At 51.4% G+C, this 70,498-nt stretch overlaps 2 protein-coding genes across 5 annotated transcripts in view; one reads left to right on the top strand and one right to left on the bottom strand.

Annotated features, from left to right (window-relative positions):
• Window positions 1-6,665: 6,665 nt before the first annotated feature.
• On the top strand, window positions 6,666-42,067 carry INTS9 (integrator complex subunit 9; the record flags this gene model as incomplete). 2 transcript variants are annotated; one of them, XM_084232305.1, is made up of 16 exons in its annotated part: window positions 6,723-6,787; window positions 10,464-10,524; window positions 13,317-13,379; window positions 16,536-16,675; window positions 17,577-17,663; window positions 27,579-27,699; window positions 28,427-28,561; window positions 32,781-32,892; window positions 33,434-33,614; window positions 35,351-35,411; window positions 36,568-36,739; window positions 36,990-37,114; window positions 37,553-37,720; window positions 39,586-39,684; window positions 40,514-40,651; window positions 41,891-42,067. In XM_084232305.1, 16 exons carry the CDS (start codon window positions 6,723-6,725, stop codon window positions 42,065-42,067), a joined length of 1,905 nt encoding a protein of 634 aa, XP_084088431.1. The 2 variants fall into 2 exon arrangements, with proteins under 2 accessions (XP_084088432.1, XP_084088431.1); XM_084232306.1 differs by lacking the exon at window positions 13,317-13,379 and having other exon boundaries at window positions 6,666-6,787.
• Window positions 42,068-51,972: 9,905 nt separating this feature from the next.
• The window catches only part of EXTL3 (exostosin like glycosyltransferase 3), a gene marked incomplete at both ends in the record, with an annotated part of 18,830 nt that continues 304 nt past the window's right edge, over window positions 51,973-70,498 (bottom strand). The window contains 5 exons of one of the 3 annotated variants that reach the window (XM_084232145.1): window positions 51,973-52,182; window positions 55,376-55,504; window positions 58,773-58,917; window positions 60,224-60,351; window positions 68,730-70,498. The exon at window positions 68,730-70,498 is cut by the window's right edge and continues 304 nt beyond it. In XM_084232145.1, coding sequence (XP_084088271.1) covers window positions 51,973-52,182; window positions 55,376-55,504; window positions 58,773-58,917; window positions 60,224-60,351; window positions 68,730-70,498 — 2,381 coding nt within the window. Of the gene's footprint in view, window positions 52,183-55,375; window positions 55,505-58,772; window positions 58,918-60,223; window positions 60,352-68,654 lie in introns of all 3 variants that reach the window. The other 2 variants (XM_084232144.1, XM_084232143.1) reach the window with 2 other exon arrangements.

Below are 70,498 nucleotides of genomic sequence, written 5' to 3' on the forward strand. Positions count from 1 at the left end.
AGCATTGATGTTTATTTTTATGAATATGTATACTTTATAAATATAACTATCATATTAATATAACATTTCTGGTAATTAGATAATTATATCATTTGAAAATTTTCTCAAAGTTGTAAATGTTTGCTGAATCTTATTAGAGAAGTGTTTGGTCTAACTTCATAAGACTTGAAAGGCTCAAGGAGTTCATTAAAGGAACCAAGTTATTAATAATTTAGCCAAAAATCTGAGAGTTATCTTTGTTTCACTTTTGTTCCCACAAGGCAATACCTTGTTAAATCAGTCTTCTCCTGAAGGAATATTCTCACTTTATCCCACTTCCATTGCCACATCAGTCTTATGTAAGTCTTGTGCACTGTTCATTAGAACAGGTATAATGTTGAAATAAAAATTATGGGTCATTATCACTAGCCAGCATAATTCCTTAAAAATTAATAGACATACCTAGCAAATGCTATACTAATCATAAAATAATTATCTGATAATGATCTCTTAGATTTTATTTTTGTACCATGAGACTTTTTTTCATAGAGGAAAATAGCACTACAAAGTTTTACAATAGTAGGAAAGGTATAGTTACATAATTCCGATGTTTGCGGAAGTGTCTGATAACAATACAGAGAAGAGTGCTTGCTTTGGCAGCACATATACTAAAATTGGAACGATACAGAGAATTGTTGCATGACCTCTGTGCAAAGATGGCATGCAGATAGATCCATGAAGCTTTCCATATTTTTAGGTTCAGGCTCCCAGTTCAAGATAAGTAAGTCAAGAATTTATTATTATAAATTATTATAAATTGCCCATAGCATGGGCAATATAATTAGTACTAAGATTGTGCAAATATGAAAGTTGCTGAGAAAATATGGTAGACTTATTATGATCATTTTGAGATGTAGACAAATGCCAAATATGTTGTATACCTAAAGCTAAAATAATGTTCACTCTCAAATCCTTTAGTAATTTAAATTTGATAATGGAAGACACACTTGTACTCATTAGTGGGATTAATAGATGTTAATAGTTTGCCTTTTTTGTTAATCATTCTTCTTCACTCCACCCACTTTTTAAAGACATAGTTATATCTCATGCTAAGATCACCAACCTTTGCTTTTCCTCCTTCTCCAGAGGATACTACTTTCCTCAATTTCATACCTAGGTATGTTGTTATGATTAGTATTTGTTAAGGTCTGCATATATTCAGCACTATTAAGTATTATCAAATTATTCTCCAAAGTGCTTCTACCAGTTTATACTCTATTTTTAAAACATCTCCCCAATAATTAGTATTATCAGTCTGTTCAATTTTATCCAACCTAAGGCTTTCACCAGACAGAAAATAAATAAGGACACAATAACCTTAAACAAAGAATTGGAACACATGGGCTTAATAGACATTTACAAGGCACTGTATCCCAAAAGAGCTGAATACACATTCTTCTGAAGTGCACATGGGACATTCTCCAGGATTGACTATGAATTTGTCTCAAGGCAAGTATTAACAAATTAATGAAGATAGAAACGCTAAATCATACATGAAGGTATCAAATTAGAAATCAACTACAAAAAGAAAGCAGGAAAAAACTAATACATGGAGACTGAACAACACATTATTGAATGACTGATGAGTTAATGAGGAAGTCAAAGAAGAAATTAAAAAATCCCTTAAGACAAATGCAATGAGGACACAACCTTCCAAAACTTATGGGACACAGCAAAAGCAGTACTAAGAGGAAATTATGCAGTAACAGAGGCTCATGTCAAGGAATAAGATAGAGCTCACATAAATAATCTTACCTTAAGGAACTAAAAAAATAAAAACAAACCAAAAGCTAGTAGAAGGAAGGAAATAACAAAAATTAGAGCAGAAATAAAGGAAACAAATCAGAAAGCCCAACAAATTAATGAAGCCAAAAGCTGGTTCTTTGAAAAACAGCAGGGGCCTCCAGCAGTGCAAGGGGTTGGGACGCAAACTGTGGAGCTGTCTGCAGCCACTGCAGCATGAGTTTGATCCCCGGCCAGGGAACTGCCCACATGGTGCAGTGGACCTCTCCTGTTTCGCCCGCTGCTCCCCTCAGCAGTGTATTTCCGTCATTCTGCCTGTTCTGTTCCCCACTCTGTCTCTGGTGATTTCTCTCACCCCACCTCCCACCCCCACTCCAAGCCTCTGGCCTGTACCTCAGTTCTTGTATGCATAAATAAATAAATCTTTAAAAAAAGAAAAACAGTCAACAAAATAGACAATACAGAGAAAACTTGAAAAGACAAAAGAAGAATTCAAGTAGTTGCCTCTTGGATTGGGACTGTGAGGTTTTCTTTTTTTAAACTATAAAACTACCTGATTCAGGGCCTCCCATGGTGGCGCAGCGGTTGAGTGCTGGGCTGCAAAGCTGCCCGCAGCCTCTGCAGTGCTGGTGTGATCCCCAGCCGCCGGCGAGGCTCCCACGTGGCGCGACAGACCTCTCCTGCTGCGCCCACTGCTCCCCTCAGCAGTGTACTTCATCAGTCTGCCTGCTCTGCTCCCCGCCCTGGCTCTGGTGAATTCTCTCATCCTCCCACGCCTCTCACTGTACCCAGTGCTTGTATAAATAAATCTTTTTTAAAAATAAATAAATAAAAAATAAAAGTACCTGATTCATTTGTACTCAAGTGTCTATAAAATTTCATTAAAAGAAAAACCACTTGAGGCAATGATTCACCATGATTGGTATGCTATATTATTTAGAAACAAATCTAGAAATTGTAAGACAAAGAGTGTTGTGTAATAATAAAAGAAACCATTCACTACTAATCATCCTGATCCTTATGTAGGTAACAGTGCAACCTCAAAATATGTGAAGTATAACTTGACAGATATAAAGAGAAATTGACAATACTTCTTTCCTAGGACTCAAGTAGGTAAGAATATAAAATAATTTAAAAAGATATTGAACTTAATGTACTCTGCATGCAACAATTAGATTATATTTTCAGTTTTCATGCACAGTGGGCCATATGTAAAAATCAGCTATTTACAGGGTATTTTACTACAAAGCAGCTTCAATAAATACCCAAAAATTGTTGTACCAGTTCTAATTTTTGACCACAACATAATTAGAAGTTTATGGCTCAAAGAAGTTATCACAATGGAAATTATAGTATTTAGAAATGGATAGAATAAAAAACAAATTTGCAAAATGCATCCAGAATAGCATGTAAGAGGGCTGTCTGGAGCTTGAGTGCGTATTTTAATCAGCCACATTTCCAACTCCAGAAATGTTTAAAATATAAAGAAAATAGAACAAAACGAGGACTGAAATTAAATAAAAATTGAAAAGCAAAAATATTAGAAATACAGTTAACGTGGAGCCATCGCTGTGTGCTTGCTGAACTAGAAACAAACTGTAAAGGCTTTGTTGGCTGGAGCGCTCACGTGTAACTTGGAAGGGAGCGTATCTTCCTGGGCAAATTAGCAACTTTTGTAAAATTGGTCAGTTTTACCTAGTCCAGAGGGATACACAAATGTCGGAGGTGTTGAGGAATGCCACTATAGAACAAACTTGCTCTTCCAAATGCTCCAAGTTCTCCCCCCCCCCCCAATCTCATGGCCTCTGCCCCCCGGGGTGGTCCTGTGCCATCGTCCGTGGCCCTGCGCACGCTCCGCGTTCTGTCCTCACAGCTTTAGGAGGGGCGCAGCTTTTACTCCATCTTACAAATGAGGACACTGAGTCTTTGCAAAGTAAGTAACTGCCCCAAAATCACATGCTGGAAACAAGCATGACCAGGATTAGGTTCAGGTGGTCTAACCTCATCCCCGGCTGCCAGCCATTCACCAGCTGCCTCCAGATTTACAGTGGTTGATCTTAGGGTCACTTAATGGTTCGGGTCCCTTAACGGTTTCGCAATAGCTCCTGTTAATATTACGGCTACGTTTGTGTAGATTCTAGATGGTTTTGACCCTACCTCTGATGGGAATAAGCAGTGAAACAGATCTTCTGATATATTACTGACGACACTGTCAATAGGCTCAGCCTTTCTGGGAGAGCGCTTTGGCAGCGTGTTTCAAGAACCATAAAGTGCTCATATTTTTTGACCTAGTTAATGCCACTTCTGGGAATCCTCTAAAGAAACAGCCCTGTCTGGAAAAAGCCTTGATCCCCATGCCGTGTTTGTAGCAGAACGACTGGAAGCAGCCCTCTGTGTTCCACAATCAGATGACGATGAAGCACACTCAGGCGGACCCAGGAGGCAGCCAGAAGGCAGCCAGGAGGAGCCGGGTGCGGCGTGGACGGAGGAAACCGCGTCCTCCTGAGTCTTGGGAGCCGCGTGTGGAGCAGTGCACGCTGAGTTCAGCTTGTGCGAGTGTGAAAAAAGAAAGGAACATCAAAATGAGTGCAATCTTTCAAACTTTTTGTAATACAGATTTTTAAAGTTGAACCGCATGCCTCAGAGGTTCACATGTTCGCCTCATCACCCTCCCTGCATGAGAAGCGGCTGGGTGACCCCGGCAGCAGGGGGGCAAGCGCAGAGGCTGTACCTGGAGAAAGGCAAACCTCGGACACCTCCCCCGGCCTCCTTTGCTGTTGTGTGAACCTCAGCCAGTCACTCTCTCGGCCGACTCTGGACCCACAAGTGTGCAGTGCCGCTTGGAAAGCAGGACTGGGGTCTGGGGAGTACGGGGAGTAGGGGGACCTCACTGTGTGGCTCTTCTCAGCCAAGTAGCTGCAACTGCAGAAAGTTCCCTTTCCTCGCGCATAAAAGCACAGCTGGAGAGGCGCAGCTCAGGCACACCTCCCAGAGGCACCCAGGGTGCTCAGAAAGTGCTCCTCACCTTCTTCTCCCTGGGGGTGGGAGCAAGTGGGGCGCCTTGCAGCTGACTTCCTTGCCAGAGGTCTTCTGAGCAGCAGCCTTTACTTGCTGGTCCCTCTTCCCTGTAACTTGTTTTCCCTAATTCAGGCTTACAGATGAAGATAAAGATTTGGCCTTCAGTTGGCTGGCTACATTTTTAGTTTTGTTTTCATCACATTTTTTTCCTGATTATAAAAATGGAATAAATGCTCATTGTTGAACATCCGAAAAATACAGAAAGCTGGAAGAAGGAAATTGCACCATAATCACTCCACCCTGAAATAACCATTATATACATTTGATTTTTCCTCTTTTGTTTGGTTGTTTTTACTGAGTATCTGATTTTTTTTAAGTGAAACTAGAGGAACGAGCTTATTAGAGCATTAGTTAATGTTTGGGGCTAGTCTAACATTGTGCTTTGTGTTCATTTTGAGATGGTTGATCTTTAACAAGTAATTCTCAGCCAGGGGTGAAACCTAGCTAGCAATAGGGAACCAGGTGGAGGATGGGGAGAGGGAATATCTCTGCCTTCTTTGGGAGGAAAATTTTTCTGCCTATCAAAAATAATTTACGTAAAGCCTGATTGCCTAAACCATGCTTCCTGCGCTTTTTTTTTTTTTTTTAGGTCAATTGTAGTTGTAATAATTTATGTTTTTCTCATCACAAATAACCTTGTACCTTTTCAGACCTTGAGTTGTGAGTTTTGAGTAGGGGAATAGAGTCATCATATATATACTTGGAATAAGTATATTAAGAATAATAAGAATAATAATAAGAAGAAGCTTGGAAAAGACACATTATTTCTTGGCGTTAGACTTTAACATAAAATGCAGTTAAAAAAAAAAAAAACCCATCAGACCCTATAATAGCCTCTGGAGAAACACAGGAAATGTCCCCCGTGAAAGAAGCGCCAGCACAACAAATACATGGGAAGACAGTTTGAGCGACTGTGGCCCGTGGGGCCAGGCATTATTGTCACGTGGACTTGGACTTGAGTCAGAAATAAAAGCCCTCGGCCAGTGAGAACTGGATGCCTCCATCTTCTGGGCTTTGCTGTTCAAGAGAGGCGCCTGTGGAATAACCTTGCAAGTGGGGTGATGGGTCCTTCCCCTCTCTGCCGTCAGCGTCACAGTAGCGTTAGGAAGGGGGCAGGGCTCCGTGTGGCACATCTGTCTCCCACCCTGTGGAGGAGGACCTGGGGAATGTTGGCATCTCGCCTCATCTCTCTTCTGTGGGTCCACCGTGGTGGCTTATGAACTCCACTGCCACGGGCCAGAGACTCCTGGGTGGTGGGGAGCTGGGGTCCCTCAGGCCTGCTGAGCATCGCAGGTCAGGAGAGCCACCTTCCTTTGGCGACGTTTCTTCTGACAAGACTAAAATGTAACCTTTGCTGGCACTTGCTTGTCAACCTTTCCCACCCACTTTCAGGAAAGTCACTTGCAGGAGAGAGCCAAGCCTGTAGCCCAGTTTGAGGACCCAGCATAGGATTTAGTGGGGCAGCTTTGGGCAGTGTTAGGTGTGATGGGTAGTGGGAATTTGGAAATGTTGTGTGAGAACAGAGCGGTAACTGGAGCCCAAAGTGCCCCCCAAAATTGTGCTCACCTGGGGAATAACTTGGTAGCCTACAGAAAAATGGGGATGGTCTGAGATTCTGCGTTCTTTGAAGTGCTAGGGGAGGGGGTGCCCAGAGCTGTAAAGGGAGGCCGCCGCGTGGAGTGTCAGCTGAAACCACGCGATGTTCCTAGGCAAGACAGTGATCAGTCTTAACTTCCTTCTGCTCTCTCTTCTTTCCACTCTACTTGGTTATTAACGAAAGTCATTTCATTTTTTTTCAGTATTGCCTGTCAGGGCACCCGACCTTACCATGCAACGTGCTCAAATTCAAGTCCACCACCATTATGTTGGACTGTGGACTAGACATGACTTCCACCCTCAGTTTCCTTCCTCTGCCACTTGTTCAGAGGTACGTACTGATGCGCCAGAGACAGTGAGCTCTGGTTTGCTGGAAGACAGCGCCATCCGTGGAACAGTTACTAGTACCTGCATGTTGTCCTAAGTTTGTTCCCTTAAAATAATTTCCCATCAAAATGATTTCTCTTGGCTGGGTGGATGGAAAGTATTGTATTGATTTATTGACTGACTTCTTTATTATAACTTCTATAAAATATTCCTGCAACTGCTCAGTGCAAGCAAGGTCATATATATTTCATCTTTCTTGCAAATTCATATAAGCACAGATAAATGGTCAACTGACGAGCCCAAGAATTGAATTTTAGAAACATTCAACTGCCTTTGTGGGAGTTGTCATCAGAGTCTGACACCCCTTTTGATAGGTCTCTGTGCATTACTTTCATCCTGCTCAACTGGAGATACCCTCAGATCACGTATGTAGCCTGCCTCCCCCAAGCCTGTGACTAACACTGTGTACTTTTGCTAAGACCTAGTCTAGGAAATTGGTTTCCCAGTTTGCTGTTACTTAGAAGCAGAAAAGTATAGGAGAACTCGGTAACTGTTAGTCACAAATATACTTCTAGTAGCAAAAAGTGATACCAACATGCAAGAAGAAAGACAGAAAAGTTATCTAAAGTAGATTAATGAGCTCAAAATCACAGCAGATGGGGTAAACCATCTAATGTATCGTCACCCTCTAATTTCCTTCCTCTGCCACTTGTTCAAAGGTATGTACTGATGCGCCAGAGACAGCAAGCTCTAGTTTGCTGGAAGACAGCGCCGTCCATGGAATGATTACTAGTACCTGCGTGTTGTCCTGGGTTTGTTCTAAGTTGTCCTAAGTCAGTGTGCAATGCTGATTCATGATGATAACCCCATGAACTGTCTAGAAAAAGCATAATTAAAAATCAACCATTGAATTTTTTTCTAGGATAAAAGATTATAGTAAGGTAATAGGGACAAAGTCAGAGATAATTCCAGGTTACATTTCATGCAGAGCTGATAAGTCAGTTCAGTTATAATCACACCCAGAATTTAGAAATTATATTTATCATCCACAGTTGTTATCCAGAAGAGGAACATACACACACATACACACACACACACACTCATTCAAATGAGATTTCTATTTCCTTGTTTTAAAAATGTACACAGTAAAGTTTTGTAATCATTAAGAGCGAGGTAAGGAGTCCTCATTCCTTCAGTAGCTTGAAGTTTAGCTCTTTGGTTTGGCCATTAACTCACAGGAACTCTGACCGCGAATCTCCATCTCTCAGTTAGCATCCCCTGCCACTCAGTGACTCGTTTCTGTGGCTTAATCTTTCGTTGTTAAAACATGGACATGTTCTTCTTGTAGCATTCAGGCAAACTACCAGCAGTTTCTCAGCTCCAAAATAGCTAGGTGTTTCATTGCTGACTTTTATGTAGTATAAAGAGTGTTTATCAAGAATCCAAACCACATCACCTGAAAAGTTTACTTTTTAAAAAATTATTTTCTGATTAGCAGTGTAGCATTTCTGATCATTTGTTGAAGACGACTAACCAAGTCAGTCATCTGTGTTTGAAGGCTGGCTTGTGTGTCTGGTGGGGACAGCACGTCCTCTGCTCCAGTTCTCTTGGTGAAGGGAAGTGTGGATATTTCTGACCTTTCAGAGTGTTAGTGTGCATGAAATGAGAACAGCATCACATTGTCTTGTCATTAAACTTCTATTGGAACAGTTAGTTGTTTTTAATCTGATCTGATAGTAAATATATTTTTCAAGAAGTAAGACGTTTATAAGTGAAGACTTGTGACTATGACATGGGATGGAAATTAAACAGCTAATGATAGTATTTTTCTGAGAGACTAGAACGAAAGACTCCCAGGGTAAAAAAAAAAAAATTTATCAGGTATAATTTATACCAACCAGATTTGATTCTACTAGTCTTGATTTTCGTTCTCAAGTGTGAAATCCCAAATTCTGACTTTTTGACTAATAGAGGCAAAGTGTCAGCAATCTAGGCAAAGGGCACATGGGACATTCTGCAACTTTTCTGTCTGTTTGGAATTGTGTCAAAATTGAAAGTTAACCCTGGAAGACAAATATTCACGTATTTGTTTCTATTTGACTTTTGCAACTGTCACCTAATTACAAGGTCAAAATGGATAAAATCGTTTTTCCTTTCAATAATTTATGATTTCAAATGCTGTATTCATATTTTAGAAAAATCCAAGAATACATTTTTTTTTATTTTTTTTATGGTTTATCATTTTATTTTATAAAGCAGAAAATAAAAGCCATCCACACGTGAATAATCGTTTACTATTTGGGTACAGAGTGTTTGATGTTAGATCATATTATATATACTAACAAAACATTTTCATTGAAATTAGATATTATTGACATCTTTCCAAATAAGCTTTTCTAAATAAGCTTCAACAGCATTATTCCTAAGGTTCTATTTTCCTTTAATGGTGAAATTAAAGCAGGCTAGCCCACTCCTTGATTTACATAAACTTTATTCAAACCTTCCTTTCTGTTCTTTTGAGCCTAATAATGCTTGAATTTTTTAATGATCTGCAAATTTAAAAGGACTTTATCAAAGACTCAATAAGTCAATGCAAAAGAAAATTCTATAGTAATTTCAAAAGAAATATAATATTCTGCATCATATGACTCTATAACAAACACACAAACAAAAACTCCCAGTTGAATAGTTAAATTGATTGCATTTCTCCCATGTAATCACCCCAGAGGGATATCAAAAATAGATACTCCTAATTAGTTTTCTCCATATTTAAATTCCGTTCCTTAGATTAATAATTGGAATAAAGATTTGAAAATTGTCTGGCTGAGAATGAGGGACTATGTATCAATTTGTTATCTGATTATAGATTCTTTCACTCCCACATCCTTACTTTATCCTTAATTTTCACTTGCCAGACTCTCTTTGTGGTGAAATGCTAAAACCCTTTGCTCTCCAGCTTGTGCGCCTGGTATGCTTTTCTTCACACATCACCTTGATTTTTAAGTTTTTCTTCTTGACAGCTTTTTTTCCTCCAAATTATTTGCATTTTCAGTCTCCAGTATCATTCTTCTGATCAACTACTAGCACACGGTTAACTCGGAAACTATTAGAAGTAAATGATTTCTGAGTTCAGGCTTTTTAAATGTAACGTACACAAGAAAGCCGCAAGTGGCGTGTGCCTAACCCACCAAGGAGCAGCGGCTCTGGAACGTGAGCTGGATTCTGGGGCTTCTCCTGGCCGCGCATTCTGGCTGGTAGGCGGTTTCTCGTCAGTGCCCTCACCTCTCTGAGTCTCCTCAGCCACAACGTGAAGATCTTAGTGCATTCGATCTTCCCCTCAAGCTTACTGTCGTCACAGGCCCCGTGAAGACTAAGGCAGGGTGGGAGAGCTCTCACAGGCTCTGGTGTCTCTGCTTCCTTTTTTTCTCTTTATTATTCTGCATAGCATTCTTTTAATTTCCTAATTTAGTGCTAACTACTTGGATTTTTAATTATCCCTTTGCCACATAGTTCCGAAGCCTGATCCAGCATGCTTATTTTCATCTCTCCGATTACTATTTTGGGTGAGCGTTGCTGCCAGTAATTTCCAACTGATTTTAACTTTGTGGAGACAGTACAGTCACCATGAAATCACTGAGGATTATAATCTATTTAGGATGATTTAATCTTTTGTTTTGCAGTCCCAGGCTGTCGAACCTTCCTGGCTGGTCCCTGAAGGATGGAAACGCTTTTCTGGACAAGGTAACAATTGACTGCAGCACGTGGACACCTAGCAGAAGCCATCTTGTCACACCAGAGCCCCCACAGGGGCCGGTGACTAATGGGGTCACATATTCCCCCCTGCTCTCTGAACACTCCCTGGAAAGCCCTAGATTTATGTGGGATCTTCAGTACTTGCTGGTTATTGTTTCTCAGATTCTGTTAGAGACTCTCATTGTTCACATGCAGACTCATTTTGTTCATGTGTAAAAATCTGAGAACTTCTGCTACAAATACTTTTTATCACCACAGAAAGAAAACTATTATTTTTAGACTTGCAGTGAGACTTAGAAAGGCGATGCTTATTAGAGAATTCCATCCAGCTCGTTTCACTTTGAGGCTGACAGGAAGGAGTGAAACTTTTTTTTTTTTTTCCTTATAACTTCCTCAGGTATGTGAAATTTAAGCTGTTTCTGTCAAGTAGGGCTTTTGTAAAAAGAGGTGGGTGATTCTCTGGGTGACAGGAGCCCACGAGGCCCTCCTCTGATTTGGTCACTCCGACTGCCCTGTGGGGAACAGCCCCAGTGGGCGTTGAGTTTGGGGGGATGGTGTTACTGGGTGTGGAGAAGCTGAGTGGTTACTGAGGGAATCATTGGCTGTTTAGATTCAGGAAGGTGATGCATTTCACAGGTAAATTTGAGTGGAGGGCCTTCTAGACTCTGTGGTTCTGTTCCAGCCTTTCCTGGGAGCCTGGATGCACAATCTCATAGGTTGTGACTGGCGAGCCCTGGGCCTGGGGTCTTACAGGACTTGAATCATCAACCCAAAGCAAATGACTTCAATTCCTTTTTTTTTTTTCCCAAGGCCATTACATTTTTGACATTAGATTATCGTCACAGTAAATCCTTCCTCAGATCAGTATTAGGCAATTAACTTAAAAATGAGAGACCAAAGGTACAAAAATGTTAAAACTATAAACTAGTCAAATTTTGTACTGGGGAAAAAAAAAACAGAGGTAAAGGAAGGTTAAAAACAGTAAAGCTCTTTCAGGCCACCTTTCAATCTCTAATTCACGCTTCCCCTGCGGTTTTACGATTGAAACGGGCTTAAGTTTAAAGACCCTTAAAATGATTCATCTGAATAAAGCATTTCCTTGTAACAAATATTGTTATGGAAGTGGTGCTCTTTTCACGGAATTAATTCCTGTAACTGCATCCCAACCTCAAGTCAAGCCAAGTGCATAATAGGAAACCAGATTTCCCTCCTAGCTACCCATGAATTGTGTGACATTCACGAGCCTGTGCACCTGATTTCAGCTGAACTGTCCTGCTGCCTGTAAATCATTATCCCCTGAGAAGCTCCGCAGCCTCCCCTCCCCAGCGCGTTGTGAGTGAGATGTGTACGTGGGAGCACCTCATTAGCAGGGAGTGGTAGAGAAAGTACAGTGGCATTGCCAGTGCTCGGAATGGCAATAGGCTTCTCCGGGCCGGCAAGGACGGGCAGCTCTGTCAGGGGAGGAGACTAGCCCGAGGTGTAGCATTGTGGGAGCAGAGATGACACAGCCCATCCTGGACCAGGCAGAGCTCTGAGACTTCCATGATTTGTCTTTAATCATTTTAAAGCTCCTCCTCAGGGAGCTGGGAGCCTTCTCCCATTAAACATAATTGCTCATTTGTTCTTAGCTGGCAGGTCCGTGGTAATTAAGAACTGTTTCCAGTCTCTTCTTGGCTCAGCCTTTCACTGGTTAAATGGTGTTCATATCAGGACAGGAGCCTCGACGAGGTTCTGCTGTGAGACTTGTGAAATGCAAAAGGAAAATAACTGATAGTGCTTACCCTACTGTCAGATGAAGATTGAGAGCGAAACCATTCAGCTCTAACACAGCAATACAGAGGGGGGCAGAGGGTACAGAGATAGAGGCAGAGATTGATTAAAATTATGTAACTTTTTCTTTTCTGGAATGTCTGTCAACCCAGTTCTAATTTTTACTGGTTGTGTGAGGTCACAGATCGCTTTAGCCCTGATGGAGTGACAAGGCCTCCATGTTTCAGTTTCAAGCACCACGAGGGAAGCCAGCGACTCCAGAATTCCAGCTGCCAGTGCCTGTGTGGCTCTGCCTGAGAGCTTTGCCTGGAGCTGCACAGAAGGCATAAGCACCCCAGCTCCCGTGCTCCTGGGGAGGGACGCTAGGCTCTACCTTCATACCACGATCATTCCCATTGCCCTCCGTGCCACGTGGTCAGTACCACGGCCGTGACCAGCCACCTTCCTGCCCTTTATCACTTGCCCTCGTCCTGGTGCTTTTCCAGCTCCTCCCGTGCAAGTCCGGGCTCACCCTTTCCTCAGGTCCATTTGCGAGGGAACGCACACTGGAGATCTGTACTGGTTTTTTGTGCTAACGTACTTTAAATACAGGTTCTGGACCCCAGCCCCAGAGCTCCTGATCTGCTGGTCAGATGTCTTAGGGCTAAGATGGGGCCCAGGAAGCTTCCCCATCAGGTTCCCACAATGGTGACGTGGCTGTGTGGGCGGCCGGCGTTGAGGTGGAACCGTCGGATCACGCGCTCAGGAGCAGCACGCATCCGTGCGTGGCTTCCGTGGACGGCGTCACACCTGCCGCCCAGTCCTGAGTCGCACACCCACCGAGCCTTTGACCCGAAGAAGGCGTCGCCTTCTGAACCTAGACAGCCAGCGAGCCCTCAGCGCCGGCCCGGCTTCCTTGCACCTCTAGCGGGCTGCGCCTTCATGGAAAGTTGGGTTTGGGAATGAAATGTCCCTGGTGCTGTATCCATCGGCTAGCTCATCCTCGAGTTTTCCCTTCTTGTTTCTTTAAGGAACTAAAGGAGTGCTCGGGTCATGTGTTTGTGGATTCCGTGCCTGAATTCTGCTTACCAGAGGTAAGAGAAAAGAGAATCTTACTGTGGAAAGAGAACATATCGTGTCATCTCTCCAGATGAAGTCGAGAAATACTTAGGGGCTTCGCTTCCCGTTTTCAAATTGAAGTGAATCTGTTCAGGCGCCTTGGTAGACAGCTAAGGGGGAGCCTTTAGGAGCTTTTCATCGTCAGCGAAGTCACTCTCCTTCCTCTTCCTTGTTCCGCCTGTAATCCCCAGGGCCCTTGTAGGGGGCAGAGTTGGAGGCTGGGTGCTGCCGTCCTCACCCATGTCTCGAGTTAACTGGACTGATCCTGGTCTTGCTCACAGTGGCTCACTGCGGCTGCTGCTACTTGGCCAGTGCTGTGGAGATTCCGACTGACCTCAAGTATATTGAATGTAGCTGGAAACTCACAAATTCTGAACCTAGTCTTGGTTGTCTGCCACTTACATGTTATTTTCACCGTGAGACTTGTCAGAGTTTGGGACCAGAGTCATTGTTTTAAAGGAAGTGAAGGTCAGTTTCCATTAGTCCTGTGGGAGGTCCTCCTCGGCTGCCCCCACCCCCATCCCCAGGGCCTAGACGGAATTCTCAGCAAATGGTGAAGTGTAAGGGTGCCCACGGCAGGTCAGGGCTCCGGGGGAGTCGGCGGGAAGCCCCCCTGCTGCTTCCGGTGGCCTGTGTGTCACAGAGCTCGTAGGACATGCTTCTGCTGCTCAGTGCCAAAGAGAGAAAGACCCTGGGGATGCTGCTCCCCTGTTTGCCCTCTCTGCATTTCTATGCTTTCTTCAGTTCCCTTAGATACGCTTTTCTTCTCTCTCTGAACTATGTGCCTGTGCTCTTTGAGGGCAGCAGAGAAAGAGAGACGTGCTATCAGAAAGTGGTATCCGAACAGAAAGTTCAAGATAAAGTGGTGCGCATCAGAGTGAAGGTAGATCCCCAAGACTCCTGAGCTGTCCACACTGCTGCTGAAATGACTGTCGTCCTTTGTCGCTTAGGTGTTGGTGGGGCTGGTCCCCATCTGTTCGAGACCCCAGCCGCGGTCTGTATTTCATTTCACCGCCTGCAGCACTAACTGCTGCCTCCTCTGTGTGTGGCTGGCGTGCTGTTTACGCTGCTGTCCCACGACTTGCCAACTTGCCCTGAGGGACTCGGGCCATTTCACGCTTCACCTTCTGCGGAGCTAGAGGAATAGTGAGCAGTTTAGGGTCCTAGAGCCGTAGAAGCTTTTCTGGCTTGTAATGTGCCAAAAGTTGTGGCTTCAGACCAGTCATTCTCAGTGAGTGTGTAAGGTGGAGGCAGCGCAGTCTGAGGGCCACACAGCGTGGAGCTGGAAGAGGGCTTCCTGCACAGCGGCTGCTGGCTGAGCCAGGCCCACTGAGCCCCAGTCCTCGTGGCCTTCAGAATCTGGGGCAACTACCTGGAATCTCTTTGTACCCCCAAAGTCTAAACTGTAGACCGTGTGCAAGGCCTGCACGCACGGTGAGCAAGCACCCAGTAGATCAGTGGATTTTTGACCCAACTCAACAGGCTGTCAAACCCAAGTGTTTGCATCCAACAGTTTTAAGATGAAAAGACTCTTTGTTGGATTTCATCAAGGGAGCATGTAAGTGAACATATGCGTGTGGCTTGGTCATTTCTCAGAGGGAAGATGTTTATATAGGCACTCATTTGACAAAGCGTATACCGCTTTTTTTCCCTTCTAATTGTCCGCATCAGATTTCTCACCTTTCTAGACTCTGTGGGCCACTTTGTATACGTAAAAGCAAAATTTGAAATATTCTTCCCAGTTTCCATCGGCTCGAGGGGAGGTGGTGATGCTCTTGAGCTTTATTGTCGCTTCAGCTGGCCTTCCCTTGTCACCACCTGGGCCTGGGCCTCCGCTCTGTCTTGGTTTCCTTATTTGCTTTTGGGGTGGTTCCAGCGAGGCAGTGGGGAGTGGAGCGGCAGGACTGACAGGATCCTTCAGGACGAAGACACGTGTGTGGGGGTGAAGTGGACACTGCTGTCGCTGGCGTTTTATTCACAGGGCTGTCATCACGCGCACAGCGAGCGCTGCTGGCCTCTAATCTACATGCTGTTCTCGGGAGCTGGAGATGCCTTGGCGACTTTATTGAATTACCTTGCTTTATATGTAAAGTCATTCGACCAGAAAAGACCCAGGGCCCGAAGGGCGCAGTGTCTCTCCCTTGCAGCGGCGGCACTGACATCTTTGTTGCTTCTCTGAGAGGCACGTTAGCGCACGCACCCATTTTCCTGCCCAAAACACTTCCTCGGCCCCCTGCCCGCCAGGCCGTTTCCGGGTGAGCTCAGTGGTGGAAATGATGTGGCTAAACTGGCTTCAGCCGGTGCTGCTGGCCGGTGCTGCTGGCCAGTCTGCCCTCCGACCACAGTGCCTGGGGTCCAGGCCTGAGTCTCTCAGGGCTCCACGGCCAGTGAAGGCCATGACACTCGGGTGCTGCTGCGGGAGACGCTGCTTCAGTGCTGGGGAGGACGGGGCGTCTTTGGGCAAATCGGGGAGGCCTAGAGGACGATGAGAATCAAGCCTTTTTAAAAGGCAGGTGGGACTAACGGGAAAATATCCCCATCTTCTGAAGGGGTTTGCACAAAATTCACTAAACATGGGTGGCATTTTCCCTGCCTGCCAACCTGCCTGCTCCCTTTTCCCGTGACCTTAATAGCAGAGTCCAGGGGGAGAGTGAGAGCTGAGCTGAGGGCAGACGGAGCAGGTACCTGCCTCTTGGGACTCCCACTCCGTTCCCTTTGGCTCTGGGTCCCGCTCATGCACAGCTCGTGTCCAAGCTGCCTGGCACTTGCCCCTTCAGAGCTGGTCTTTGTGCCCTGCCCCGTGGCCCCAGGGGTCCCCAGCTGTGGGACATCCCAGCCCTGTCCCCCTCGTAAGTGGATACTGCCTCTGCTCCGTGTTTCCTGGTGGCATTTGTCCCCTGTAGCTGACTCGGAACTAGGTTCGAAGCTAGTAACATCCTAGTGCTGTGTGGCCCAGCTGCATTCCCTGGTCGGCCTCCCTGTCCTGCCACTTGCCTTGGCATTAGGAAATCTACAGAGAAACTGGGAGGTGCAGCCCCCTGGCCCTGTGCAGCGAAAGGCACCCCCCCATCCCCACACCTCATTGCCCGTGTGCCCAAGCACAGATGCATGCTGCTGCCCTTTCTCCTCAGACCGAGCTCATTGACCTGTCCACGGTGGACGTCATCCTCATCTCTAATTACCACTGCATGACGGCACTGCCCTACATCACGGAGCACACGGGCTTCAGCGGCACCGTCTATGCCACGGAGCCCACCGTGCAGATTGGCAGGTGAGCCAGCCGCGGTGCGTCCGCTGGAAGGTGCTGGAGAGCGCCTGCCTCAGGGGTGAGTGCCCACCAAAGTCCAGGCCGGACGTGGCTGGCCTTTCCTTTGAGCTGCTGACCCAAGGGTGGGCACAGGCGGTAGCTCTCACTGACCAGCCAGGTGGGGGGCTGTGGAGATGGCTGCATGCCATCTCCATTTGAAAACTGGAAGGCAGCGCTCATGGGCGCCGCCCTGGTGCGGTGAGCTAACTGGGGGGAGGGGGGGGGCGGGGGGGGGCGATGTTTAAAGCAAGGTGCCCCAGGCAGGCAGCCTCCAGGGAAAGCATCCCCGCTGTCAGGGGCACGAGGGAAGTGACCACATTGCCCTCGGAGTCGGGCCCTGTGGCGGCACAGTGGCAGCGGGGCAGGGGAGTGGGGCCCTGCCATGCCTTCCTGTGACCATGGTGGCTTCTAGGAACCGTAGCAACACTCAGTGACAAACAAATTAGGTGAAGAAAACCACCCAGAATAAAAAACCACGCGGACATAGACTAGCAAACACCGACGGGTGCTGTATTCCTAAAGTAAAGCCGTCGGCGCCAAAGCGCAGGGTGGGGGAGGTACTGTGGATGCAGCGGGGTCCTGTGCAGCCTCTGGCCAGAGGGCACCCCAGAAATGAAGCCTGGACTCTCTGTGCCAGGCCGGTTGCCCACAGCGCAGCAGTGCCCTCTCCAGGCGATGGTCAGTGCCCGGGGAAAGGGGAGACCACGAGGCACCAGACTGACGGGGCCAGGGAATGGATGCCCAGGCTTGTCGCGGAAGGAGCAGGAGCAGACAAGCTCTTTCCTTGCGGCTCGGGTCATGGCGTGATGGGAGGACTTCTCTGGTTCTTTTCTGACAGTTCCTCATGTTTTCTCTTTCAACTCAGGCTTCTCATGGAGGAGCTGGTGAGCTTCATTGAGAGAGTGCCAAAGGCCCAGTCAGCCTCCCTGTGGAAAAACAAGGACATTCAGCGGTGAGCGCTGGCCCAGCTCTCCCACCACTGTGCCGGGCCTTGCAAAGCTGTTTGCTTATTTCATGCTGTGATATTTATTCTGTTAGAGCAAAGATTCTCTCTCCTGGGCTACATGAAAGGGTGAGGCTTGATTCAGCCCACCCTTCTTGAGAGGCTCTTGCTGTGAGCAAGGCACTGCCCTGGGTCCTCGAGTTTCAGAACCTTGTCCAACCCTTGGCTCTCTCTGAGGTGCACAGGTCTTCATGGGAAATGAGACAGGTAGGCTCCAGGTGAGTGAGTCTTGCACGGCAGGTGTTAGAAAAGATGCTTCATCCAGGCCTGGCCCCCGGGAACTGAACTTACAGCTGAGGAGGACTTTCCTTGGGAGGTGACAGTTAGGGTGGGTCTCCGAGGAGAAAATGACTTTTCCAATAGAAAAGATCAAGAAGTGGGGTTCAGGCCCAGTAGCATAATGTAGTGTATTCAGGGAACAGTGTTCGTTCACCTGACCCCTAAGCTTACCAGCTCGCGGGGAGGAAACGGCATGGGCGGTTGAGTAACTTGCTGCAGGCCACCTGCCTGGTGGGCGGCGGGTCCGGGTTCAGCCCAGGACGTCAGGCCGCTCAGGTACCAGAGTCCGCCCCTCAGCCACTGTGCTGGCCCCCCTCTGTCCCTCTCACGTGAAGGGGAGGAAGTACATCTAACTGCACATGTGCTCCTGTGTTCTGTGGCTCTTTTATGTCTGTTCCCTAAGTTTGGGGATATGGTGTCGGGAGAGCTTCATGCCAGGAAACGTGTTCTGGGCGCACTTACATCTGAGTCTTCCTCTGTCCCCTGACCTGAGACACAGCACCCCCACCCCACCCCCACAGGTTGCGTTCCCATTCTCAGCCCCTCCTGCCTGTGCAGTGCCACTTCCCGTGCCCTGTTCTCCTCTCACATTGGACTCCTCTAGTCTCCCTCCTCAGAGACCTGGGACCTTGTTTTCTTCCCCTGTGGACCGTGGACGCCTTGGCTGCCAGTGCTTCCTCCTTTTAAATGTACACCCTTTTATATTCTGCTGCAAATAATTTTGGCACACCAGAAATGATGTCCTAAGGTCACTGTTTCCTGACTCCAAGCCCTAGGCCAAGTCTTAGGAAGTCCCAAGTCCTCATTTGGCCTTGTCTTCGGTGACCTTGGACAGAGTCCTTGGCAGTTTCCCTTTGCCGCTCATTTTTGTAAAATACAAGATAACTGCCTCACAAAAAACTGCCCTTGTAGATTGTGAGAAGGGTGAATGGAACTTGCAGGAGCTGAGAGCTGGGGGGTGGGGGTGGGGCAGAAAGCTACTTGGCAGGGTGCTGAGGAATCTCCCTTTTACAAGGGTCTTGCATTGAACAAAAACCTGGAATTTGCTAGCTTGCCCCCTGGTGGGCAAAAGAAACTTGCCAGCGCGCGTGGAAGGGGCAGGGAATAACTTGTGCCACTGGAGAGACCACTTTTCCTGAGGGTATTTCTGATTCTGGTCAAGTATTTTGTTTTCACTGTGAACGTGACGTGATATAAACCATGCTTGGTAGAAAATACCACCCTTGGTAGAAAAGAGTCTGATAACTCGGAAAGAATTTGCTGAGATGTTTCAGAGACAAACCAAGAAGCTGGGTCCTCTTTTTCTCTAGAATAAATTCAGTGTCAGTATTAGAAGCAGTAGAAGTTTTTAGGGACCATTCACCTAGAATTTAACCTGGGCCAGAATATTAAAAATGTTTCTTTTGAACAACATATGCTGAAGAATTGATGTCACTTTTGAATTTCCTTGTCCTAAGCCAGTCGATGTCTGGTTCCCAGCATGCTGGGGCTTGTTAGCAGACACTGTTTCTTGCATCCTAGATATGTTGACATCCCCCAAGTGATGGAGCTGTGTATTCTCTTCAGTTTTTCATTCTCTTTTTCATTCTTTAACTCATGCGTTCTGATCCAGTTCTTGTGAAGTAGGAGCCACCTACTCAGATGCCTGTGGAAATGGGGAGAGTTAGTACAGGAGCAAGGTGGAGAGCTGGGCAGGTGACCACCCCCCAGAGAGGCGGCCAACTTGGAGCTTCCACAGATTGTGGCCATATGGGAACAGGAGCTGCCAAAGCTTCCCTTTTTTTTTTTTTTTTTTTCCTTCCCTTAAAGAGAATCTCAAAATCTGGGTGTTTTAAATGTGATTTTTAAAAATCTTTTTTAAAATGTTGGCTCATGCATTAAAATAAAACCTTGAATGATCCAAGCAAAACACCTCTGAGTTTTTGCAGCTTAAGTCTCTAATTTTTGACTTTACCTTTATACAGCCACACTCTTAGTAAAGAGCCTAAAGCGAATGCAAGATACCTTAGTAGCTTGATTTACCAAGGAGAGCACCAGCCTCCAGGACACAGTGAATTAAAATCCTTCAAACTCGTTGGTCACAGGAATCTGACAAATTCCCTTAAATCACTTGAAGGTAGTTTGAGGTAGCGTTTGATTTAGTGTCAGCGCGTAGACCCTAAAAACAGTGGCTCCTGCTCTGGCAGCTGTCTGGCTCCCGGCCTCCGTTGACATGACTCCTTGAGATTTATTTAGGGGAGGTTAGCCGTCCTTCCTCCTCATTTTCACATTGCAGTTTACTTTTCTGAAAAAGATATTTTGAAGGGTAAGAAAAGGAGACTCTTGTAATATAATTTTTTGAGTCCGACTTTTCCATACTCACTTCAAAATTCAGATTGTTAATGGGAAAAAGCAAAATATCCCACTCCAGAAACTAACCCAGCCTCTAGTATTTTTTACAGACAGCTAGCATTTTCTGTCTACTGCTAGAAATCTACAATTATAATTAAGGCTAAATTATGCAGGATATTGTCATAATCCTCTCACAAGCATTAAGGAGTTATTCATTGGCTGAAATGTTATGGCAGTTTTTAGTGCTCAGCTTAAAAGGTGACTCCATACCATATAGAAGGCAAACTAGAAAAAAAAACATGTTGCAGTTGAAGTTCTCTGCCCTGGCACACCTTGGCTATTTGTAGAGGAATATATAGGTCTCATTATATAGGAAGGAGAAAATTAAAGCTGCAGGCTTGGAGGTCAAAGAGATTGGTGTTGGAATTTCAGATCCGCTTCTTAGTAGCTGCAGCAGCGTATTTCTTGTAGGCTGTTTCCTCGTTTACAAATTAGAAATGATATTAGCATCTTCCAAGGGATGTTATGAGAACTGAATGAGTAACATGAGTCAAGTCCTTAAAACATTACTGGGCACGTAGTAGGTGCTCAGGAGACACCAGCGTCCTTTGCTTTTTCTAACCATCCCATTTGGCCCACATAACCCCTTTCGGTAACCAGTGCCCACTACCTCCCTCGCTGCATTTGTCTTCATGCTGGCCTTTTCTGATGGAAGCAGGTGGAAAGAGCAGGAAGGAGGCAGCTCTCTAATCCCGCTGCTGCACGACCATTCAGACTCTGAGACTCAATCTCCTTCCCTGTAAATATGAGAATTGAATTACTTGCTCTCTGAGTTCACTTGTATCACAGCTTTTAAAGATGTCGGAGGGAGAGGCTCCTGAAGCAGCCCCAGAGTGGCCGTCCTCTGGTGGAAGCATCACCGCTTATTACTCCAGCTTGGCGATTCCAGAAACTTCATCATTTCATTTTGCTCAGGGTTGATTAGCCTCTGAGGGACTGATTCGTACTAACCAAGCTTCTGGGGAATTGACTGACAAACAAAAATCCCCTTTAATTACTTGATATTAGACATCAGCCTAGCTCCAGAACTAGAGTAGTTCATCTGTCTGAGACACTCTGTTCTGATCAGCAGGTCCACTTAAGAGATCAAATTCTAAGTGTTTTTCTGGTGAGCCTAGAATTAAAGCAAAGAGAGTTTAGCTGCCCATGAGAATTCCTTCTCTGATGCTTTGGTGGCTTAGTCCATTTTAGAGATAAATTGAGCTAAAACAAAAATCAAGGATTACAACTGGTTTCAGGTTCATAGTGAAAAGTGCTGATGTTGAGGCTCTATTTTCAACTCATACCCCCTCCCCCATGCACGCACGCACCCCCACACCCCCCACGTGTGTGTAAGCACACTGCTGAATGAGAGGAAAAACACACTTCTGCTACTTCTGTTCTTTGTCTTATGCCCTTACATTCATTATGTTCATTCATTCATTCATTCATCAAACAAAAGCCTAGCCAGTGTTTTATTTATAAACTTTCAAGTGGTCCCTACGGACTTAAAAGTTTTCTCTTAAACAGAAACACATAACCCTGCGCTGCCTGCTGGGGTGGAGGAGAGACAGCAGAGCCCTGGCAGAGGCCAGCCCTGGGAAAGTTTATTAAGCACTCAGATGTGATAAGACCAAAACAAAACAATGAAATCTTTTAGAAAGTACTTACGAAACATTTAGACTCTGAGACCCTGACTTTGATAAATTAGAAAGCCAGAAAAAAACAGAGCTAGTTCCCACTGGGTTTCCTTATCCAACTTATCCTAAATCGGCCAATAATCCTAATAGCTTTGCATGGTTCTCCAAATACCTTCGTCCAGTTAAGGCCTCAAGTAAGCCTGAGGAGAGTTTGAGGGAAAGCTACATTAGACAGGATTTTAGAAGACAGAAGGAAGTAATGACAAAGTGACTGAAGAGCTCAAAAGGGAGGAAATATTAGCAAACAAGTCTTTTATGGGTATATTTATGGAATTCAGAGAATTTCAGACTTGTTGACTTCCAAGTGCCTGGCATTATGATAAGTAGAAAAATGCCCCCAGAGAGTTTAAGATGTAGTCCCTGTACTCAAGGAGCTTGTCAAGCAACATTTAGGTGCTAAGTGGCCAGACCTAGGCTAGGAAAGGAAGCAGGGCCTGAAGGAGGCCAGTGGAGAGCCTTCTAGACGAGGGAGCGGTGTGGGCAGGTGCAGGACACAGTGGCATGATTGACATGTGCTGCTTGGCTACAGTCAGCCTGTGGCACCAGGAAGGAGAGAAAAGAAGCCAGGTTAGCGGTTGTACCACAGGATGTTGAAATTTTTTCATAGAGGCTGAGGGGAGATCGAGATAAAGAAGGGCCTTATCAAGAAGTCATGCTAAGAGCCTTGGATTTTATCCTGAACGTAATAGCGAGCCATTAGAGGGAGAGAGAGAGAGTGAGTGTGTGTGTGTCTGCATTTTTTATCTGTCACTTAGGTCCTTCTGGGAGGCAGTAGGCCTACAGGCCAAGGTGACTCATGGCTGTGATGTCTCTTTCATCACCTTGTACTCTTGTAAAATTTTTCCTAGGCTTAAGCTCCTTGTAGCAGAGGCCTTTGTCTTATGCCTGTTACACCCCTGCCAGGACTTAAATGCTGTGGCTGCAGTCAGGGCTGAGTAAATATTTATTGAATAAATATTGTAAAAACTAAAGGAGTTCAATATACATAGAACAGATGAGTGAAATAAAATCTTCATGTGTCTGTTTATGCGGAAGCTCAAGAGAAAGGTTATTGATATTTTGTTGCTGGAGAAATAAAAGGTAAAGAGAATTGGAACAACTTGATGTAAATGCTATTTTGGCTAAGTATTCTGTGTTTACATTATTATGACTGGATAAATGCAACTCACTGACTTTATAACGTTATTAGCATTATTTTTCCTTCTTTAGTCCAACTTTTTGTTTTCCCGAGTTAGTGAATACCTTGTTTGCATACGTTATGGATCACTAATTTATCTCCCCACCCGGCATTTGTAGAAAACTCTCATCAGTTTATTCAGACTCAAGAAAAGTTCTGACAGTTTCATCTTCTTGAGAAATCCTCTCTCAGTCCCTGCCCCCCCCCATACACCCCCTCCCGTCTGATTCCAGCTGCTCTTGGGCTGTATATCGCTTCCAGCTTAGGATTTTCTAGTCATTATCCTGGAGATTTCTTCACCTCTTTCTTTTGTTAGAAGCTCCATTTTCCTTTCACAACTTCATTTTGCACATCCTCCACTCACCCTGAGAAAGTGCACGGGAAGTAAATTTTCTGAGATCTTACACGTCTAAGATGGCTTTGTTATTCCCTCACACCCTGATAGAAACCCAGGTTAGATAGACTCTTGAAGACATTGCTGTGTTTCCACCGAGCTTCAGAAATGCTGCGGAAAGCCAGTGCTGTTCTGAGTCTAGAGCTTCATCTGTATCCTGTTTAGTCCCCTGTGGAATCTTTCAGAATCTTTGTGCCTTAAGTTCATGCTGACATGTCTTGCTGAAAGACAGTTTCCATTTGTGTTCTGAGTGCTTAGTGGGCCCTGTCAATCCAGAATGAGGGTGGCAACTGTGGCCAGGCCCCTCCCTTGTAGGTCAGCTCTGGCCTCCTGCTATTTTTATAAGTAAAGTTTTATTGGTACGCAGCCATATTCACTTATACCTTGTCAGTGGCATTACACTGCCACATAGAAGCGTTGTGACAGAGCCTGGACGTGGTCTGAGAAGCTGAAAGCATGTCTGGCCCCTCATAGAAAACGGTTGTTAACCCCCTATCTAGAGAAATCAAGAATTTCTATTCTCTTTCTGGAACGCATACATATATTTTGAACCTCCTGGATTGTTACTAAATTTTTTTCTTTTTATTTTTTCTTTTGTTTAAGAAATTCGCTTAACCTTATCTGACCATGTTTCCATGAGGTTTTCCTTTCTGTTATCATTTCTTATTTTGTGTAAGTTTTTTTATTTTTTTTAAAAGAAGTTTTTAATTGTAAAACAAGGATACCAAAAATAAGCAAGACTAACAGACAATAAATAAGTTATTATAAAGCAGTCACCCTTATAAATACCACCCAGGCCAAAAAATGGAAAGTTGTCACTAACTCCAGTCTTCTACCCAATCTGGTCACAGTCTGCACTGAAACATACATTACTGATTTCCATCCAGTGCGGTATCATCCTTTTTGCAGCTTGGAATCTTCTGTCTTTGGGCAGCAAAAGCCCCTCCAGGCCCTCCACTGTTCCTTCTGTCTGACCCAGGTGGACTCTGTTTCCAGATTAGCTAGTATAGCAGGGTGTTCAAGACTGCGCTTCCACATTCCCTGCCCTAAATCTGGGGTCACCCACTTCCCCAAGAAAGGAACTAAATTCTTTGAGTGGGAAGGGGAATTTTTAAGCTCCCTTTCTTATTGTTAGCAATACTCACTGTTGCTGCGTTGGTCATCACACCATTTTGAAGGACAAAGCATATATATTTTCCTCCAGTTTTTTCTTTGTATGTTTTTACGACATCAGTATTTTGAGAACATGTAGCCGTTATATACTATTTTCTCTCTTTTAACCTTCATTTGGTCTTATTTTTATAAGTAACTGTACATTTTATGCTCATAACCTACCAGCCAATATATTGATGTTTCCAAAGACATTTTGGTTGTCTGAAACTCATTCTTCAGAAGATAACTTAAGATGAGATCATGAGAACAATATTCCCTGAGTCCTTGCAGGTCAATAATTGTTATCTGTGCTCTGTGACCTTGAAAGTCAATTTTGCTAGTGTGCAATCCTTGACTTGCATTTTCTTTCTTTGAGCAACATAAATACATTACTCTATTTTCTCCTAGTAAAACATTGCTATTAAAAATTCTGAAATATAATCTGATTTTTTTTCCCTTATAAAGTAACTTGCTCTTGCCTAGGACTTTATTTGTCTCTTTTCTTTGTGGTTAAGTGTTTTCCCAGAATGTGTTAGTTTTTGGGTCAGTATTCTCAGTTCTGCATTGTGTTCTTTCAGTGTCTAGTTTCAAGTGTATTTTAGCAATTATGGTTTTTAGTATTTCTGTTTCTTCACTTGGACTTCCATTGGGGACTCCTGTTATCTGTGTGTTGCACCCTCCTTGCCTGTATTCAGTGTTTGCCACTTTCTTTCAAATTATTTTTATCTTGTGATTTCTTTTTAATGCTTGGAATTTCTCTTCCTATACTTTTCTCATGACATAATCTGTTGTGTTTATCTACTGTTGTGTTTCTATTAGCTTAGTCTTTATTTCTGAGATATTTTGTAAATTTCTTATTATTGATTCTGGCACCTCATTTTTAAGCTTTTCAACTTGCTGTGTGGTTTTTTTTATGTAACTTTTTTATGTTGTTTTTTTTTTAATGTAACCTTTTTAAATGATTTTAGCTTCTTTTGAAATTGGGTATATTCTGTAAATACGTTTTTGTTGTCTCTGTGCTGTTGTATCTATTTGTAAGAGCCCCTTTTTAGCAGGAGTCTCATCTCTTAGGTAACACGATCTTATTTCTCTCTCTAAGGTTAGTTAATGAGAGTTGTTTAAAGTTCCATCTGCCTGCCCAACTCGTCTCCTCTCACTTCCTCTCCTCTGGTCCCTCCAGTTGTTTCACCTTTCTCGTTTTAGAGACTTTCCTTAAATGTATGATAATTGTAGTCACTGGTGAAGTGCTGAATAACAAAAAACTGATTAGAAAGTCTGTGCCATGAGTAGGCTTTGAATTCTGGACTTTACCAGAATGTGATCTGGTTGAATCATTTTGTTACATGTCTTTCTCATTGATTTTTCTTCCTTGATGCTGATCAGATATTTAGAGGTTTTTCCATTCTCCGACCCTGGAGGGATGAGGCTCACTGCTAGTGTTCAGGGAGTGTGTGAGAAGAAAATCGTTACTCTCAGTACATAGAGTACTGGCTTCAGAAAGCTGCCTCCCACTGTCATGGTTTCCCTTGTCTAGACTCCTGTTTTTCCCTGCCACAGAGAATTTCTGGTGTCATGCCTGAGAGCGGAGTGGGCAATTGCTGAACTATAAGGAATAGGTGAGGAGAACTGGGCTTTTCTATTTTTCAATCAGTTTTTTTCCCACTAACCCTCTTTAAGACCTAGCTCAACCTCGGGCTTTCAGACATACCTATCGTTTCTAATGTTGAGCTTTTGTGGGTTCACAATGTAGGTTACTTGAAATGAACTTTAAAGTTGCACTAAGACTTTGTGCTTTCCATTTCTAAGATGCTCTTGTTTTTGTCGTGTGTGTGTGTGTGTGTGTGAGAGAGAGAGAGAGAGAGAGAGAGAGAGAGAGAGACCTTGTACCATTATTCATTGTGTTCCAAGAGAGAGAGCAGAGCTATTGCACATATTCAATTTACCAAAACTTCTTTGACTCCGATTGTAGAGTGACTCAGGGGATAGACTCTTCAGGCCTGCTCTGGACAGTGTTAGAGCAAATGTAAATGTTTTTCTAATGACACATTTTTGTTTCCTTGTTTGTTTTAAGGGATGCTTTTGATGTAAAAAGTCACAAATCATGTTCTATTTTCCTCTTTTAAGCCAAGCCTCACTGTGTTTAGTCTATCTCTGTAGCTTTGCAGACCTATGAGTAAATCTACTTCATTTATTTTTTATGAACAAGGGAGAGAATGTGAGTCAAATGTACAAGATATAGATAAGCCCTAAAACTACCCTAAGGAAGTAACTGCCGGGGGCGGGAGGAGTGGAAAAAAGTAGTAAAGTGAATAGAGCAACAAAAAAAAAGACTTCCAGAAAACAATATTAAATAGGCAGACATAATCCAGCTATACCATATCGGTAGTGCCATTAAATGCGAATAGCTTAAACAACCCGCTGAAATGGCAGAGGTTATCAGAGTGCACTTTTACAAAGTAAACAAAACCAAGCTTCAGCTACGTGCTAGTTAAAGAAAACAGAAACTAGAAAAGTATTAGAGAAAACTGAGTTAAGCCAGAAGTTGGTTCTTTGAAAAAAAAATTCCACAAACTGACAGACCCTTAGTTAAACCGACCAAGAAAAGACGAGAAGGCGCCAGTTACTAGGGTCAGGAATCAAAGCGGGTTGAGCACTGCGACCCTCACGGAAATAGAGGCGATTCTGAGGGAGCCCGAGACCAGCTCTGTGCCAGTAGCTCGGGCCGCGTGGAGGCCGGACACAGCTCTTGAAGGGACGCCCTCTAACAAGAGCTGACGTGTGTGCGCTTCCAGGCTGCTGCCCTCTCCCCTCAAGGACGCCGTGGAGGTGGCGACCTGGAGAAGATGCTACACTATGCAAGAGGTGAACTCCGCCCTCAGTAAAATCCAGCTGGTGGGATATTCGCAGAAAATTGTGAGTGTTGTTATGATTTTAAGTAACTTATGAGAGTTTTTGGTTCTTACTGCTGGCCTTTGAAAGGATCCTGTAGTTAACTTCCTTGCACCAGCCAGTCACTCAGAAGCTGCCCTGGTACTAGGTGAAAGACCGAGCATCTGTCCTCACCCACCCCATGTTGGCAGCGTTCCCTTACCCCGCGCCACAGGCCCATCACGAGCTAGCACTCGGCGGGCCAGCGTGGTGCCAGCGAGGAGAGGGCCTCTGACCCTCTTCCCTCTAGATCAGTGGGCACTCCAGGTTTGGACAGGTGAGAAAAATCCGAGAGCATAAAAGAGATAAAGATAAAGCATTTTGACGAGTACAGCTTTTGAGTTCTGACCTGGCAATGCGCAGGTTCCTCTCCCGGTGCCTGTGCCTGAATCTGACGCCTGAACTAGTAAAGAAGGGAAGCCTAAGGATCTGCCTTTCTGGTCTATTTGGTAGTATCCTGGCCCCGTATTTTAACGAGTAAGGCCTGCGGCCTGGTGCCACACGGCCGGGCTGACCCTCGGGGGTAACGTAAACACTGTGGGCTGCTTCCTGTGCCGGCCTCCTGGTCTCCAGCGTTTCCTTTGCACCATAAACTTTCGGCGTGTTTTACAGTAACTCCTGTTTCCAAGCAGAGGCTATTTCCGCTTTTTGCTGCAAACTCTCTGGTGCGCCTGCGTCGCCGAGACTCACTTGTTCTCACTGTGCTTCCCAGGAGCTTTTCGGTGCCGTCCAGGTGACTCCTCTGAGCTCCGGCTACGCCCTCGGGAGCTCCAACTGGACCATCCAGTCCCATTATGAGAAAGTGTCCTACGTCTCTGGTTCCTCCTTGCTCACCACGCACCCCCAGGTAATTCTGGACTCTCGGCCATTCGGCTTTTGGTCATTTAACCCAAAATCAGAACGTCCCCAGAGTGCCATCACCCGCTTTTAAATCTCCCTAGTTTGGGTTTGTAGAGACTTTTTTTTTTCACATTTACGTTATTGTGGTGCGATCACTTAACCCGAGACTGCCCTTAAGGTGGCTCCCGCCCTGCAGCGCCAGCCTGAGGCTGCGGCTACAGTGTTGCAACGCAGTCTCCACTGGGACTTCACGTTCTCCCTGCGTCGCCAGAGGAAGCTTGTCTCTGTCCCCACATCTAGGATTGCAAGTCCCTCTGGAAGGTCGGCTCCCCTGGTTCCCCCCACTCCCGAAAAGCACAGCCTGCTGCAGAGCAGAGGGGGCAGCTTGTCTATCAGTGACTGCTGACTGATACAGTGAGCACCTGCTGTGTGTCAAGCAGGAGTCACTGGTGACCCACAGGCCAAGCCCCTGCGCTGTGCACGGGGGAAGACAGAGGCCTGTGCTCGCCCATCCCGCCCACATCCCGTTGCTGTGTGACGAGATGTGAACAGAAAACAGCAACGGGCGAGGTGATTTTAGATCGTGACGCACGTACGGAAGACCACTAAGCAGCCTGATGGAGACTATGATAGACACTAGTTTAAATTGGACAAAATATATTAGGAGAAAAAATTAAATTGGGAAGCTTCTGGGGGAGACGCATTGGAACTGGGACTGAAGGAATGAGCCCTGGAAGCTGCGCGGGCAGAGCCTGCAGGGACACGTGGCCTGAAGCCACGGCGATCTGGCGCCCAAGCAAGCCGGGCCCCGGGGCAGGTAGGAGTTCAGAGACCACGATGAGAAATCCAAATTTTATATTAATATGTAGAGAGCAGCTACCACCGTTAAGTTTGTTAAAGGTGTGTTTATTCCAGTTTTTGCGTTTTCAAAGAATTTATCGTTTACTTCATAAATACCGGTTTTCCACGTTTGCCAGGGGGCAGAGGGCAGGGAGGAGCAGGCAGGTAGCCCGCGGGCGGCTGTGTATGGCGACCTAACTTGGGGAGTCGCCAGTCTGTGTTAATGTGGGGAAAGTGGCTGCCGGGAGTCCAGGCGGAGGCTGCCGGGAGCTGCCTGTCCGCCTTGGTGTTCGTGTCGTCTTTATAATCAGGTTTCACCTCCAGTCTAGAGGGGACAAGCTGCTATTTTTTCCTGTAGCTAGCAGAATTCTGGGCCCTTCCCGCTTATTGAAATCAAAAGCCCATCAATGTCATCTTAATTTGCCTCATTGAATCAAATTTTTTATTGGCAGCTTCTATCATTCCTGATATATTCTTCCATAAAAGACAAAGATTACTTGGCTGCCAACTCTTCCGATTTGCCCTGCTGAGATCAAAGCCTTTCCAGTACTATTGATGTAATTTCCAGTAAATTATCCCAGCAAGGCCCATAAATTTAAAGGGAAAATAAGGTCTTGAAAGTAATGAGCAACATACCTACGTAATTTTAATTTCTAGTTGGCAATCAGTGTTATATCTCAAAAAAAAAAAGAAAAGAAATTTTCCTTTACTCAGATAATTGGATTCTCTGTGGAATTAGCAGGGATGAGGAAAGTTTTGGTTTAAACTTGCTAGTCCCCTATGGGGGTCAGCAAACCATGGGCTGTGGGCCAAATCTCCCCCGCCTGGGTTTGTATAAATAATGTTTTGAGGGGCTGCATCGACGCCCACTTGTCTGTGGACTGCTTATGGCAGCTTCCGCGCTACCGCAGCAGTTAGAGCTTCACAGCAAAGGCCAGTCCCTGACCTACTTGATGGGAACCTCATCCTCCAGGAAGAACAGAGCAGCAAACTCCACTCAGCCGTGAGCTCCAGTCAGCGTGCGGGGCTTCAGCGTAAACCGGAGGGGGGGACACTGGAGAGGCGAGTTGAAAGGCAGGTCTTTAACTCAACATTCATTGGGGGGCCTGTGTCTCCAGAGAAGGACACAGGATGTCACATGGTGACACTGCGAGTGGCCATGCTGACGCCGAGCAGTTGACAAGGAGCTGGCGGGGCCCGGGGCTGTGGGGCGGGGCGGGGGCACTTTGAGCAGACGGGGGTGTGGAGCAAGCCACAGGGCGTCACGGGCTGTGAAGTATCCAAATAAGGAGCTGAGGGCGAGAGCTCAGCCCTGGACACCTTCTGCACACAGCGGGCAGAAGGAAGACCGCCCTGATGAGGAGGGCGGGAGCGCGAGAAGAGGCTCCAGGGAGAGTCGCTGCCAGAAACCCAGAGCGGCGTCCGGACTGGAAGGGGAGCGCGCGGGGGCTCAGCAGCCCTGCGAGTTCTCCTTCAGGTCTCACGATTTGAACCAAAAAATACAGTTCAGCCACATAAGAAAGAATAAAATGGTAGTTGTATGGGGAATTTGAACTCCAAGAAAAGGTAACCTTTATCTAGTTTATTTCTGAAGTTAGAGAAATAAGTTAGGATCATCTTATGAGAGAACGTATTTTCCAAAGTTGGAGAGTTCCAGAAAATACGTATGGTTCCATTTTCCGCATGTGACTACAGATTATAAACTTCACTAAAATCCTGACCAACGGATTAGAAGAGGGTTTTTTGAGAGAATAAATTGTAATCAGGTAACACGTATCCAGGACTAGCAGGATGATTACCCTGAGAGGCTAATGTTACGGTGATTGTGGCCTGTTGGTCGCTTACTCCCTTCCTCGAGCTGGTGTGATGCTGGCTTTTCCCTCGATCAAACTTCAGAGCCAAGAGACGGGCCCCTCACAGTGGCCGACGGTTATTTCCACCCCCTTCCGTGCTTTCTGAAACTTCTCTCTTGACTCCCCTTATGGCTTTGACTTTTTTGTCTGGAAAGTCCGGATCGGTCAAGCTATTGATACTTAGTATTGTATTTGGCTTATTTTTGCCATCTTAGTACATATTTTCAGTTTACTTCATCCTTCCTTGCCTTCCTTTAGAAGACTACGTTTCTGCCTGTAAGTTTGAAGACACATATTTCATTTTTGTTGTTCTGGGTTGTTCTTAGCTTATTTTTCCCATAGCTGTCTTCAGCTAGTCAGGATCTGTCTCTTTCCCCCACCCCTTCCTTTTGTGTCTCCACCTTCTCCCCGCCTCTCCCCTGCTCCCGCCCACCCTGTTGATACAGCCCAGAATTTTAGTACCGGGTCATTCAGAATCTGCACGAAGTGTGGAATGTATTGCTTGTCAGGACAGCAGTGAACTTGACTGTGGCTCCTTTTCCAACCTCCCGTGTGTCTCGTAACCCCCCACATTAAATCAGCATCTCTCTGGCACACTTGAGGAATAGTCACCAGAGGGTCTTAGAGTGACCACCCTTGTGAGGTCTTGAATTAATAAGAATATTTTTAATTTTTCCTCAAACTTAAATGACAAGTAGGATGGATATAAAATTAAAGGAAAAGAACTTGAACCTGTAAAGCTTTGAGAGTTTTATTTCATTTCCCACCTGTGCCCTCATTGTAGGTGAGAAGTGTGACGCCATTCGGACTTGCCTTCCTCTCTGAGAGCTGCCTGTCGCCTCCACGGGGCCTTCTGCGCTCTCGCATTTACTGTGCTGTGTCTTACGTGTGCCTTTTTCTTGTCTGTTGTATAATCTGTACGAAGATCTAATTTCCTTTAACAGAGAAACCCTTCATCATTTTCTTTTGTATTTCCCTACACAGTATTTCCAGATGTTTACACTTGCTCGTTTCAATGCCCCCCTTATGTTTTCCCAGGCCTTTTAAATGCACGTTCTGACTCCTGGGCCTTTTTCTGTCCTCCACACTAGGGTGGCCCCGGGAGTCTTCACCTCTGCTCTCCCATGGTGCCTGCCTTCTTTGGCTCTTGCTCGCCATCTTGTCTCCACTCCAGGCCCGGTTTCCCCAGGAATTGATCTCAGTCCCTTTGTTTCTCGGCTCTGTCAGGTGCCCCAACAGCTGGGTGGTCTCTCGGCGCAGGTCCTGGGAGAGCCAGCAGCTGTGGTCACGCGCTCTCCTGTAGTTCTCGTGCCCGGGTGCGGTCTTTGACCAAACTTTCCTCACCCCGTTCCGTTCCCCCGTGCCTCCCCTAGTCGGTCCCCATCCCGACAAGCCCTGTTCAGTGGTGGACTTCACACGGGGAGGGAGGGCCAGACGACGCGTGGACACAGGAGAGCGCCGCGCTGGGCTTTCTTGGCCATCTGTAGACCGCCAGCCTTTGTGGGGTACTAAGCACAGTTCTCTGGCTTGCAGCCCATGGACCAAGCTTCTCTCAAAAACAGCGACGTTCTCCTCCTCACGGGCCTCACCCAGACCCCCACTGCAAACCCAGACGGCATGGTGGGGGACTTCTGCAGCAACCTGGGTAAGTGCGCCTCAGCCCACCGGGCCACACCCCACGCAGGTTAGTGACAACTCACCTCTCAGGTGCTTTTGCCCCTTCAAACTTGAGAGGACGCTTGGATTTTTTTCTATCCAGTTTATTGCCAACCATGTGTTGCGATTCCTCATTTGATAACTTACCAAATATGGAGGATTTTATTATAGATAATAAATACATTAGTGGGAAAAAAAAATGCCTGTAAAGTGAGGCAAACGGAAAACTTAGCCTGTTTGCTCCTAGTTCATGCAGCAATGGTCAGAGGCCCAGACAAATCCCGCAGAGGTTTAGCAGGAGCCCAAAAAAGGGGGCGCTCGGTCCTGTCCTGAGCTTGCTGCCATGGGCGGCTTTAGTGCCCAGGGCACCCTCGCCCAGGACGGAGGCCTCTGGTGCTCGGTGTCTGCAGACTGTTCTGCCTGGGAAGTGATGGATGGAGGGACTGAAGAGCACATATTCCTCCCAAAGTGCTGCTCCTTTTATAAAACTGCTGTTTTGAGACTTGTTTTCCCTCTGGCCTCAACTCTAGCGCTGACAGTCCGGAACGGAGGAAACGTGTTGGTTCCCTGCTACCCTTCTGGAGTGATCTATGACCTCCTGGAATGCCTGTATCAGTACATTGACTCAGCCGGCCTCTCCAACATCCCCTTCTACTTCATCTCCCCCGTGGCCAACAGTTCTCTGGAGTTTTCCCAGATTTTTGCTGAGTGGTAGGTCTGCGTCCTGCGTGCGCTCCTTTGACTCGACGTTCTGGCAGTGAGAACAGGAATCACCTGCCTTTCCTCACGGCACTGTGAAACCTTCAGGTTGTTTTTCTGTGACTGTGAGGGGAAGACTGTATTCCCGAAAGCCAGGCTTGAGAGTAGTGGCCTAGGAGGGGAGGCAGGAAGGCCCCGAAGCTGGGGGGGGCACTTTCCAAACCTAGAGGAAAGTGTCACAGGCTTCTCACTGACTTGCTGCCCCCTGTTGTTGGGAAGCGGAGCTACACCCACAAGTCACCTCAACCCAAGCTTGTGTTGCCTGAAATCTGATACCAAATCTGATAAGAGAAGCTAGATTATTTTTCACTTCAGTAGCATGATATTTGACAAGTATAGCTATTGATCACATACTAGGGTGGGTAGAATGTGGGCCAGTAAGAAGCCGGGTGCCATTCTAAGGTGTTCACGTGCACTCGTAACCTGCTTGCCGTCGGGTGGCGCGTCCGGCTGTCTCGGTGGCGACAGGCTCTGTTGTGTGGTCCCATCAGCGTGTGGTGGCTGCTGGATGCAGCCTTCTAAGTCTCCACCTAAAAAAGGAGTTTGTACGTCATCCTGTCGCAACGCACAACAGGTTCTCCCAAACATGGTTCCAGGATCACGTCAGCAAGGAAGGACAGTCCCGGCCGAGCTAGACTTGCTCAGGGCCGACCTCATCACGTCATCTCCCCTAAAGCCACGACTCCGGGAGCCCAAGAGGACTTAGGTGTGCCCCAGAGCTGTGCTGCTCCCCCAAGGACCCGGCCCCCCTCACTGGGAGGGGCGCACTTCAGGGCAGGCGGCTTCCCTCCAGCGCACCCCCGTGTTCTCTCGGGGGCTCCCGAGGCCCTTTATATCATCCACTCAGGCGTAGCGGCTCACAGCAGAAAGCTGCTCACTCCACTGGCCCTTTACGCTTGACCCCCCCCCCCCCACAGTCTGCTCCTCTGACCCAGGAGAGGACTCCCCCCCTCCCCCACCATGTGAGCAGCACGCGCCGAGTTCCCGGGCAGAGCCTCAGTAAAGCCTGACAAAGCAGGTTCCCGGGCGCCTGGTGCGGCCCGGCCCTGGGACGCGATTTCCCTGCTGGCGGCCGCCTGGCGGGGAGGACGCAGGACCAGTAGGTCCTTCTTGTGTGGCGGTTTGTTTGTGTGTTTTGGCTGCTGCTGTATTTCTGTCCTGCGCGGTCACCGCGGGAAAAAGTTTACGGGAAAGGGTAAAAGCCTGAACCCAAGACCCCGCTCCTGCTGGCCACGCTCTGGTGGGTTTTTTCTTCTGCCATCGTGGCCGTGCTGAGTGCTCGGGTTTGAGCCCTGTTTGGCGGCGCTGGTCGTCACCTGTACGTCACGTGTCTGTTTTAGTTTAACCGCCGCGGCTCTCACGGATGGCACAGCGGGCAGGCGGGGCTGAGGCGTGGGACTTTGAAGGGAAAAAACTGAGGAATTTTCAAGGTTAAAAAAGTGCTCCCAAGGGACTCTGCTCTGAATTCTGTGTGGAAGCTGCTCTCTCTAAGTTTTTTACTGAGGAACGCTGGCTTCCGTCGTCGTCCTGCTCTGGAAGTGGGGCACCCCCGCCGGCGCTGTGGCACCGTAGGCCCCTTCTGTGCAGCGAGTCGCCCGCAGGAAAGGGTTGTTAATCCGCTGTCTTGAGCGGTGTGTGTGTGCGCTGCACCGGGCCCCCCTAACGTGCAGTGTGTTTCTCTTTCAAAGGCTGTGTCACAACAAGCAGAGCAAGGTGTATCTCCCAGAACCGCCCTTTCCTCACGCGGAGGTAAGACGCCGCGGCCTTGGGTTAGAGCGAGGGATGTGCGGGTAAAGGCGCGTGGCCAAGGTCCGCGGGGACGCTCCGTCGACACGCCGTCACCAGCCGAGCGCCCCGGCCTCCCTGGCGAGGAGCGGTGCTCGGACTGGTGCCGACTTTTTGGCAAAGCAGGTTCATTTACGTCTGCTTCCCGGTCGGTGATGTTGACCACCTAACGAGCTGGCCACACAGACCATAAAAGGAACGTGGGTTTTGTGTTTGACGTGGGGGTGGGGCATGGGAATACCTGTGGGCTCGGCGGGCTCGGCTTTCCCACCCGCTGTCCCGGAGCCCTCGGGGCATTCTGGCCTCCTGCTGGTGACCTAAAGATGGTCTCCCGGGGTAGCGAGGCTGGCATCTCATGGGGGCTCGGCCCGTGCGTGGCACATCCTCACCACTGGGCGACTCCGCTTGGACTTGGAGTTCTTGGCTGGGGACCCCTCAAGCAGCATCTTGGGGCAGGGCCCTTGGCCTGCAGGCTCTGACTGGGGACAGTGCCGGAGCAATGGCACAGGGGCTGGCTGCAGGTTCTGTAGGACCTGATGCAGGGGAGTAGCGCCCAGGTGGTGCCGGGGAACCAGGGTACAGGCCAGATGCGCGGGAGGGTGAGAGGATTCACCAGGGACAGAGTGGGGAGCAGAACAGGCAGAAGGACCGAAGTACACTGCTGAGGGGAGCAGCGGGCGACAGGAGAGGTCTGCGCACCATGTGGGTTACTCCAAGGTCGGCGGGGATTGAACTGGCACTGCAGAGGCTGCGGACCGCTTCACAGCGCTGTGCTCAACCGCCTGTGCCATCAGGGAGGCCCAGGAAGGGGGAGACATTTTGGCTCAAAACAGACGCTGTAGAGACAGGTGCGAGGCGGGTGCATCAAACACTAAGGGATACCGAGGACGTCTGAGGCTCTGGCTCAGCGGCTGTGGGAGGCAGGTAGAGTAAATCAGCCGGCGTGACCCGAGTTAAGTGTGTTGGCATCACCACAAGGCCCCATCTGCTCAGGGCACACGCAGGTAGAACATTCCTGTAAGATGCGTCTGTGCCTTTGCTCCGCTCAGCCTCCCACTGGGGCCCTCTCCCCCCCGGCGGGGGGGCGGGCGGCTGAGGTGTGCTCGCCCGTGTGTTCCAGCTCATTCAGACCAACAAGCTGAAGCACTACCCCAGTATCCACGGGGACTTCAGCAACGACTTCCGGCAGCCATGTGTGGTGTTCACCGGGCACCCTTCCCTCCGCTTCGGGGACGTGGTGCACTTCATGGAGCTCTGGGGCAAGTCTAGTCTCAACACCGTCATATTCACAGGTACGGAAAGTGCCCTCCTCGCAGAACGCACCTGTGGGGCAGGGTTTTCCAGGAAGGCACGAGTGTGAGCACCGTCCCATCTGATGTGCCGCCGCACAGGCAGCCCCGGGCAAGCCTCCCGCCCGCCCGCCACTGAGTGCCAAGAGCTACTTCGGAGACGGCCCGAGGCAGGCGTCTGGGGTGGGGGGACGGGGACCCGCTGCTGGCCTCTTGCCCACAGTTGAACAGTCTTCCCTGGTGCTCTCCTCAGAACCCGACTTCTCGTACCTGGAAGCCCTGGCTCCCTACCAGCCTTTGGCCATGAAGTGCATCTACTGCCCCATCGACACGCGGCTGAATTTCATCCAGGTCTCCAAGCTGCTGAAAGAAGTGCAGGTGAGGAGGCCCCGTGCCCGCCATGGTGCCGCCCACTTGTGCCCGGTGGGGCGCATCCAGCACATTTCTTGTGCTCACTTCCCGTCACCCCCAAGGGCTGGGACGCTCATGCAGAGTCCTCCCTGACCCCCGTCCCACACGGTGGGTTCTGTGGCCTGGCCAAAGCCACGGCCTGGTGCCGCACAGACGCCATGCGGGTGGGCAGCCCCGTTCCCTGGTGCCAGCCAAGGATGGCGCGTGCCTGGGGCTGAGGCCAGGTGGGAGTGGGCCAGGGAAGCGCCATGAGGGGCCCTAAACACAGGGAGGAAACAGAAGCGGCACCGCTGGCCGCCCCGCCCACCCCCCGACCCTGGGGGCTGCTCCCACCGGGGACCATGACGAGCAGGCAGAGGATGGGTGCCAGGTGCCCACCCTCACGGCCACTGCACCCCTCTGCAGCCCCTCCACGTGGTCTGTCCTGAGCAGTACACGCAGCCGCCCCCCGCGCAGTCACACAGGATGGACCTGATGATCGACTGCCAGCCGCCCCCCATGTCCTACCGGCGGGCCGAGGTCCTCGCCCTGCCCTTCAAGCGTCGCTACGAGAAGATTGAAATCACGCCAGAGGTGAGGCTTTCCCGCCCGCTGGACCCAGGTGGTCTCCTGGTGGACAGGCCAGGGCGGCTGTGAATCTCCCCACACGGGCACCTGCTCAGATCTGCTGCGGAGCCAGGGAGGGGCTGGCCTGGGTGCCGCCCCTGCTCTCCCGTGAACGCGGGCGGCCCTCCTCCCCGCGGGCTCACCCCTCTGGCTTCTCTCTGCCGTGGTGACACGTCCGGAGCCTCTAGAGACTCCAGGGAGCGCTCGGGGGAGAATGACGCGACGGGCAGAAGACGCAGGGTCGTGATAGGGACCTCCGAGCCCTGCCAGGGCGCCCGCTCCGGGCCCCAGGCTCAGCACCCGAGACCCTGTGATTAAGACCCTGGGTCTCTGCTTTTATTTTTTATTCCCTTTTTTCCAACAAAGCTGTGCTTATCCAGTCTAGAAAATTTGGAAAACAAAAAGGGAAAAAGAAAAAACACAATCCAGTCTTGTCCCGACACCACTGGATTCCGTTAGCCCGTCTCTTCCCCGGGAGGGAGCTGCGCCGCCCGCCAGGCGCTGCCCTTGTCACGTGACAGTCAGTCACGCCGGGAGGCCCCGCAGCGGCGTCAGCCGTAAAGGCTGGAGGCAGGTCTGTCATCCGTCTCTGCTGCTTCTGATGACGGGGCGCCGTCAGGAGCTTCTCCCCACCTCCGAGTTTCCTCAGGAAGCGTTCTGAGGTCGGCTTTCCCCGCCAGGCCGCGTACCCGCCCCAGGTGGCGCGCCCCGGGCCTGCTCTAGCGGGCGGGAAGGTCACCTGCTCAGCCCCGCTGTTCCCACCTCAATTTGCTGCGAGTCTTTTCGGTTATATAAGCAGGTGCTGCCACCTCGTTGTACGTTACGTGTCTTATTAGTGGAGTAAGTCTCAACTCGCAGTGATTTCTTTTGCCTCCAAAATGGACATTTTGTGGCAGAAATTACTCATCGCACTTAAATTCAAGCCTTCCGAGGTCGCCCCCTTCACGAAGATGGAAAATCCTAACATTTGTTAGATAATGATTGATGAAAAGTGGTTATTTCGGGGAAAGGGAAACTTCCTAGACAGAACTCAGCGATCCCGTATGAATCCACCGCTCTGCTTTTCCTCCTCCCAAGGGATGTCTGCACCGTTGGGTGGAGGCGGCCAGCGCGACACCTGTCCCTGTCGCGAGGTGGGCCTGGTGGGGCGACGGCAGGCCCTGCGTCTGCTCTTCGCTGCAGGTGGTTTATCCCCGTGGCACTGGGCAGACCCTGGCGCCCTAGTTCTTCCTCCTCCCCCTGCAAGGAAGGCACCCCGGCCCCACCCTCGGTGTCGGAGCCGGCCTGAGGCCCGCGGGGCCTGGCCCGGGACAGCCGCTGTCTGCCCGGCAAGCAGCTCAGCCCCGAGGCTGTCTCCTCGGACGGTGCCCTGCACTCTGGCTTGGGGCTGCTGCCCAGGCCTCCACACCATCCCGTCACCACTTTTCTAGGCCTGTTTTTCAAATACACTGGAAATTTTTCTGGATTTTACTATGTGAGCTTTTCCTCGGGGACGGTAGTCTGTGGCCAGGGACGGCACATGACAGAGGCTGGGGGGTTCGTCCGCTCTCCTCACCTACACGTCTCACTCGGTGCCCACGTCGCTCGCCCGCCCTCCTCCGACCTGCGCTCGCGCCGGGTCACGTGGTCCTGCTGACCACTCTCCACGCACGGGTGGACGTCCATCCTCTACCAGGACAGCCTGGAGCTGCAGCTCGGGTGTCCCGTCCTGCCTGGGAAATGCATGGTGAGGTGAGGGGCTCCGCCACTGCTCAGGCCCCGCCTCCGTGAAGGGCATGGGGCGCCCTCTCCCCTCACCTGGCACAGGCCTGACTGAAACCCGTTTGCTTCAGCTCGCAGATTCCCTGGTGCCCATGGAGATCAAGCCTGGCATTTCCCTGGCAACCGTTTCGGCTGTGCTGCAGACTAAGGATAACAAGCACGTCCTGCAGGTACCTGGAGCCAGGGGACCCCCCCCCCAACCGCACCCCACCAGAAAGGTCCTACTTTCCACCCGGCCCCCAGGCTCCCAAGCCAGCATCAGAGAAACAGGACGCAGCGCCCAAGCGCCTTCTGCGAGGGCCAGCGCCTGGGGGGAGGAGGGAGGGGGTTGCACCCCCTGCGCTGCACACATCCCCCAACATCAGCGCCCCATAGATGGCCATCACTGCACCCGCCTTTGGGGGGTGCTCTCCACAAGCCCCACAGGGCACTGGGCCCGGTCCTGGGAGGCTTACAAAGGGCAGAGGAGGCCGGGGACTTGGTACCCAGCACACACCTCGCTTTCCAGCAGCCTTCCCGTGGCTAAGCAGGGTGGTCTCTGGTCCCGACCCCCAGGAAGACGCAGTGGGGCTGTTGCTCCTGAGCCCCGAGCTACACACAGGTGATGGCCGCGTGTCCTCGCCAAGGTCTTCCCGCATCGACACTTACGGCCAGGCTGGCTGACCCTCCGCCTCTTGCCAAGGTTCCCAGGCCGGGAGGGCTCAGCCGTGCCGCTGTCTGCTGCGAGTGCCACGAAGTCCTGGGTGGGGTCTTGGCAGGAAGACGGCTCAGCCCATTGAGTGGTGGGCCCTGGCGCCTAGTTGGCGGTAGCTTGTGGGGACGGGGCGCTCCAGAGGGAGCCCCAACCGAGACCCTGAACCAAGTGCCTATGCCCTGGGCCCCACTGGCGACTTGGGGCCGCCCTGGGCCTCTGAGCGGGGAGGGCCCCACAGGCAGGGTGGAGGCACCCGGGGCCTAGGGCAGCGCCTGACGTGGCTCCCTGTGATTCCCGCCTTGCAGCCCCCACCGAGGCCAGCCCAGCCCACCAGCGGGAAGAAGCGGAAGCGGGCGAGTGACGACATCCCCGACTGCAAAGCCCTGAAGCCCCTGCTGAGCGGCTCCATCCCCGTGGGCCAGTTCGTGCAGACCCTGGAGAAGGTGAGGCGACCCCCCCCCCCCCGGCAAGCCCCCGCCCCATGGCAGCTGCTGCCCCTGCAGCGTCGGTGTGGCCCAGGCTGGGGTGAAGGACAGAAGCAGGGCGCCTGCCCAGCGCTGCCACCCAAGCCAGGGAACGCCTTTCTGCTGGGCACGCAGCGGGCAGGAGGGGTGATGAAGGCGAGGAGGGGCGCCCCCGAGGCCTACCTCTCTGTCAGGGCAGCCTGGCCTGCTGCAGAGTCAGGACAGGATCCCGGGAGGCGGGGGAAGGGCCCGGCGTCCAGGCGGGTGCAGGGAGAGAGGCGCCACGGCTGCCTGCCCGGAGTGTCAGGAATTTGACTCTCGAGTCCTGGAACTGAAGCCACTGTGTAGAATCAGCGTCACAGGAGGAGGAGCTGACCCCAGCCTTCAGCTGCGGTTTTGAACTCAGCTGAGGAAAGGTGGTTTTCTCCTGTCAGCTGCTAGTCGCCGCCTTTTGTCCAGCTGACATGTCTCAGCGGCTGAATTCTTTCAAATCTGAACGGCTTCTCTCGGTGGGGCGTGTCTTCTCCACGGGTCGTTTGATTTTCCAAAGGCTGGGCCTCAGCTGCTGTGCCCTGCACTCGAGGGTTGCTCTGGGAATCCTCGCGGCCGGCAGGTGAGGGGGGCTCGTCCCCGGCCTCGCGCTGCTCGGCTCCTCTCGACAGGACTCAGACTTGAAACGGCTTCCCTTCCCGGGAAGAGCCTTCCGCAGCCCCCGCCTGGCCCATCCGGGAACTCACCCAGGGGATGCCGGGCACTCCTGCCTCGCTGCCCACACCACGCGCCCGCCTAGAGCTGAGCGCAGCCACTGGGGCCACATCCTTCCTCTGTCAGGCAGATGAGCCTAATTCCGCTTCTCCTCCGCACAGCTGACGTGTTCAGAAGCGCGGCCGAGAACGCTGAAGGAGGCTGTGCTGTGCCGCCCCAGCTCCCCCTCCTCGAGAGGGCCTGCGTGGCCCGGGCTGCCCCGGGCATGAGCTGGAGGTGGGAACGCTGGCTCCTCACGAGGTTGTGCAGGTTGGGGCGTCTTTAGAAGTGTACGGAACTGGTTAAATTCTGCTGCTGTGGTAGGTCCTGTGAATGGTCTGGAAAATCAGACGGAGGAAAAGACGCCCGTTTCTAGAATGTTAAGTTTAGCTGAGTCTAGGCAGGGTCATTGTTAGAGCGCGTGTTTGCTGACCATCTCCTCTGCTTTCCGCCGCCTCCTTTCTCCTGCCACAGCACGGCTTCAGCGACATTAAGGTGGAAGACACCGCCAAGGGCCACATCGTGCTGCTCCAGGAAGCCGAGACGCTGATCCAGCTGGAGGAGGACTCCACCCACATCATCTGCGACAACGACGAGACGCTCAGGGTGCGCCTGCGGGACCTCGTCCTCAAGTTCCTGCAGAAGTTCTAGGCGGCACCTCGGCGCCCCTCCTGCAGCCACCCGTGGGGCCGGCCAGCCAAGGAAGGGCAGCCTCTTGGGCCCCTGGTTGGGGGGCTGGGTGGCGTGCGAGGACCTCATGGGGCAGGCCCAGCGCCCCGGGCCTGCGCTCCCAGCACCGCTGCAGGCAGGACAGACGCTTCCCGGTTCCTTCTCGAGCCAAGGACTCGCCTGTCGGTCACGGAAGCGCTTTCTGAGCAATGGCGGAAGGGAGGTGGCGCGACCGGCTCCGGCGGCCTGTTTCACGTTCGTGGATTCGCACTCCCGGGGCAGGGAACTCGTCTTTGGTTTCGTGTCACTTACTGCGCTGCTGTACCCAGTAGACGCCCCCTAATTAGTAACGTGATCTCATCTCTCTGTATTTTATATTGCGAGCCCATTTTGTTAATAAAACTTATTTTTTTATAGACATCTGCGTTCTGTTGAACCCACAGTTGACACACTGACTTAGGAACAGGCCGGCATCAACTTCAGAAACACCTCAGCAGGTTTTAGATGGCGTGAGCCCACCCCACGCAGCCCCAGCGCCATCTGTACAGCAGACGCGTTCTTAAATTCCACAGAGATGTTTACCTGTGGGCTGCATGTCTGTGGAAAACACACACGGCCGACTAGACCGGCCCGACCTTCAGGGCAGGCTCCACTTGCTGGCCGTGGCTCGTCCCGGATGTTCCCTCACGGCGCAGGCTGTGTTGAGCGAGCTGCAAACTGACCCCAGCAGGCCCGCCGGCGAGAGGCGGTGCCCCGAAAGCGCTGCCCCTGCGTCTCGGGCAGATGTTTCCCAGGTCACAGCTGATGTGAGGCAGATCAGGCAGCAGCCTGGCCGCCTGGGCCAACTCCGCCTTGATCCCCAGAGAACCTGCAGCCTTGGGCCCTCACGGTTGTCCAGTAAGGCAGGAGTTGGCGTCTCAACGACCACGAATAGCCACAGAAAGGAGTAAAGAAGCCTCCAAGCTGGAGGGGAGGGGAGACTTCTTCTGAGGCCGAGCAGAGGTTCTCCGCAGCCCTGAGGCGTGTGCCTGTGTCCTCCTCCACGCCGTGGACGGTTGAGAGCACCTGACGTCCTCAAGCCCGCTGCAGTGCGCCTTGACTTGAGAATAAGGGAGAAAGAACCGACTGCAACTACAGAGGAAACCGCTGAGTCCTAGAGGTCGCTGAGCCAGAATGTCTCACTTGCCAGAGGCAGCATCCATCGGGTGTGTTGTCCAAAGACCCAACACCACGGTCTCCGCTGCCCCGGGCAGCCCGTGGTAGGTTTAGTCACACCCTGAGGCAGCACGTACCACCTGCAGAGTCCAAGCAATCGCCGTCAAAATTCCAGTGGCGTTTTTCACAGAAAAATAGTCCTGAAGTTTGTATGGAATCACAAAAGATTCCGAACAGCCTAAGCAAGCCTGAGAACAAAGCTGGAGGCATCATCATTCCCGACTTAAACCGTCATTACCAAGCTGTGGTAACTCACCCTCGGTACAGACACAGGCCCACGGGACGGACAGAGGGCGCAGGAACACAGGCACACCCTGCGGTCAAGTCATACGTGACAAAGGAACCAGGAAGTCTCCACGAGGAAAGGACAGTCTTCAACAAATGGTGTCAGGAAAGCGGTGACCAAGTGCAAACAGCGGAATTAGACCCACGTCTTCCACCGCGCGGGCCACCTGGAATGACGACGTCCCTGGAAGACCTGAAGCCACAAGCCCAGGGGGGGCGGGGAAGCGCCCCGACATCGGTCACTGGTGTTTGGCTCTAACACCAAAAGCGTAAGCAACAAAAGCAAAAATGCAAGACTATCTTGAACTAAATAATATCTGCACAGCAAAACCATCACCAAAAGTCTCCATCAAACAAAAAAAAATCTCATTTAAACGGATAAAGAACTGGAATGAACATTTTTCGAAAGACGGCAAATGACTGAGAGGCCCACAGAACACTGCGGCACGAATCACTAGGGAAACGTAACCCTGACAACGCGGCCCCTCGCACCTGGCGGAACGAGCCGGACGGTGCGCGCTGGGTGTGGAGACGGGACGCGCCCCGCTGCCGGGATGCGAATGGGCGCAGCGCCAGGGAGAAGAGCAGGAGCCAGCAGGCGCTCTCACGGCTGGGCCCCCGAAGGAAATGAGAGTCCTGTCTCGGAGAGCTGCACCCTGCGCTCCCCGCCGCGCTGCTGACAACAGCCAGACGTGCAGACAACCGCGTGTAGGTCAGGAAAGGACGTTCAAAGACATGGGGGTGTGTGTGAAAGACAGGCCGTCTGACGTCACCACAGTGCTCCCGACGCAGCCCGCGTGTGACAGGCTACGAGTCCCCTCGGACATGTGCGCGGTGGCGACCTGGCCTGGGGACGCAGTCCTGCAGTCACGTGACACAGACGACGACTGGCCGGTGACAAAGGACACCGAGCGCCTACAGTCGCCACGGCAGCCAGCGCTTTCTGCGCGGCCAGAAGGCCCAGAACGGCGCGCTCATTCCTGCACGCGGAAGGCCCGGCGCCCAAAGAAAGAGAAGGACGGTTGCCAGAACTGGGGGGGAAATGGGGAAATGTTGGCCAAAGGACACACGCTTACAGCTGGAAGGCGAGTGAGCAGGCAGCGCGGTGACGAGCGTCGGCGCTGCTGCACACGTGCTGGCCAGCCGAGAGCACGTCTCGGAAGTCACCACCCCCAGAAAAAAATAATTACGATAGGACGAGGGTGTTCATCAGGCTCACTGTGGTCATCACTGCGCAACATACCTGTGTCTCGAGTCACGCGTGCCTTAGACTCACACGGTGTAGGTCAGGGTCTCAATAAAGCTGCAAAAACACGGTATTTTACAAACATTAAACTGACACGTTTTCAGTCAGGACCGCGGGGCTGGCGGGTGTTCGGCCACACCTCGTCCGCGGGGGGAATGTCTGTTTCTCCTAGACTGAGCTCTGCTTATGACTCCTGTGCTGACCAGCTTCGTCCTTTACTCTTCTCCAGGATAAACCTCAGTAACAGGTCCACGCACAAGTCTTCCTGACAACTGTGAAACAGCTTGAATTCTCATGATACCAATAAATTTGGGGTTGCTAAACATTAGCTAAAATAGTTTGCTAAATTTTAGATTCTATGAATATAATGTAGTAACCATAGGGCTGGCAAGCTTTGAAAACAATGACCTTTTAGTCTTTTCCAGTCACCGATGGAATCGTCCACCATCAGTGAGCATTTATTAAGCACCTACTGTCTTCTGCATTTGCTCTGATGACTTGGGCCCACCAGGATAACAGTCAAGATGCAAGTTTCTCACAAATTTCTCACAAGTACAAGGAGCAAATTTCCAGCACAGAATATGAGATGGTTCACAAAGTCCAAAATCTACAAAGCAACTAGAATAAGTTAGCAAGACGGCTACTGCATGTACTAGCAATAAATTACAAAGTGAACTTTTATGAAACAGCAGTTCCATTTGTAGTACGTGAGAAACTACTCAGGAACGCACTTGGAAAGCTATGTAAGATCGCCACACTAAAAACCTCAAAACCCTGCTGGTAGAAACTAAAAGATGGGAGTAAATGGAAAGACACACACACACTCACCTATTAGCTCCAGCTGCTGATCCACAGTTTCAATAAAATGCCATCAAAACCCCAGGGGATAACAACAGCCAAACCAAACTACTCAGTTTCTCAAATGGGCAAAGGGCCTGCAGAGCTCGCTCTCTCTCTCTCTCTCTCTCTGAAATGTCTTGAGTATCTTACATAACGGCCATTAAGCAGATGAAAAAGCACGTCGCTGCCAGCCTCAAGCGGCATCCACGCCCTGAGGCAGCCCCGGGCGCCCGGCCGTCCCGGCCAGCACAGAAAGTCCTAATTCAAAAACGAAGCACTGGCCAGGAGGCGGAGGAGCTGCGCCCTCCCACGCTGCCGGCGGGCTGTGAAATGGGGCGGCTGCTGAGGAACAGCGTGGTGGCTCATCAGAAGTTACACATGGGGGCACCGAGTGATCCAGCGTGTGATACACACACAGGCACTCAAAGCAAGGGCTCAACTGGACGTGTGCGCCCCCAAGTGACAGCAGCAGCATCGCGCAGCCAGCCCGGGGCGCAACCCTGGTGTCCGTGACGGGCAGACGGGAACAAGAGGGCTCTGCAGAGGGAAGACGCGGTCCAGTCATGAAAAGAAGCACATTCGGGAGCGTGCGGCACGCTGGGCGAAGAAAGCCAGAGACCAGGCCCCCCCCGTGTGGGATCCGGCCCGCACGAACGTCCAGAACGGGGCACACGGAGAGGCCAGCGGTGACCCGAGGCTGGAGGGTAGGGGCATGGGGTGTCAGGTACGGCCTGCCGGGTGATGGAGCAAGTTCTGGAGACAGCTGATGGGTGACAGTCACTCACGGTGGAGGTACTGAAGGCCACAAACTACACTGCAACATGAGTAAAATGGGCTCTTATAAAGTACATGCATTTCATCAGAATAAAAATTGTAACTCTCGGATGTTAAAAAGAAATCGGAAAACTAATTATAAAACTTGAATACGAGGTGAGCATAAACCCATAAACCCAAAGCAATCCGGAGAGAGATCCCGACGCCCCTTCATTTCCCAGACAAAGGCTCCATGCCCCGGCGGCCCGGGCCAGCGCTAGGACGGACGGATCAGCAGGACCCCGGAGCTGGAAGGGCCCCCTCCGCTCGCTCCCCTTCCAACAAAGGCCCCGAGGCGACCCCCGAGCAGGGCAGGCTTGCCTTGCCCACCGCGGCGCCGGAGGCCCCGACACGGGCGCAGAGCAGAGCAGAGCTGCAGCCGGGGCCGCCCCCACATGCTCTGCGCAGATGCGGATGAGTCGGAGTCAAGCTCCGAGTGTGGAAGCGAAGTCCCGGAGGCAAGAACGTGTCTCCGTGGCCTGGGAACGCAGGTTTCCCGAGCCGCCGAGAGCAGCAAGGAAAGTTACTGACAAGGCCGCACCCACATCAAGCGCTTCTGCCCACCCGAAGCCACGTAAGGAGCAGACAGAGAAGCCACGAGCCAGGGGACGCTGACAAAGGCCTTGACCACGGAGCGGCGTCCCGGTGGGGAACTGCTCTCCTCGGCGACGCAGACAGACAGCGAGACGCCGCGCGAGAGCGGATCCCTCGGCAGTGAAAGGAAAGGAGCTCACCCCGCAGAGGATGGAGGACCCTAAGTCAAAGCAGCCACCCGAACACGCTACGTGCCACCCCCCAGCTGCACAGCGCGCTGGAAAGCCGAGGCCACGGAGCCCGCGGGGGGCAGCGAGGGGGCAGCACTGAGGATTCTGAGGGAGGCGAAACTCTTCCGGAGAACGCGGTGAGGCTGGACATGGTCACACTTTTGTCCAAACCCGCAGGACACTCAGCACAGTGAACGGAAAGGCACGACCCGGGTGCGATGCCAGCACGGGCCCCACTGTAGCCAGCGTCTGACACGCTGACGCCCAACTGTTCAATAAAGACCCAACTGCCCGCCCGAGACAGTCTATCCAGAATGTGCTGTCTTCCCTACTCTGGCAAGGTACACGGACAACACACTGCCTACCAGAGGGCGCGGGGAGCAGAGGGTGGGACCAGGGTGCAGGGACCACGAGGTGTGGTGGAGGGTGAGGGGCGCACGCGCTCACCTGGAGGAGTGAAACTATCACCCAAGGCTACCCAGACATGTAAATACCTGAAAAATCCAATTTTAGGGGCAAAATACGTATTTTTTTAAAAGTAGTACACTCTTCAGATCAACCAATTTTTAAAAAGGTAAGAGATTTGTCTAGATCATTTCATCAAGGAAATATACATAAATGATGCAGCTACATGAAAAAGTGCTTCATTTACTAGTCATGAGGGAAATGCAAATCAAAACTATGAGGCATCATGACCCAGAGTGACTAAAACTGACGCAACGGGCTGCTGAGGAGCTGAGACAGGGACTCACACAATTACCGGTGGGAGCACGGAAGGCACCACCCCTTCGGAGAAAGGTCTGGCACTTTCTTGTAAAACTAAACACATATATACTTACCCTCTCAAACAGCAATTCCGCGCCCAGGGATTTACCCAGGAGAAAAACCAGCCCAAGAGGCCTGCACATGAATGGTCACAGCAGCTTTATTCAAAATAGCAAAAAAGTAGCAAAAGCCCAAGTGACTATGAACAGAATGGAGAGATGTGAGTCACTTGAGGGAATATTATACAGCAACAAAAAGGACAAATTTCTGGTATAGACAACACTGGGCAAACCTCAAAAACGATGCTGTTTCTAGAACCCTTGTACAAAAATGTAAAAATTGTTTAACATCATGTAAAACTCTACAAGAGCTGTAACCAGGGCGGAGCAAGGTGAGGTCCGGGGCCGGGAGCTGGGCAGAGCGGAGGGGGGCACGCTTCCGAGTCTTGAATGCTGCAGGTGCAGGACGGGAGGCAGAGGAGCGCCAGGCAGCCGGCAGCGTGTCGTCCCAGGAACACCCACATCCGCTGTGCGCCAGCCAGAGGGCTCTCCGCTTGTGTTGTTTAACTTTGAACCCGTCTTTACGATACAGGCAAGGGCCATCATTCTGCGGAGGAGACCAGCGCCCAGATGCCCAAGAGCATCTGAAGCCAGGCGGTCGGCCCAGGTCCGCACAGCGCTGTCCTGGGCTGGTCTGTGTGGACGCAGCACAGCCGCCCCTTGGAGCAGCGAAGCAGCCACTGACACAGGCCCCTTGGCTGCCCGAGCCCGAACTGACGGGAAGAGCAGGGTGTCCAGGAAGAAGCCAGTCTCGGCCACCCAGGGCCCTTCCTCAGGTCTCCGGCCCGGGACAAATTCTCCCAGAATGACGGTAAGGAGAGCTCGGCACCAAACTCCAGGCCCGGGTCAGCCCTCCCCCTTTGCGTGGCAGCCCCCCAACATCTGCCACCCCCGCTTTAGGAGCGACCGGACCTTAGGTCCCACGCACCTTGAGGTCATCTGTGCACACCAGACCCCCACCTGGGGCAGCTCAGCAGTCCCGGGCTCCAGCCCCACTAGCCCTGCACCCCTCCCACCCAGGCCGGCTCAAGACCAGGCGCACGGTAGGGAGCGCTGGCTGTGACTGAGAGGCCGTGAGAGACCGAGTCGTGGGAAGACCCCACCAAAGGGCCACGCTCCTCCCAGCACCTCTGCACCTTGGAGACATCGACACACACACACACACACACACACGGACACAGCTGGCCTGGGTGTGCCCCGCACCTCTCACCCCCTCACATCAGCAGCTCACTGACCCCCCCGCCCCGGCTCCTCTGCATAAGACGAGTCCCGGCATGGACGCCGGCGGCTGCCCTGTCACGCACGGCCGGCCCCGCCGGGTTCAGGCCCAGGTGGCCACGCCAGGTGACCAGCCCTCAGAGCCGCCGGGAGGGACCCCGCTGGCCGCGCGTTGGGGTCAGGCAGGCCCCCTCTCTCACCTCGCTCAGTCCCTGCAGAGGAAAATCACACGAGACCTCCAAGCTGCTCGAGTTAAAGTCTCCATTTATTTTATTTTTTTACAAAAATCCGTCAGACCATTGTGCTCACGGCAGGCGGGGCCAGCGCTGCACGGACGCCAGCGACCCCCCCAGAATACCTGCAAGCGGCACGCGCCGGGCGGCCGACAGCACCCGGGCCGCAGCACGAGCTCCTCCGTGAGAAGCGGGCCGGCCAGGCCTGGGGCAGAGACTGGCCGCCCGTGGGCGCTGAGGAGGCCAGAGGGCCGCCGCCGTGGCACTCACGCGCATGATGGCATCCGGGTCCCAGGAGACGCGCGGCACCCCCAGCTCGGAGCCGTCCACCCTGCCCGCGGCACCGCCTTTCTCCAGGACCCTGACCGGGGGCTGCCGGCCCTGCCGCTCACGCTCGGGCGCGTCCTCTGAGATCACGGCGGAGTCCACAGAGCCTGCCGTCGGGCCCTTCGAGTCAGGAGCAAACAACGCGTCCTTGTTGGGAGCTCTGACGTCACGGCCCTCCCGCTGTCCGGGAGACGCAGTCACTGGTCTCAGAGGCACTGAGGGCGTTCAGGGGGCCCCCATCTGGCTCCACTGGCGGGTCCCAGCAGAGGGCGCCTTTCTCGGCAGGTGCCTCGCGAGGTCAGGCTCGGAGCCCCTCACGGCACAGCACAGGCACAGACAGCAGCCACAGACACAGCTCGAACACCACATTCTTTGGCTCCCGGAGGGAAGAGGCTACTGCGAGAAGCCGGAAGTTGAGGAAGGGCGGTCGGACAGTCAGGGCGCAGGAGTCGGCAGCCCTGCCGGGTGCTGGCGGCAGCTCAGGGTTTCGGCAGCCCCGAGCAGGGCAGCCCCGAGCAGGTTGTCGGGCACCCCGAGGACAGAGCCCGGGGCACCCTGCTCCCGCCTGCTGCGAGGACAGCTCCGCGCCAGGAGTCCCGGAGCTGGGGCGTCCACGCACCCCAGACAGCCTGCGGCCAAGTGACACTGAAGAGAAGCCACTTGGTCCAGGCAGGACAGAGGCGAAGGCGCCCAGGAAACAGAAGCACAGGGTGTCACGGTCTGGGGGAGACAGAACGGGCTTAAGGCAAGTGCACGACCAGGACAGACCTGAGTTGCGGGAACCACCTCTCCTCAGCCTCGCCAGGAGCACGCGGGGTCCAGAAAACGGTAGAATCATGGACTAAATCCCTGCCAAGTGCCTAACGCCCTCTTCAGTTCCCTGCTGCCACCACCACCAAAAACAACAATAAAAATTAGCTTATTTCCACTTCAGCCCAGGGAATAGAAATGTAAACCAGGAGTGGAGAGTGGTAATGTGGGGGTGAAAGCCTGGAAACTTCCAGGCTGGATTTGCGCCTCTTAACAAATGCCATCCCCCGTTCCAGCACATCCCACGCCTCGGGGGCCAGAACCCAGGTGGCACGAGAGGTCTCCAAACCAGAGGTAACACAGGGTGCAGGTCCAGACGGGAGGGGGAAGGTGAATTTCACCGAGATTTTCTCCCAAGGCAGGGGCCTTGCTGCAAGACTCCCGGACAGCGGGGTGGGGAGCCCCCAAGGCCACGCGCGGCTCTCCAGGGAGGGGCCCCTGCAGATCCACTCGGGCCGGCCCAGAACCAGCCCAGCTCTCTGCTCTCAACAAGGGGCAGCCTCGGGAACGCCTGCTGCCAGAACCGTTGACAAGGACGGACAGGACGAGCAGCAGCTGGAGGCTCTTCCAGACCACGTCTCCCTCCCACGCCTTTCAAACGCGGAGACCGGGAGACAGACCCAGCGAGAGCCCTAAGCGCCAGTGGGCCGGCTGCCCCCCAAGGCGCAGGCAGGCCTCCCCCAGCACGGCGGGGTGGCGGGTGGCAAGGGGGGGGCGGGAGGACACCCACAGGCCTGTCAGTGGGCCAAGAGGATGTTCCAGGATGAACCAGGGACCAGGAGGCCGGGAGCTTCTCCACCAGACACAGGATACGGAGCGCCTCCCGCAGCAAGACAGGCAGCGTTTCAAACTCCACACCCCCCAAAATATATATATATGTATGTCTCTGTGAGTGTGTGCGCCCATGTATATACACATACATACGGACATACACATGTGTGTCCACACGCGCACACACATATATATAAATAAGCCTTGAATGGCGACTCTGAACCTTTTCCTTCTTAAATAATAATAATTGTTACTGAATCTAAAAATCACAAACCAGCCGGACTGGGCCTCCACGCGGCGCCCGCGAGCCCGGGTCCTCAGTGTAGCTATCGGTCAGGGCCCCGCGGCGGGTCCCCGCAGCCTCGGCCCCACCCGCCCAGCGAGGCCGACCTCAGAGACGCAGCGTCTCCTGGGCACTCCCCGCGGCTCTCCCGGGGCGGGCGCGGCCCCCACCCGGAGGGTGTCCCCGAGGCCCCTCCGAGCGCAGAACCTTAGGCGCCACCTTTCGCTCTCCTCGTCCGCTCCCCGAACCTGCGAGCCCCTAGATGAACTTGAAGCACTTGGTCTTGTCGTGGGGCAGGCGCGTCTTGAAGAGCACGGAGTCCACGCGGAACTGCGTGAACAGCAGCGGCATGTAGCCGTACACCTTCACGAAGAAGTTGATGCACTTGTGCCGCTCGTGGAAGTGGGAGTCGTCGTGGGACAGGGCCTGCGGGCAGCCCGGGCAGCGGAAAGTCCAGCGGGAGGTCACCTGGAGACGGGGAGAGAGTGCAGCGATGAGGAGCCCGCGGAGGCTGGCCCTCCCGACGCCCGCCGGGCCCTGAGGCGCCGGCGTCGGCCCCGCGCCCCTGCCGGCGTGCCCAGGCCAGGCCCGGCGTCTGGGCCGCGGAGCCGGAGGGCGCGCGGCGGAGCGCGGTCAGCCAGGCCGCTTGCACGTGGGCCCGGAGACACCCCGCGGAGGGCCAGGCGAAGCCAAACCAGACCCACGGGAGAAGCCCCACGGCAGAAGGGCGGGTCCGGGGCGGGTCCTGGGCAGGCCTGGGTGTGGAAACGCACACCCGGAGGGCGTGACCCCAAAGCACCGGATCACGAACAGTGCTGTGAACCCACGTCACCTTAATGAAAAAAACAAACTAGACACATTAGATGATACATCAAAAAAAAAAAAGGTGTCGGTGTATATACTACACGTGTGTGTGTACACACACTGTAACATATATCTCCAAAAATTAACCAGTGTCCATGTCTCCTGGGGCATCACTGGCACCTCAGTCTCAGGGCGCCCGGCACCGTCTGGAAGCTGTGAAAGAGACCCCGGCGGCAGGGTGGGGGGCCACTGCTACCACAGGGTCACATGTGCACTCACACTCCTCTCTCTGCGGCTCGCCCACGCCACCCATCTTCTCAGTGCTTTATCCTTTTAATGAAGCCTATTTACATTCTAGATCTTTCTCCTCCTCACAAAGAACAGGACATTATCCAAAGCAGTAATACAAAATGAACTCTAGGTTCTTCAGTACCACTGCTAAGATACGCATATTAAAAAAAACAACACTGCAAAACATATGAAGCAATCACACCTCCCTAATTATAAATACGTTCAATAGTGTGATGCGGGCCACGCTACTCATGCTGTCTGACACGGTCCGGGCATGAGGGAAAACTCCTGAAAAGTCAGGAAACTCCACAGCTGGCTCCTGCTACTTCCTTTCATTTGTTTGTGGCAGTTATTGAAACCATGGAAATTTTCTGTAAGCTTTAGAATAACACAATGAGTGCTGGCATCAATGCCAGTTTCGGGAACGCACACCTCAGGAGTTTGAGAAAAGCACCTTCCAACATGAGTGATAATGAAACGGTTTCCAATAATTCTCCACATCCTCCAATTTGTACTGCAGTGACCATGAGTAACACTGAGTTCTCTAACAAACCACGCTTGATAGAACTGATGGAACCGAGCCCGGTAGAAGTCCCCACTAGAGAGGGCCCCGAGGCGGCCGGGGAGGTGAAATGGTCTGAGAGAAACACACCACACACTGTTCCCATGGCCCCGGGACCCCTTGGTTCTATATAGAAAATAGGAAGCTGCCCTCGATCTTACAAATGCCTGCTGAGCCTTGTTTTAAGTTACCTAGCTTGACTGCATAAATCACGCTGTGTAGCACCTGTTTCTATTTTCTGAATAACATGCATCACCTAGGGAAATAATGTAACCAAGTAACCAAGTGAATCATAGTCTGGGAAAATTAAAAAAGGACTGTGCACTGTTAATGACCATTAATAAATTCTGAAGCAATGTAAAAGTAAAATCACATGACTGCATGATGTAATGATCAAATAACAATTTCTGATGTATAAAGAAAGACCTACTGAGGGCCTCCCCGGTGGCGCAGCGGTCGAGCGCTGGGCTGCAAAGCTGCCCACAGCCTCTGCAGCGCCGGTTTGATCCCTGGCCGCAGGGTGAGGGTCCCACATGGCGCAGACCTCTCCTGCCGCCCGCTGCTCCCCTCAGCAGTGTCCTTCGGTCCTTCTGCCTGCTCTGCTCCCCGCTCTGGCTCTGGTGAATTCTCTCACCCTCCCGCGCTTCTGACTGTACCCAGTGCTTGTGTAAATAAATAAATAAAATTTCTTTAAATAAATAAAGACCCACTGAGACCCTCAGCAGGAGATATCTGCACCCTGATCAAGTGTCAGTGCCTCCTCACTACCTCATCTACCTCATTTCCTCATCCCCTCATCCCTCCACTTTGCCGACGCCATCTCGTCCTTGCGGGGACCCTGACAGGACATTTTGCTGGAGCTGGCCTCCGGCAATAGTGAACAGCTCAACAGTTAAAATTTGAAGTATTTAAAGTAAAAAAAATTACTTTAGAACATGAAAGAGCATATACTTGGTACTATCAAAATTAAGCAGATCAAAAAAATATTTAGTTCTAACTAGTCCTATACAATGAAGGAAATGAGAATCTGAAGACATTCTTAATTCCAGGGAGCCTTTGATTTTAACAAGTCATCTCGACTTGAACTCAAGTCAAGATCAACAGAAGATCAAGTAAACTCACAGAAAATGCCACTTTTCAAGTTTTCATTGGAAAGAATCCTGCATGCATTTGCAAATTATTTCCGTCCTCCTCTCTATGCTGAAGAGAAGGTTTAGCTAATTGGACACTGGCCTAATAATGCAGCAGACACTTTAATGAAGATGAAAATGCATCGAGTCTGGAGTCCGTCAGTGACTATGACATTATTAGGTGCCTGATGACTCAGATGCTTTAGATTTTCAAAGATGATGTCTCTGGCCCACTAGGGAGTATAAATAGAAGGTACATCTTGGCTATTGCCCAGGCCCTGCCTACGTAAAAAAAGGATAAAGAACAGAAAATTGCACCCATTATTAATGTCTTTCGAAGACCTTTGTCTCCCTACCTTCAAGTTTACAAAGAGCACTTCTCGCTGTTAATGTCAGGATGAACACTGCGGCTGGAAAACACACTTTACACAGGGAATCGTGACTACCGTTCTTCACAGCTTCTTTATTTCAAAGCAGTGATAAACACAAGTAATGCTGAGATGTAACCACGAAAGTCATGAGACGTGAAAACAAGTTCTATGTAAGTTCTACAGATGACGAATGAGCTACCACAAATGCTCTTAGGAACGGTAGTCTGTTTCATAACCAACAGAAATGCTAAATTCCAGGTAGAAATGATTGAAAATTAAAGATGTAATACTTTCCTCATCCAAGTTCCAAATCCTCTGAATTCTATCCACTCAACCTTAGGAGGGCAGGGCCCCTGTGCCGACAACCACCTGACCCGCAGGGGCCCGGTTTTGGCTCCACAGCAGAAGCCTGAGGGCTAGAGGAGCACATACCGCCCGACTCCTGCCAACCCCCACGTGCGCGTAGCACCAGGCCCGCAGGCCTGGAGGAGCAGGGCTCTCACCTTGATGGGGGGTTTCCGAGTGATGTGGGACACGAGGAAGTTCATGGCGATGTCCTCGCAGTTGATGTACTCGTCCACCATATCCCGGATGGCCTGGGGCATCACGTAAGAGTACAGGTAGGCATAATACTGTCAGGGCAGAGAAAGCCGCGCACTCTGTTAGAGGCCACCGTTCTCTGGCATGTATCCAGGAGCTGTCATTTTGGGTGGGGCACGTGTTTTGGGTGTGGCAATCACTGAGCAACACTACAGAGAACTGGGAAGCAGGGGTGCCACTCTCTTAGGCTGTCCTCTGCCATAAAGACTGTCCCAAACAAAGTGCCATGGCCCCACCTTGGGGAGTCAAAATTTGCTTTCCTGGCACCTTGGAAATTCTGCAAGATGAAGATTTGTGAAATCAGGCCACACACTAGTTCAGATGAATGACATTCTCTCTCTCTCTGACAACAGCCATATAAGTGAGGGGTAAACCTGGCCCTCAGAAAGTCACTGAGCCATGGGGCAGGCAACCTCTAGAGCCTCATCGCGGATGCTGGAGTCTGCTCCCTGCTCGAAGCCACCCTCTCTTCCTGCCTGGATTATCCATATCATTTCCTGAAGTCTCCACATCATATTATTTTTTCTACAGTTAGTTCAGAACGCAGCAGTGCTTGAGTTAAACACAAGCTCAAGTGAACATGTCACCCCCTTTTTACTGCAGGCGCCACCCCACCCCCTTCTCATCTCACTCAGAGTAAAAGCCCCAAGATCTTAAAATGTCCTGCAAGCCACTGCAGGCTGTGAAGCCGGCTCACACCTGCTGACAAGTGGCAACTGCTAAGGCTTCAGGAATTTCAGGTGCTTGCGTTGAAGCAGGCATTATTAAAAGAATAATAGCATAAGCGTAAATGAGTTATATTAAAAATCAAGGCAATAAGCACCTGGAGCTCATCGCTTAATTAATTTGTTACAGTTCACTGTCATCTTGCGATATTAATGTCCATCTCATCCACAGGGTGAAAACACAACTGCCCGTCTCATCCCAGCTCCACGCTCAGGGACTCGGGTAGGAGAGGAAAAGGCGACCACACGGTCACAGTCACACCACAGAAATGGGCCAATATTATAAAACGGGGCACAAGTGAACTGCAGTGTGCTACGGCATGCTGCTGATGCACAGGCAGTGTATCGGGAAAGCCGATATATGTATCTTGTTACCTTAAAAAGTAGGATTTATGTGGTGAATGATCATAAAATGTTCGCAGCATCCAGAAGTTTGCTGGTTATCTTGCAGCAAAGTTCTTAAGAGATGGTGAACTTGAAAAACGACTTACGCATTTCTCTTTTATGAAACAGGCAAATCAAATCTGCTGACCCTTCAAATGGCCACTGGCAGCTTTAGTATGATATTGAGTCTGTACCCATTAATTAAACACAATCCATACTTTCATCAATCTTTTAACAAAAAAAGAACTGCTTTAAAGAACACACGGAGAAAGCATTGCGAAAACAAATGCTTAGGAGTAGCTCCACCAATTATGTGATTTTGCTGCCAAAAATCATTTCTGTAAATCCACAGCTTTCATATCTCTGCACTGTAAAACATGGAAAATCTTCCACAGCCTGCCTGAAAACCTTCTAAATGAAAAGTTCAATGGGTTCAGAACCTACTCTAGAATGTAAAAACATTAACATCTTTCATTAGTTTTCTAAAACAAAACAAAACAAAAAACCCTGAACGGTATCACAAAACATGGGAATCCTAGCCCAATTCCAACACAATCCGGCCTAGTAGGAAGATCATGACGTAACAGGCACAGAAGCAAGATGTCTCTCCCAGGACATAATCATGGATAGTTATGTGAGGTATTAGTTAAAAAAATTTTGTTGATACTTGTAATGAAAAAAATTTGACTAGGGAAAATCAACTGTTTTCAAGAGTGAAACAAAAATAAGGCAAATAAGTAACTTTTATTTTTTTTTCAAACAGGTGTAAGAAAATGAAAGGTCCACAGGAACATGAGTGCCCCGCTGCCCCAGGAGAGGCCACTGGGCTCCAGCCATTCAGTGCCACACAAGGAGGTTGTCCAGGACGACCTAAGCTTCCAATTCATTGGGGTTCAGAGCTTTTGGTAAAATCTAGTGATTTTTAAAACCTGGAAGCTCTGAGAGCTAAACAACCCTTTTGGCAAGCCCTGGAAGGCTTTCAAGTTGCTAATTTGTGACCCATACTCGGGATTTTCAAACAGAATAAAACCTAGGTTTTACAGAGTAAGTTACTCATCACTTGAAAGTAATGGATCCGACTATCATAACTTCTAAGGAGCCACCAGAGAATTGGAGAAGGCAGACTTTCCGAAGGCACGTCAGCGCTCAAGGTCCGAGCAGACGGCTCACATGGACGGTGGTTTCTCTCAACTCCCAGTTAGATGTGGCTTCTTAGCAGACGCTCAGTCCACAGCCCAGCCCAGGTCTGGAGACCGAGTGTGCGAATGGGGTTCGCGAATGGGGTGGGCACATCAGCTGTGCACACTGGATTATTTTAAAGATTTTTTAAAAGCCACTGAAAGTTAAATCACTTTTTAGGCCGCTTCAAAATGTCTCCAGGAAATGACTTTCAAGGTTGTCTGAAGGACTTGCAAGGTCACCCTCTGGCAGATGAAACACATGAGGGAAGCTGGAGAGAGACCATGGGCTTTGGGGGAAGACAGGTTCAGTTCTGTCAGAAGGACATGAGGGACACCCAGGGGACACCCTGAAAACTATTAAACTTCTGAGGAAAGACTTCGGGGAAAAGTCAGGGACTGAGCAGTGTGTCGGTGCGAGGAGGTGCGAGGTCTGGGGAAAGGAAGAGGACACAGGAAGAAGCGGGGGCCTCGGGTCCAGCACGAGGACTACCACGTTGCCCAGACTGAGGAGCGGAGACCAGGGCGCAGGCCGGGTGTCCACGCCCCTGGGGACAGTGAGAGGATGATCAGAGGCTGGAGGGGGCGGCTAGGTAGGTGGCATGAGCTTGAAACGAGACTTTATGACAGCTGAGAAGTGTCACTGTTAACTAAGTCCCACAGATTTGGGAAATGAGCAGGCTCAATCACAGTCCCTGGAGACAAACATGCGCAAGCTGAAGAGAAAGCAATGTCCCCAGAGAAAAGCCAGGTTTCAGTCGGGAGGCAGAGCTGCCATCCTGTGAGGTGGGAGGCAGGCAACTGGTTAGCTCCCAACAGGAATTCTTCTGCGCCCACAGGAAGGATGTGGAAGGGAAGGTGCGCCGTCACAGAGACCCACAGAAATAGCCACACAGACCATACACAGCATTTAGAATTTTCTAGTAGCCCCACTTTCACAAAGTGGTAAGAACTCTAGTGGTAAGAACACTTCACCTCCACAAAGAGCCTGGGCTCTGACCAGGCTGTCTCACCTTGTGGAAGAAGGCAGCGCCCGTCAGCACCATGGACAGCTCGCAGGAGTAGTTGGAGTTGTAGAGCCAGGACTGGTGAGGGGCGTCCCACGCATGGTAGCGGCCAGGGAAGCCCACGATGCGGTCCCGCGCCTCTCTCCACACCCTGGAACACACAAGGACATGCACACACCTGAGCACAAAGCTCTGAGACAATCACTGGAGCTTCGATCTTCCAGACCCTTTTCCCTTTCTTCTCTGCTGGCTACACCTGCATATTTTTCCCTCTGGCTACACAATCTGATAACACAATCTGATAAACAATCTGAAAACACAAGAAAAAGAGTGTGATAAAAACTAATGAAGAATGCATAAAAACTGCAAGGTGTGAGTTTGCTTCTGCCCATCTAAATAAACAATGGCTTCTTTTCCAACCTGTGATTCTGATAGACGTAGGTCTTCCCCTCTCCAGGGCAAAACGCTGAGAACCTACACTAAAGCGTGGCAAAGGGGAAAGCTTTTGTTCGCTCCCTTAGGAAAGTCATAAAGCAGAGCCACAGACGGCAGATCTGTCAATGAATTCAAAAGTTCTGGGTCTGAGGTAACCAGACGCTCGGGGTCCAGGAGGAGAAGCTCCCTTCGGCCCCCAGTCCCGCGCCACCTGAGCTGACGTGGTCAACTTTTCTTTAAATTGATGTTTACTGAGCTATAAACCACACACCATAAAATTCACTTATTTAGAAATGTGTGATTTGTTAGGTATCTTCACAGAGCTGTGCAACTAATCCCCGCTAATGTCAGGATATCTGTCACCCCAAAAAGAAACCATATAACTAGTACCAGTCCCTCCGCACCTCCTCCCCGGTCTGTGACAGCTGCTGGTCTTTCCATCACTATGGGCTGTCTCCTGGGAGTGTTTCACGCCAACAGAATCAGCCAGGACATGGCCTTGCTGAGGGGCTTGTTCACGCTGCCCGTTTCCAGGCTGCCCTCTCCAAATCCCCCACCCGGGTGTAGTGTGTCCCGGTACTTCCTTTCTTTTTATGCTAAAAACATCCCTTTGTTTAGGTATTTCCCCAAATCTTCTAGGGTCCGGGATTCTGGCTCCATCACAGCCACGTGGCCTCTCTGGCCTGGGAGTCAGTCCTCATCGCTAGACACAAACAGCTCACATTTGCTCCTCGCCCCAGCCCACCAGAGGCCCGGGGTGGGCAGGAAGGTGACCCCTCCAGATAATCAAGGAACTTCATCTCCCTGAGAGGCAACCCAGAGGGAAGCCTAGCAGGAACGAGAAATGGAGTCTCTGATACCAGCAAAGGCCCCGGGCCCAGCTCTGTCCCCAGAGAGTCCTGGTCACTGCGGAGGCTTCCTCAGTCACCATCTGCCAGGGGCACACCTGCTGCCTGACACAGGCGAGTGGGCTCCTGCCAGCTGCGGACCAAGGGTGCCTTGGCTGGGAACCAGCTACTCACCGAAACCCGAACATGATCTCATCGTGGCGGAGGTGCGCGTCGTCGTCAATCGACAGGATGGCCTCTGTCTCGATTTCATTCCAGGGCAAGAATCGATTATTTAAGCTGTTCTTCTCCGTGCGCACCACCTGCAACAGGAACAACACCGCGGTCAATGCTGCATTGGCGAGCACGGAGCCAGGCCAGCCCGAGGACCAAGGAGACCGCTGGACGCACCCAGCAGTCTGAGCTGAGAGCTGCCTCTCAGAAAGCCCAGCACAGCCTTTTGGGAATCAGAGCTGCCTGATCATTCAGCAAGTGTGTAAGGAGTTCACATCCTAAGCTTTACTCACTTGCCAACTAACATCCTTGTGAAACAAACTAAAGCTGAGGATTATTTGACATGAGTAAATGAGTGATACAGTCTAGGGAAATTAAAAATAGCTCTCACGAGAAAGGTGGCAGAGTAGAACTGGATTATGATTCCCAGCTCTGGAATTCCCCATTTGGCTCATAAACTTCACATCCACACTCAGAAATCCCTGGAGTCTACAAGGGCACTGAGTCTGGCTCAGGGGGAAGGGGGGGGGGGCGCAGACCAGTCCTCAGCACCACAGCCCGGGCTCACCCCCTGGGAGCAGGAGCAAATGCTCACTCGCCAACGGCAACGCGCCAACTATCTGCAGAGGCAAGCAGAGTTCAGACAAGTTAAAATGTAAGATAACATCCACCTTAGAATCAATGGAATCCAGTCGCTGCCACTCAAACTTCCCTACAAGCTGCCCTGGGTCGTTCACCTGACTTTCCTACAGAGCTGGCAGCCACCTAGGACAGAAACACGGTTCTGAGGGGGGGAGGTGAACAGAGCTGCGCCTCTGCCCCAGCAGGGGGACAACACGTAACTCAGAGGAAAGAAAGCATGGTTGAAAAAACACTGAGTTGCAGATGACCAGTTCTGAGAGTTCGCCCAAGGAGCAGCGTTGGTGACCCAGGACACAGCACAGGGTGCCGGTGCTCAGAGCGGGATCCCCAGCACACGGGCTCCCTAGCACAGCGTGGTCCCCAGCACACTGGGCACCCCCTGGGGCTGTGGGACAGGCCTGCCCCATACCTGCGATGTCACAGGATCCGGGATGGTTCCCACACACACTTCTAGAGGCACTGACACAGGGAAAAGCAGGGCTAGGGTGGGGGCGCTCAATCAGAAAAGCTTGGGGTCAAAATCACAACTCTGCCACTTAGCAGCCCCTCTGCTGAGCTGAGGCATCGTGCTGTGTACACAACCGAGCCTGCTCCGCCACCACATCTGACAATCCTATAAACCCTCCACTCTTAACTGGAAAACATCCAAAGCGATCAGGACGTGACTCCCAGGGCACAGCCAGAATCTTCTGTCTGGTGTACAAAGTGAATTTTCTATTTTCAAATGAGAGAACCCGTCCTTTGGAGACCTGGAGCTGAAGGTCTGACACGAAGTGTGCTTTGGCCTAGGTTTCACCTCCAAATTTATTGACGTCCATTAAGAGGAGAATCCATTAAGAATAACTACGGTGGATCTAGAAATAGGTACACAGACCCCCTGCTCACCCCGGCACAACCCTGGCTGCAGACAGCGAGATTTTCAGGAACGGGACCGAGCAACAGTCATCAGTATAAAAGAAAAGCTTTTACAGGTTCAGAGCAGCGCAGCCTCCAGCCGCAGCTCCCTTGCGGTCAGCCGCGCCGTGGTCAAAACGTCTGCTTGAGGGTTCAGGGCGGAATTTCTCAACCAGCAGCAACGCTCCCCAAGGAACATCTGACAGTGCCCGCGCCCATTTTCTGGTTGTCACACCCACCCGCCAGCAGCGGGGAGGGGCAGGGGTGCCGCTACACCCCAGCGGCCTCAGGCCAGCCCATGGCAAAGCCGTCAGCGTCAGCGGGCAGGGGCACAGGTGCCGCTGCTGAGAGGCCGGGGCTACCGTCGGCCCCCAGGGGGCAGTAGCGCCACCAGGACGTTAAAGGACAAACGCCTCCGGCCCTCTCTGCCCTCACAGACCTTGCAGATGCAAAGCAAACGAGTGGGGGGAGCAACAGGCTTTCTTCTGACAGTTTTGCTTCCAAGCTACAGGGCTTAATGCTAGACAACGGCACAACGAACCAGCCCCTGCCACCTGGCACCACAGACACCGTTCTCTGCGCTGTCCCAGGGAGTTTGAGAAGCGGCAGAAATCATGAGCGGGAGGAGAGGCGCAGAAGTGGCATGACACGCTCAGGAAACAGCCTCGCTTTGTTGACATTGTTTTGTTTCAAATAAAAGCAATGCCCCTCCCTCTTCTTTCCGCCTCAGATGGCTCCTTAGTCACCCCTGAGCTTGAAGACTGACCTGCAAGGCACTGCCTTCGCCACGAGTATGGATGCGACCAAAAGGCACTGAGCGCGGAGCCTGCGCAGGGAGCACGGAGCCTGCACGGGGAGCACGTCCGACACCCGCGCCACACGCGAGCCAGTGACCAGACAGCGAGCAGCACAGAGGACCTAATTTCCTATTTTCAGAATACGGACTGGAAACGTGAGAAGTCCCTCTAGGGAAACTATAAACATCCACTACACCAAAACCTCTCAGTATTTAATAGTTTTCTATGACAAAGAAGAAAGAAAGAAACCCCAAGGCAGCCGAGGCAGGAGCCACTCCCCGCCCTGGCGCGCGTTTCCCGGGTTCATGCACAGCGCGCCCACCGCGGCCTCGCAGGCCCTGGCGGCGGGGAGAGGCAGAGAGCGGAGCACAGGGCACGTGTGGGACGAGGGTGGCGGAGGAGACGTGGGCAGACGGGGGCGACTCAGGAGCAGCCGCACGAGGTCCCGCAGAGAACTGGTTTTCACGTCTGACCTTAAATCTGGTCTAATGAAGTACTGAAAAACGGCTAAGTTTCAGGTTAGCAGATAAGTCTGTTCAATGGAGAGAAGACCTGCCACCGGCCCGGGAAGCTAGACGGGACCGGCTGCAGCCCCCCCCAAGCGAGCGACCACAGAGCAGGCCAGTGCGGGGGGTGCGGGCCCTGACCCCTTGCCCACGCGCAGAAAGGAAAGCACCCGTGGGCTGTGGTCAGAAGTCCTGAGGCCTCAGCACTCAGCGAAACACCAGTCGAGTGACCCTGCGGCCTCAGATGCCTTTCTTCGAGCTGGTGAGAGGGGCGCACGGAAACAAAAGGGGGGGCCACCGTCCAAGCGCCTGCTCTGACGCCACTAGCGAGTCCCTTCCGCAACCTGACTTTCCAGCAGATCCTTCCTGCAGCCAGAATGCTCGCTATTAATTCACGATCTCTGGTAGCTTTGTTCCACAGGATCCTCCCAGCCCTGCAGCCCATTCAGAACCAGAAAAAGAGCCAGCACTGCAACCACCAGCTACTAGACAAAATATTGTCGTAGAAACCACCCCCGGACACGCGTGCCTGGTGAGGCCTACCGGACGCTGCACAGCCTGGATGAGAGAAACCGGGTAAGGTCTTCCCATCCACTTTGCTTAGAAACCACAATTTTTAAAAATTTCATCTGGTACCTCCAAGTAGTATTCTTAAAAGCAGAGTGGACACAGATGAAAAACAAAGCATACCAACCTGCCAGGGAATAAACAAGCCACTAGGATTCTCCCACTCACTCCCGCCTGCAGCGCAGCAAGGAGGAAAGCCCCTGCAGCCCGACTGGCAGAGGCCCGAGCCCCAATTTGAAGGATGCCCAGTTCCTCTTCTAGTCTCCCGACCTTCCCTCAGTGGGTCACCGTGGCAACGGCAGGAAAACCACCACTCGGGCTTGACATGTTCCTAAAGCAGAACTCTGCTTCTTCAATTGTGCCATCAAGGGCTAGGACGGAGGGCAAAGTAACCTGTCCTGGCCTTCCACAGGGACCGTGGGGCCCACTGGGGATTGTGAACCAACCCCGCCCCGGCCACCAGGTCCCCTCCCTAGGCTACTGCAAGACCCTCTAAACTGCCTCTGCTCTTTCCCCAGGGCCCCACACGTATCCTACCACCCCTGCTCAAAACCCACCACCACCACCCTCCCCGCTGGGAACAAACTGACTCCCCTCAGGGCTGTGTGGGCCCACATGGGCCAGCCTGGGCCTTCGCCCGTCTCCTTTCCATCTCCACCCCGGAGACACCGGTGTCTCAGCCTGGCTGTGCCTGAACAGGAGATGCTTCTTACTCAGGCCGCTCCCTAGACACCCCTCCAGCGTGTACGTGGCTCCTTCTCTACCTCGCTCAAGCTTCTGCTCAGATGCGACCCTTTCAAAGGGGCCTTCCCAGGCGCCCAGTGTAATCCGCTGTGCCGCTCACAGAAAGGAGTGCAGAGAAGCAGGCTCGCGGGCTGGCTGGCACAGACTGCCTGGACAACCAAGCGCGGAGCGTGAAGATGATTCATGTCTTGAGTGAGTCGGGCACAGTTAATAACTGAATCTGTTTCCTGCCCAACAGCCCAAGTTTAAACTCCCAGGGACAGGTCTTGATGTTCTCATTCCCACAGAATGCTCCAACAAGACCACTTCCTTACTCTTTTCCAGGGTATGGAGCGAGTGCTCACTGGTCAGAATAAAGCCGTAACTCTAGCCAAAGTTTTTGCTGGGATTATATATGCCGAAGAGAGGACTTGGAGGTATCTGCTCCCAGTCTGGCTAAAGAAACTCTTACCAGACCCGATCCTCCTGCCGTGGGTAACTAAACTCTGGGGGGAAATGCCAAAACTGCACTTCTCCGAAGGCACTGGGCAGTGAACAACAGGAGGCAACTATTACGGAGGGGAGCGGAAATTTAGGAGGGAATTGCTGACACAAGCACCCACTGCTGCTTCCAGCCCAGAAGCAGGCCAGTCAGACCAGGCAGGGCAGCTGGCACCCTCAGCCCATACCCAGGTCTCACGGGCCTGGAGGGTAAGAGGGAAGAGTTTGGGGCAACCACAGCACCTAGCAAGAAAGGAGATTCCAGAAAGGAGAGCCAGACACACAGAGCCAAGTTCCGTGCACAAACCGCCGGCTCTGTCCGCCGCTGCATCAGGCGTGCGCGGCGTCCTTGTAAGCACGGACCGCGCTCACAGCTGGCGCTCAAGAGAAGGAGCTTTCAGTCTGGCCTAACCAAATGAACAGCTCACCTAAACTAAAAGAGCAGCACTTTCCAAACCAAGCCCACAGTTGTCACAAGTTAGCGTTCACAATGTGCAGGGTTTAATATAAAATTCTTTGATATATGAAGAACTAAAAAATACGGCCCTTGTTGGAATTAGCAAAGGTGTTCAAGCAGCTACCATTAACTGCGCCCAGAGAATAAAGAACAGTGTATGCAGAACGGAAAAAAGGACGGGAAATCTCAGCAGAGAAACAGAAACTACCCTTATAAATGGAAAATACAGCACCTGAAATTGAAAAGTCACTGTGTGAGTTCCACAGGAGAGTGGCGATGAGACAAAAGGCTGTGAATTCAAGGGCAAATCAACAGAAATGATCGAAACTAAAGAAAAAGAAATCAAAAACAAAAAAGAAGAGAGAGAGCACTGAGGCCCCGGGCGCCTCGTGCACGCCGAACGGCCTCCAAAGAAGGGGCAGGAAGGGGCAGGAGAGTGTCTGAGTAAGTCATACATAAAAGTTCCTCAAAGTAACATGAAAAACAAACTGACAGACTCAAGCTTCGGGCTCCCCAATCAGAATAAAAACCAAACAAGGCCAGGTCCAAGCACATCACTGTCCGATTGCTCAAAGTCAGTTAAAAACCAAAACTCCCGAGGGCAGCCAGAGAGGTCGCGTCACTCCTGGGAAACAAAATCTGAGAAAACACTGGCATTACCAGAAACTCAGGCGGTCTGGAGTCAGGGGAACGCCTTTCAGGAGCAGAAAACGCCCAGCCCGGCCGTGACCGCCACTGCCCAGGGCCTCCCGCCACACACGCCTCTGTGACTGTCCACGAAGCTGGCAGCACCCAAGCCAGCATCTCTGCTCCGCAGCCCCACCCGCCAGGTGGGGGCTACTCCAGCCACGCCACCTTGGCCAGGCCCTCTCCCCTCTGACTAAATCCTCTTTCCACAGAGCACCTGGGCCAGGAGGGGCCAGGAAGAGCACACTCAAGTCAGAGCCCATGCAGAGCCCCTGTTACGTAATTAGTGGAACAGGAGGGGGAATTTTAACATTAAATCCCAGGAGGCACCCTTCAGACCATCCTTCTCACCGCCACACAGAGGGCCCACAGCTACCCAGCTCATGGCCCTGCCCTTGCTTGGGTGAGAGAAGCACAAATCACCCACCCTTTTCTGACAGGCAAGTGGGCTCCTGTCTGACTCATTCAGCCAATCCCAATTCCAGATCACCTTCCCTGAAGGACTGGAATCTGGAAGGGTGCCTGGAACCGCCCTGCCACTAATCTCACCAAGCCTCGAGCGCCACCTTAGGAAGAGGTCACGTCCGCAGCAGGGGTGGAGAGTCGACTGAGGAGTGTCCTAGCGGTGCTGCTTTCCACAGGGGAGGGGCTGCGGGTCCCACCGAGCCCCAGTGCCTGGGTGGTGGTGGCCCTGGCCTCTCTAAAACGCGCTGCCAGTCATCAAAGCAGCCCGCTCGCTGCCCGCCAGCCTCACAGGAGAGAAGTCCTGGCCCACTTGCCCGTGAGCTTCAGTCACGGTGCAGCAGGGCTGAGCGCCAGCTCCCCGGCACCCCGCCGAGCTCGGGGAAGCGGGATGGAGGCAAAGGCTTCACTGGGCTGCTTGCGCCCCAGCCACCTTTCACAGGACAAGTGCTTTTCTTCCGTAATTTCAATGACAGTCAAAAAACTATTCTGAAAGGGAAAAGAGTGAAATGTATTTGGGAAGAACTCTAACATCTTCCCATTGTAACACTTTTTTTTTTTCTGGAGTCCAGAATCTTTAAAACCCTACACAGTTTGAATAGTTTCAGATTATGAATTCAATAAAATACCGGATGGTGTCACTAATACATGGAATATAAAGTAACTAAGCTAAGAGATCCGATAAAAACAAGCTTATAAACAGCCCGTGGATGGCTGACTGCAGAACTGAAGCACCAGGTTGGGGCAGGGGTGAGGGAGGGGTGACAGCGAAGGGAAGGGAGCACAGCGGACCCTGGTGGACTGTGGGTGATTTGGGGTGGGTGCACTTTAGTGGTGCTAGCTGATGGGGGAATCCAAGTATTACCTCAATGAAAAATAAATTTGAAAGTAAATAAATAAGATACAAGAAAAGATGAGCAGTAAGAAATTTCAGACAGGCCGCCAGGTACTCTGTAAGTGGTGACAGCCGCGACCCCAGGAACCTGGTGGCAGGACCGACGCCTTCACGGGGAGGGGGGCGGGGGGGCAGGAGCTACCGCTCCCGTCCACCTGCTCTGACATCAAGGGGTGAGCAGGAATCAAAATTAACAAGCACCTTTCTAGATTCCTTGCCTGCCTGAGAATCCTCTTTAACCCTGAAGTCAGTTAATTAACTTATCCAAGACCACAAAATGAGCATTCCATCCCTAGTCCCCATCACTCCAAAAATCATGCTTTCTATTATGCCACACAGCTGCTTTAAGATGAATTAGTTTCCCTATAAAATTAGCCCCAACATCCCCCCTTCCAGATAAATTTTTTTTTAAACTACACTCATTTTCTTAAGCAAGCTACCAGGAACACACGACCCCCTCACACCTACTGCCCTTCTTTGCTACCTTTTTCTGGAAAGTACCAACGCTGCAGTAAGTAGTTGGCAGTTTCCTTAGAGCCTCACATTAAAGATAAACGGGTACTGTCTGGATCGCCAAGTTTATGCGAGGTGGGTCAGAATGAAGCACTCAGAATTAAAGTCCTAATCTTCATGCACGGATATTACTTTCCTGTAAAACACAGCATCCTCACCAAGACAGATGGAGTAAGGGCTCAGGGCCTCCAACTGGACTCCAATCTCCCGAAAGCCTTCTGACACGGCCTGGTAAATGACACAGGCATTCTCCCTACACCTTTTGAGAGGTGACTGAAGCTGCAGCTTCTAGAATCAGACAAACACAGCTCAGTTTCTCCATTACAAATCATGACCTTCGGCAAGATAATCAACCTGAGTCTCAATCTCCATAAACATGAAATGTAGAAATCACAGTAGATAATGTATCTTCTATAAATGCTCAATTAGTCAGCCTAAATCACAGCATTTATCAAATGATCGCTTTACCCAGCATAATTCTCACCACCTTTTTGAAAGGACACAGGAGGGTATGGGGCTCTGCAAACTTTCACGGGGCCAGTATCAAAGTCAGCTCTGGAGACTCAGGAGGCTTAGGAAGCGAGCGGCAGGGATGGAAATGGCCAGGCCTGCAAGGACTGGGGGAAAGGCAGGCAGGAGTTTCCCGGGGCAGGGGCTCTGCAGAGGTCAGGACACAAAGAGGATATGGCGATGAAGGGGTGCAGAGAGGAGCCCCGGGCAGGAGACAGACGGCTCACTGAGCCATTACCATGATGGGCACGCCGATGTCAGGCCACAGAAGGTCCTCCGAGGGCAGTTTGGGAGAATTCCACACCACCACCACCTTGTTCAGGTAAGGGAGGCCGTTCAGTCTCTCCAGAGAGTTCATAAGGACCTCCTCCCGCTCATAGGTCAGCATCACCACCGTGAACTGCTCCCGGGGCACGTTGCCACCAAGCGCTGCCTGGAACTCCTTGCCAGAGCCCCCAGCTCCACCCCCAATGGGCCGAAACCCAGTCCCAGAGCCCAGGAACTTGGCCTCTGAGGGCAACACGGGGTCAAAGGGCGTGTGGGGGAAGAGGTGGAACGGGCCGGGGGCAGAGTTCCAGCTGCGGTAGAGGTCGGTGACCGTCAGAGTGAAGTTGCGGAGGTATCTGGGCGAGGCATAGGGCGGCTCGGTCTCCACCGGCCCCAGGTCCAGGTCCCCGTTGTCAGCCATGTTGGGGTCCGTCCCGGCCGCCTTGCCCGAGCGGTGGGGGATCTCGGTGGCAGCCTCCTCGCGGATGGGGGCGGCTGGGATCTGGATGCGGGTCCTGACCATGGCCAGCACGGTACTGAAAATACTGTCGGCGGTGGAGAAGTACGTCTCCCAGAGGAAGCGGCCCTGCCGCCGCATGGCCAGCAGGTCGCTGTCCGAGAGGCTCCGTAGGAGGAAGTGCACCTCGGTGACGCGCGGCTTGGGCACCACCAGCGCCGCCTCATTCCACTGCAGCATGTCCTGGTAGGGAAGCTGCACCTGCTCCCCCAGCACGACCGGAACGGCCCCGGCCTCCAGGGCTTCGAAGAGCCGTGCAGCGCACCCGGAGGAGATGAGCAGGCGCGGGTCCCCGGGCGTGATGATGAGCGCGAAGGTAGAGAGCTTCAGCAGGTCCAGGCGGTCCTCCCGCGCCCCACACAGCGCCCACTCGGTGGGCATGCTGGGCATGGGCTGGTTTTTGCACGTAAATTCTACCAGGACCTGATCGAGCTTACTGTCCTGCACCGCCTTCAGGGTGGCGATGATCCGGTCGTCATAGTCGGCCGGAGGGTCACCTTCCATTTCCTCTTCAAAGGATCGGGCCTCCTGAAGGCTGGACCTCAAGGACTCGATTTTCTCCCCCTGAAAGGTGAAGAGATATTTCCGCTTCACGGGCACCTGTGGTGGGATTTCCATGAAGTTGGGCTCTGACATGGCATGGACCAGGGGCGAGACGACCAAGTCAAAGCCAGGTCTGTACTGAGAAGCATAGTACGTGGACTGGGCCACCATGGCCCGTCCTGTGCTGACATTATACAGCAAGTTCTGCGTATCTGACTTCCGTGACAGATTGATGATGACGTGGTTATGTCCGTCTGTCCGCCAGTATGGTAAAGAATGCAGCTGCTTCTCAAGCTCAGCAGGCCGCAGCACCACGGGCTCCTGCATCTCACCCACCAGGACCACGTAGAGGCAGGCGATGTCTGCGTTTTCCGTCACATACACGTTGGCCCGGGCTGTAGCCTGAAAGGCCTGCTTGACTAAAGGGTCCAGGTAGCTGCCAAAGGCCAACTGGTCACTGTCATACACATAGACTGGGAAGCCAGAGGTGAGCGGGCAGCGAGAATAGTCGAAGCAGTTATGCAGTCGGCAGCCCCGCAGGGCCTTCGGGGGAGGGAGGCCAGCATCGTCCTTCTCGGGGAGCAGCCGGATGGGCAGCGAGAGCTTGGGCTGGTTCTGGGCCATCAGCTCTTTGTAAGAGTGCTCCGTCTGGCTGATGACATTTTTGAGCTGCAGCAGGTCCTGCTTGGCATTTTCAATACTCTTCTTGCAGGCTTCGATCTTCAGATTCAGCTTGGCGATCTCGCTGTTCAGCT

Source organism: Talpa europaea (genome assembly GCF_964194135.1).
Source record: "Talpa europaea genome assembly, chromosome: 4".
NCBI lineage: Eukaryota > Metazoa > Chordata > Mammalia > Eulipotyphla > Talpidae > Talpa > Talpa europaea.